Source organism: Schistocerca serialis, chromosome 9 (genome assembly GCF_023864345.2).
Source record: "Schistocerca serialis cubense isolate TAMUIC-IGC-003099 chromosome 9, iqSchSeri2.2, whole genome shotgun sequence".
NCBI classification, from domain to species: Eukaryota; Metazoa; Arthropoda; class Insecta; order Orthoptera; family Acrididae; genus Schistocerca; species Schistocerca serialis.
In genome coordinates, this window is record NC_064646.1 from 100,023,675 (window position 1) to 100,095,763 (window position 72,089).

Below are 72,089 nucleotides of genomic sequence, written 5' to 3' on the forward strand. Positions count from 1 at the left end.
AAGAAAGAAACGGAATTTGTTAAATGCCCAAACGATAACTAAAGCTTCTAATTCAGTAACGGAATAATTTTTTTCAGATTTTGTTAGCACTCGGCTAGCAAAAGCAATGGTTTTCTGAACAGTAGTGTCATTTTCTATGGCTTCTTGAAATCAATGGTCATCAAGACCGACTTTAGAAGAATCCGTGCTAAGGCAGAAATCTTGTGACAGATCTGGATGAGCTACTATAGGCGCGTTAAGTAACGCTTCTTTCAAAGAATTGAATTCCAACTGTGCTTGTTCGTCCCAGTTCCAAATAGTATTTTTTTCCAGTGAGAGAACGAAGTTTTGGTGTAACTAGAATTTGCATATTCAGAAAATGACGGTAAAAATTTACGAGACCTAGAAAATTGCGGACTTGTTTTTTTGTGGATGGAACTGGAATGGCTCTGATTGCTTCTAACTTTTCAGGATGCGGCTGAATGCCTTCAGAAGAAATAATGTCTCCAAAACTTCACCTTTGTCCTACCGAATTCAGACTTTTCCAAGTTAACTGTAATTACAGATTCTGCAAAAATATGTAACACGCTGTTGAGGATGCGACTGTGTTGTTCCCATGAGGCTTCTGCTATCAGAATATCGTCCACATATAAGGTGATGTGACGTTTTAAGAACTCAGGTAATATGGAATTTAGCCTGCGAATGAATGCTGCCGAAGAAATGTTCAAACCCAAAGAAAGTTTCCGAAATTGATAACAAACGCCGAAACAAAGCTGTGTATTTTCTACATTCTGAATGAAGTTGGAGCTGATAAAAGCTGGATCTGTGATCAATAGAAGACAACACTTTTACACCATTAAAATTTTGAAGAAGTTCTTCCATCGTTTGCGGCCTGTCTGTTTCAGGAATGATGACAGTATTGATTTGTCTCGAATCTAAGACAAGTCTGATCGATCCATTTTTCTTCTCAACAACATGTAATGGATTGTTGTATGAGCTGACTGCAGGCTCAATAATGCCCTCGTCAAGCATATATTGTATTTCTGTTCTAACACAGTCCCTATAATGTGCCGGAATTATGTATGGTCTAACACAAAATTTAGTACGCTCACGAACACGAAATTGGTATTGAAATCCCTTGATTGTTCCTGTTTTGTGAGTAAAAACTGTGGAATGTGCTTGTAAAATCTCAAAAAGGTCTTGCCTATCAGTGTCATTACAATTCTCAATTGAGTGAATTTTATTCTGAATTAACTCATTAGTACCAAATGCGCAGTCGATATCATCCCTGTCAGTACTTGCAGAGTGAGTGTTAGTGTCAAATTCCGTCGAAAATTCCATACTGTTGTCTAACAGGAGGTAAAGCTGATTAATTTCTTCGTCATAGTTTGAGAGCCAATCTTCAAATTTCAAAGCTATTGACTTACCTTCTTTCTCTAAACTTATTTCAGCATCGTGAAAGCTTAAGATTGCTTTGTATTCATTCAAAAAGTCTACTCCAATATAATTTCCGTCGACAATAATGGAACAATAAGAAAGTTCATAGAGAAGCTGTGGCTTTGACAAAAGAATTCTAAGTTGGTTTGTTGGCGCACATCTACACTTTTTCCAAAGATTGCACCTTGTAATTTAATCTTACGTAACGGAAGTGTGGGGGCAATCGTTCGATTTGTTGCATTTGCTAAAGGCTGTGTCACTAATTACTGAAATGGGACTGCCAGAGTTAAGTACTGCCGTAAATTTTACGTCATTTACTGTAATGTGAAACACACGATATGCAATGTTGCTATGTTTTACGTCGTGTTCCTGGAGTAAGATGTCCCTAATGTCTTCCATTTTTACGTAATTACTAGCTACGGCAGCTGCGTCGTCAGTTTCATAAGTACGTTTTGTGGCTGCCAGTGGTATGAGTCATTGCCTATTGTCTCTTTGATGGCGCGCGTCGTTATTGGGATTTGGAGACCTAACTTCTACAAATTCACCTTGTCGAGAGGGCCCTGCCCTGTTTGAATCCCGCCAGTTCTGATGCAATTCAGGTCTGTCGTTACGATCATATCGTCTGTCGTCATGTCGATAGGTTCCATAATTTCTTTCTTGTCGGTCACGTGGTAGAGAATTTCTCCCTGAATCCTAACTGCGCGCTGGACCGTTGCGTCTATTCTGTCTCCCTTGATAATAATTATTTTGGTTCCCAGATTGTCTGTTTCTCTGATTGTCTCTGTGATAGTCACTACCACGAAGAGGTGATCTTTTCCTGTAATTATTACTACTCTGTCAACGGTTGTTATACGGGTGGTGTCTGTTTTGGTCACGATTTGTGTTGTGAGAATAGCCTTGTCGTGTCCAGTTATTATTTCATTCATCGCGGAATTGCGACGGATGTGACCTGTAATTGTTGTGATCCTGTTTTCGCGTTCCGCGATTGTCAGTGTCAATTTCCAATTCTTGTAACAGTCCCTGAAAAGCTTCAGTGTCGTCTTTGCAACGTCATGCCAAAATTATATGTCGTAAATTTTCAGGCAATTTGATTAAGCAAATGCAGATGAGTTCTGAGGGGCTGTAATGGGTTTGACAGGTACTGATTCTTGTGCAACATGTCTTCAAAATATTTCACAAGACTGGAAAATTCAGATTGTTCGAAATGTTTCATCATTATGATGCTATGTTTTACTTGGTCTTGTGTGGCTTGAGACCAATATGCTAAGAGGAAGGCATGGTAAAATTCTCCTTCACTGTGGCAATCGTGAATGACTGATCGCATTCTTACAGCTGGTTCATTCTCTAAGTAGCCACACATAAATTCTAATCTGTGCTCTAATGACCAGTTGGGAGGAAAACAATGAGAGAATTGATGGACCCATGCTTGTGGATGAATGTCATTGTCAGAATTCTTAAATGTTTTGAATTTACGTGTAGTGATGAACAGCTTATAGTCAAAATCATCATGTCGGCGAGTCGCATGTCGGTCATTGTTACGTCGTGTCGGCGGTCCCATCTCAAAATTCGGTACACCTTGCCAATTTCTTTCATAATTTCCGAAATGCCCTATGTTATTATTTTGTGGCTTTTCCGTATTGCTAAGTCCCTCTTCCCGTGTTGGAGCGCGAGTGTCCTCTGAAATATGTAATTTTTGTATTATTTGTGCCAACTGATCTTGTACTTCCCGGATTTCTCTTTTGTGTTGCGTATTAATTTGATTCTGATTTTGTTTGAATTTCTTAATTTGTTGATACTCTTCTGTGTCAGTAATGGCTACAGGTCTTGTGTCATTCAGATCATCATCTACCTTTGCAGATAAGTTAGTGAACTGATCCGAAAGTTTGGCTACTTTCTCCGATAGTTTACTTATTTCCTCAGTGTGTTTTTCTGAACCAAGTTGCAGAGTGTCCATTTGTGTTGAAACCGTATCTACTGTGTCTTTTCAGTCTTCCTGAGTTTTTGCAAGTTGCGTAACCGAATCGGTAGATTCAACTAAGTCAATTTTAGCTTGTAAGGTCTCATGATTTTCATGAACAATAGTTTGCAGTTCTTTTATGGCTGCCTCGTGATTCTATAATGTATTTTCATGCAGCGAAAAAATAGGTTGGAAATGCTAACAAATTTGTGTTTTTACGTCATTACAGATTTTTTGACATTTCGATTCGATTTTATGTAACTCAGTAGTTAAATCTTCACGTGTTTGTTCAAGCGTATGTTCCACTGAGTCTAACTTTTGAAGCTTTTGTTCCATTGCGTCTAACTGTTGCTGTGTTCGTCTCTGGTGTTGTTCCATTGTGTCTAACTTTTGAAGATTTTGTTCCATTGTGTCTAACGTTTGAAGATTTTGTTCCATTGTGTCTAACTTTTGAAGATTTTGTTCCATTGTGTCTAACTTTTGTAGCCTTTGTCCCATTTGTTGCATTAACTGTAATAACAATGCACTGGTGTCTGAAACACGTTCCTCAGTGCTTTTCGGCAGTGACGTTGCACCGGCAACATTCACATTTGACAAGCAGAAAATGTGTCTTGACTTATTTGAGAAAACGGTGAGGACGCAAAACCTGAATCTGCAGTATTTGCAAGATTGTGTCCTGTCCTTCCCGATTCCTGAGGAGAGCTGTTGCCGACCGATCGATCGATAATGCTTCCTTGTTCACTAATTGTTTCACTGTCTACACCATTATTTGCAGCTGGCTCCATTTCCCTATGTACAATTACCAAATTACTACTTTGAACATTAGATAATTCATTACACGGTGGCGCTAACACACTGCTTTCGTCTTCACTGTCATTTCTCAGTTTACTTTGGAGCCTAGTATTAAGTTTTTCACACGCCATTATTGTCACAATATTTCACACGACAACACAGAAAAGCACAATTTAAAAAGCAAAATAAGAAAACACATTAACATAGCATTGAAAATAATATCTCGTTAATAGCAAGCGCAGCTGCGAGATACTTGGTGCAAATCTACAAGCATGCCACAACTGTTTTACTGTACAAGAATGAAAAACTAAAACTACAAATGAAATTCTCTCTACAATTACGCGCTAGCAATAAACAAAAGCCACACTAATTACACAAACTACAAGAAAAAATCAGAAGATTCCAGTGAGGTATCCTCGGCTAAGGGTCGACATACGTAACGTCCCCTTAGAAAAATTCATGAATTACTATGCTGGTTAACCCCTTACGATATTTGAACATACTTAGACATTTCGCTCTTTACCTATTCTGATCAACACTAAACTGACACACAATATTTTTAGCGCCACGCAATCTGACTTTCAAAAATCCCTACAAAAGAATGGCCCTGACTAACATTAACCTATACGTTTCACAAATCACTTACCTCACAAAAATCTTTGTTACTCGAACTACTGCAATACAGCGAGCGCCACTACTGCTAGCTAAATAAAAGATTCAAACTACTGAAGGCACTAACTACTGATAGCCATAGTTAGCAAAAGAAAGATTTTGATAAAGAACAAACACTGTATTTACCTTAATAGTGTTCAAAAGTCGTAATATACAGGGTGAGTCACCTAACGTTACCGCTGGATATATTTCATAAACCACATCAAATACTGACGAACCGATTCCACAGACCGAACGTGAGGAGAGGGGCTAGTGTAATTGTTTAATACAAACCATACAAAAATGCACGGAAGTATGTTTGTTAACACAAACCTACGTTTTTTTAAATGGAACCACGTTAGTTTTGTTAGCACATCTGAACATATAAACAAATACGTAATCAGTGCCGTTTGTTGCATTGTAAAATGTTAATTACTTCCGGAGATATTGTAACCTAAAGTTGACGCTTGAAACCTCCGACGTTCAGTTGTGTGTTGTAACAAACACCGGCCACGGTCGGCGAACAGTATCTGCTGAGACATGTCTACGATGACGACCGTGTTTACGAGTGTGGCTGTAGTGGACTGTTGTGGTGTGGTATAGCTGTCGCAGTGTCCGCATGTAGCGCTTGCTGCTATTGTTATTCTGCATTCGTCTCCGCACGCAGACCAACTGTAGTACACCGTGTTACCAGATGTCAGTGATAGTGTAGTGTTGTAGGAACTGTGACCATGGTGTATTCGAACTCTCAAAAGGCGGAGATGATACTCATCTATGGCGAGTGTCGACGAAATGCAGCTGAAGCCTGCAGGGTGTATGCAGAACGGTACCCGGACAGAGAGAATCCAACGTGCCGCACCATTGCAAAACATCTACCGCCAATTGTATGCAACAGGTATGGTCGTAGCACGCAAACGGGTCCGTAACAGGCCCGTCACAGGAGAAGCGGGTGCAGTTGGTGTGTTAGCTGCTGTTGCCATGAACCCACACATGAGTACACGGGACATTGCGAGAGCCGGTGGACTGAGTCAAAGTAGTGTCAAGCGCATACTGCATCGTCACCGCTTTCACCCGTTTCATGTGTCGCTACATCAGCAATTATATGGTGATGACTTTAATCATCGAGTGCAATTCTGTCAATGGGCATTAACAGAGAATGCGTTGCAGTTCTACCTGTTTACCGATGAAGTGGGTTTCACAAACCACGGGGCAGTGAATCTACGGAACATGCATTACTGGTCCGTGGACAATCCTCGCTGGCTCAGGTAGGTAGAGCGACAGCGACCTGGACTGTAAATGTATGGTGCGGAATCATTGGCGACCACCTCATTGGTCCTCACTTCACTGCAGGGACCCAAACAGCTGCAACATACATCGCGTTTCTACGGAATGATCTGCCAACGTTGCTCGAAAATGTCCCACTGCAAACGCGTCGACGTATGTGGTATCAGCATGATGTTGCACCTGCACATTCCGCAATTAACACTAGGCTGACCCTTGACAGGATGTTCGACGGGCGTTTCATAGGACGTGGAGAACGCATAAATTGGCCAGCCCGTTCGCCTGATCTTACACATCTGGACTTCTTTCTGTGGGGTACGTTAAAGGAGAATGTGTACCGTGATGTGCCTACAACCCCAGAGGATATGAAACAACGTATTGTGGCAGCCTGCGCCGACATTACACTAGATGTACTGCGGCGTGTACGACATTCATTACGCCAGAGATTGCAATTGTGTGTAGCAAATGATGGCCACCACATTGAACATCTATTGGACTGACATGTCGGGACACACTCTATTCCACTCCGTAATTGAAAACGGAAACCACGAGCGTACGTGTACCTCACCCCTCATGGTAATGTACATGTGCGTCAGTGAAAAAGACCAATAAAAAGGTGTTACCATGTGGACGGAATGTGCTGATCCAGTCTCTTCTGTACCTAAGGTCCATCACCGTTCCCTTTGGATCCCTACGTAATTCGGTGCTCTCCGAAACACACGATCGAACAGCGGAGGAGTGGTACTCAAGCGTCAACTTTAGGTTACAATATCTCCGGATGTAATTAACATTTTACAAAGCAACAAACGGCACTGATTACGTATTTGTTTATATGTTCAGATGTTCTAACAAAACAAACGGGGTTCCATTTAAAAAAACGTATGTTTGTGTTAAAAAACATACTTCCGTGCATTTTTTATGGTTTGTATTAACCAATTACACTAGCCCCTCTCCTCACGTTCGGTCTGTGGAATCGATTCTTCAGTATTTGATGTGGTTTACGAAATATATCCAGCGGTAATGTTAGGTGACTCACCCTGTATATATCAGTTCATGACATTCAGTTTTACAAATTTACTGTCTCTGTCCAGATCATCCGCTCTCAAAACTCCGCCATCTCACTCCCCACATCCGCCACAGCTGGCGGCTCACCTCCAACTGCGCAACGCTACGTGCTGCTAACAGCAAACTGCCCAACACTACAATAGCAAATATTACAACAACGCTAACCAGCCACAGACTGCACACAGCACACCCAGTGATTTTCATACAGAGTGCTACGTGGCGTTACCAATATAAAAACCTAAACAGCCTAAGTCGCACCTCATACCATAACTCCAACTGTAGTTCCAACGTGTCTAGCACCAGACAGGTTGCTTGCAGGCCCTCAATTGGCCTCCTCCTAACCAACACACGGCCATCACTGGCACCGAGGCAGAACAAGCTTTCATCAGAAAACGCAAAAGACCTCCGACCTACCCTCTAATCAACCCTCGGTTGACACACTTAAGTCACAAATGGCGGTAGTTTGTCAGTGGAATGCACGCTACAGAGCGTCTGGCTCGGAGATGTTCTTGAAATAACCGATCTGTAACAGTTCCTTGTGTCACGGTGGTGCCAACTGCTGTTCAAATTGCTGCTGCACATGTATTAAATTGCGCCACAGCCATACATCGAGCACAGTGGCCTTCCCTCTCGCTAGTGTAACTGGGTTTTCCCTTTTGATGCTAGTGAATTGTAAGAATGAGCATTACTGCAAAGGGCATTTGATTCTTAAGCACTATGTCAGGGTGAAAAACACTAAATAAATTACTTTTTCTCTCTTAACAACATGTGAGCAGGGTGGGTTCTTCCTTGGTTTGGGTATGAGGTACAATGAAACAGCATTTTTACATAAGATGACTTTTATTGAAAGTTTTGTACAACGGTTTCCTTACTGGACTGTTTGGGCTGGGAGAGCGGCAGCTGTGTCGTCTGTGAAGCCTTCTGCTGCGGCAGCGGCGGCGTCTGATTACGCCTGGCGATGTGTATCTAGTGTCGCCGTTTCGCCCAGTTGACTGGAGGCGCGCCCCGTGCGGTGGCCCGTTTAATCATTGAGAACGAAGTCGTGAATCGGATGGTGATACCTTGGATGTGGCGTCCCAGTGTTTCTCTCGCTATGCGGCCCCGTGTGACAGCGTTGTGCGTCGGCCAGCGGAGCGGCGCAGCGGGGGAAGGCCAGTGTCCCAGACTCGAACAACGGACTCCAGCTTGCCAGTCTTCGGCTGTCAGATCTTCATCCCAGCTCACAGGTGACTGCTGATGTCAGGCCGCCACCTTCCCGTCCTCGCGAGTCACCCGGGTACGTAAAAATCAGTCTTCAAATACCTTCTGGCAGCTCGGCTGCTGCTTGCTATTCCATTACAGCGGCGGACTTGGTGCTTCTGTGTACGATGTAGTCTCTTCCTGCATGGCGGTCTTCAGCACCGAAACTGAACTGAAAACTACTTCTCTCGGGCCCACTGCGTCTCGCGTATTTATTTACTTCAGTTCACTGGAGATGAACAACTTCACGGTCATTGCCGCTTCTCTCACGTTGAAAAGCTTCTCGAAGAATCTTCTTAACGTCGGTCATTAGCTCTTGGAATGTAGGCGAGGGCCTTTGAGCACATGTGACAATTGAGAAGCACATGAGCTGGTCGGGCGATGCCCTGACGGCTGAATCGACAGCTTCCGCTTATGTGGGGAGGGCGATGGCTTCTCCTCAACATGCTGACTTGCAAGCGCCGGACATTGCCACTGCTGCTATGTCCACTGTTTGCCAGTGTGTAATTCTCCTAAACTAAACTAAGTTTTCCATTTATTTTCTAATTTCTACTTCACTTCACATTGATTCCACTAATTTATTTCCATATCTTAAGTACCACTCAACACTAGTGCAACGTGTCTGTACATTCTCATGGCCACCGTTGTCAGCAATCACGTACAGTGGCCACATTCCTGCCAAGTCTTTCTGCAGTATCGCAGAAGGAACTCCCAGCCTCTCGTAGCCCTATTACAGGTCCTCTTTCAAAATCATGCCTTAGAGGCATTCTTGACTAATATCAGCTTATAAACCTCCTAACTCTCCGGCTAATTAGGCTTTCCTACATGACCGTGTACCTAGGGTCCCTAGTCTGTGGGGAAAAGGCATCTACTCCGAAGAATAATGCAAAACCGAGAGAATTAGATGATGATGTTATAGCCGAATCACCGCTGCTCAGTACTTTAGCAATGACGATTAGAAATAAATTTCCGTTAACTTTACATATTTTTATTACATAAACTAATTTTCAGTTATCAGTAGTTAGTGGGAAATTTGGAAAAAAGGTTTCCAAAGTATGTCATTAATGAAAATAACCAACGGTCGCCACTTCCACACCGGAACAAGAACAATTAAACTGAAACTGAACTTTATACTCGTAAGCATTCTTACGTAAGAGTGTTACTGGCGTCATGACGTAGGAACAGCACCTAACGCGCACTTTCAAATTCTTCACACCACACATGTCACAGTAGTCACAGTAGTCAAATAATAATCAAATAGCAAACACATATAACATATTATAATAACTTTCAAAAATCAAACTACGATTACTTACTGGCTGTAGATAGAAACTTTTTGTTGTATTACTCATCGTAATACTGTCGTAATTGCAGCAATCAGAAAGATTGTTTCAATTAACTCGTTGGTAAAGACTTTCATTTACCTAGCAGTTACTTTGATAGTTCTTTGTAACAAAAGTTATAAATTATGCCACAAGGTGTAATATTAGAAAATGTACTCTGACAGTGAAATTCAGTGTCCAAGTTACGTAAAGTTTTACTACCAATTTTTTATTACGAAAGTTACTCTGTTTTTAGCAAATGAATTAATACTGGCTTTTGCATCATTCTATTTGTGTCATTATTCATACAACAGCCAAAGATTTCATTATTACGTGCCGGCCGCTGTGGCCGAGCGGTTCTAGGCGCTTCAGTCAGGAACCATGAGGCTGCTACGGTCGCAGGTTCGAATCCTGCCTCGGGAATGGATGTGTGTGATGTACTTAGGTTAGTTAGGTTTAAGTAATTTTAAGTTCTAGGGGACTGATGACCTCAGATGTTAAGTCCCATAGTGCATAGAGCCATTTGAACCATTATTACGTAATTGTCCAAAAGTTGGACGGTTTATGTTTTGATAATATACAAATTAATGTTCACTTCATTTTCAGTCCATTTTCTGATTAGCTCGGTTCGTACAAAGGGATAGGATGGATACTACTTGGATAACGACTGAGGAAAATTATTTACGTGACAATGTGCACGAAAACAATGTTATCGAAGCAATAAAATTCCAACTACGCTGGTCAGCCTGTTACATTTCTAGTTCTAAAATGTCTAGATCTTACTTCACTTCATGATGCCGTTGGTTTGTCGAGCGGCTTCATCTAGCGATAAAATAGGGCACAAGTTGTTGATCTTGCCATACCATAGCCAAAAACAAGGGCCCACAGTACTCTTGATGGTATGTGAATTACTCTTTCTGCATTTGTACTGCGTCCATAAATGCCATACACATCACTTGCCCATATTAAACACCCGCCAAAACAACCATTTCAGTTTTCACTGCTCGGCAATTCGGAAAGACTTTTTATCTCCGCACTTTTGCATAGCCACACCGGCGAACACATACAGCCAACGACAGAACAGTCTCCTCGCGACTCCGCTGCTACTTTTTTCGCGCTCGCATACCCCAGTTTCCAGATAGTGCATTTACAATTTATAATACTGTTTGACAACGGCTTTTCCCTGACTAAGCCAGCATATCTACTTACAAAATGTTAACATTCCATGCTTATTCTCTTCGTTAAATAACAAACTGCTCGTGGTGTTATAAGCTCACCACGTCCAATCTCAAAGCTAGTTAAAGCCCATGACCGTTACAGCGTGTTTTTAAAGCAAACCTCATTTGCATCCTCGTTGTGGGGCTACTAATATCACTCTTATGCGACTGGCGTGAAATTTGAATAGACATCATCCAGATGTAGAAACACGCCCACAACGTTCATGTCGCACAACTTCTTCTTGATGTTGCGATTTTTCTCCACCTTAATTCTAACTTTAGAGATGTCAGTTTCGAACAACAGCCTGACTTTGTTTAGGATAAACCTGGCGACCCGGCAATCGGCAGGCGCTTGTTATTACTGTACAGAATAGCAGTGCGGTACAGGCCGGCGGCTGTACAGCGTCATCGGTCGAACAGTTGTTGCCAATCACAAGGCGACTGCAGCACGATCCGAGCCAGTGTGGTACTCAGTGTCGGGCGAGACCGTCTGGAATGCTACTGCTGCAGGTAGGGCCATGAAATAGGGCACCGCCTGCCAAACCTCCTCCCATACGTCACCACCTCCTAGCACGACAGCGATGGTGTAGCGGAAGACGCGACAGGTGGTGGAGACATGGCGCCAGTTACGAGAGCGGGTTCTGCTCTGGCGCCACTAGTGCTCGTTTGGGATTATAGCCAGCCATTACTCATTGTCAGTGCACTTAGTAGCCACATACACAGCACATGAACGAAACGTGGACAGCCCATGAGCAAACGACTGTTAATGTGTCGTTCCTGCGTCACAGTTTTCCAGTTACTCATTTTCCATTTCTGCTCAGGCAGTGTACTATTGGGTTGGTGCATACATTCCTAGCGTTTTCTATAAGTTTAATAAACACAACACATACACGAAACAGAGACTTTCGTCTTCAATAATTATTCTCCTTCACTGTTTACAACAGCCTGCCAACGCTGGAATAGTTTTTCGACTCAGCGAGTGTAGAAATCACGTTGTTTTAGAGATATAGAACTCGTCAAGTCATCTTCGGAGAGTATTTTAATCCGCAAAGGAAGGTCCTTGAAGGTTGTTCGATAGAGAGCGGAAAAAGTGAAAATCTGAGGGCGGAAGATCAGGTGAATAAGGTGGTGCGGATTTGACTTCCCAAGCCAACTACTGTATAGTGCTTTTTATTTGTCAGTCTAGCAGAAAGCGGGCGGGCGCTATCGTGTAACAAAAAAAATGGCTCTGAGCACTGTGGGACTTAACATCGATGGTCATCAGTCCCCTAGAACTTAGAACTACTTAAACCTAACTAACCTAAGGACAGCACACAACACCCAGTCATCACGAGGCAGAGAAAATCCCTGACCCCACCGGGAATCGAATCCGGGAACCCGGACGTGGGAAGCGAGAACGCTACCGCACGACCACGAGCTGCGGACTATCGTGTAACGGCATCACTTTACGCAGTCCTCCTCCTCGTTGTCCTTGGATTACGTCTGGAAGTTGTCTCAGCTGTTGACAACAAATGAAGCAGTGATGGATGCGTCTCTGGGAAGCAATTCGTAGTAGACCACATCGCTGCTGTTCCACCAGATGCGCACAGGACTCTGCTGTTTTGTTTGCGCTCAACCATTCCTTTCTTTTCCTTATGTTGGCATAAAAACACCATTTATTCTCACCGTTAACGATGCAGCATATGAATGGTACGTGTTGTTCACAAGACAGTTGATGACGAGCGTGCAGAGATGCACATAATAGCCGCCTGCTGATTTTTGTGATTTTGCCCAAGAGCTTGATGTACCCATATACCCGATTTGTCAACCTTTCCCACAGCATGCAAATGGCGCACGATGGTGAAATTATCACAGTTCATCAGATTTGCCACTTCTCGAGTAAACTGACGTGGATCACTGTGGAGTAACGCGTTTAAACGATCTTCATCAAACTGTGAAGGTCGTCTTGAACGTGGAGAGACACTAACGTCAAAATGATGCTCCTTAAAACGAGAAAACCTTTTTCTTGTCGTGCTCTGTCCAATGGAATTCTGCCCGCACAAGACCGAAATCATTCTGGCTGCCTTCGCTGTTGTTTCCCCTCTATTGAACTCAAAGAGAAGAATACACGGGAAATGATCGGATTTCTCCATTTGGCACTCCATTTTCTGGCGCCGACACCTCCACTCTCTCTACAAATGCCAAAATGACAATATGTAAACTCATACAGTAAAATACGAATAAAAAATGATCCATAGCGACTGGAATACCAATGTGCATAACAAAAACGCTACGAATTTACGCACCAACCTAATAAACTGCTGAGCGTTCCACAGATGGCAACGCTGAGCTACCGGACGTTTCCTGGCAACGAGCGTCACGGGTATATAGCCTTGGACCTTTTCCTAACGTTCCAGGAACTGCAGTTGAAAGTTATTATTTGTACTTTGTGTTTCCCGATTTACACGATGCTAAGTGACATTTCTGTATTATGTAACGAGCTAATGTCAAGAGAGATCGATGGAGGATAGCAAGTTTATGTGAATGGGAGAGGTGTTGTAATAAAACCCACGCAGAAATAACAGACTCTTTCTCCGTCCATTCAAGACTCGTGCATAGGAGTGTGTGGACTGTAGGGTGACTAGCTGGCCTTTTGCTGACACTGGAAGGAAAGTTTCCAATAAAGTCCTTTTTACCCGATGAACAAAAGCGTACAAGAAAGATTATAGTCTGCTGAAGCAGTCCAAGCGTTCTAGACCCGAACTGTAAACTCGTACAAGATCTTGTCGCAGGGCGTTTAAATGACAAACGTAAACACAGCGTACCGCTTCTAGCATAAAAGTGCCAAAATCGTGATTTCACATTAAATTTGCAAAGGTTTCAAAAGTTCCGTGAAAATATTTACGAAAAGTGCACTATACTCACTTGCTCAGAAAGTTCCTTGTGATGACGAAACGACCGTAAACAGAAACAAAACTCAACACACGTTAAGTGCATCAAATGCAATATGGCAGACTCTGAGACATGACGACAGCAGACAGCTACTAGCTCGCACATGCGCAGTGAGGCCGCTAGTGCCGAATTTAGAACTAGCCGTATTCCTTTGTTCCTAGAATTATCGCGCTTCGCTGCTAACTCGATCATTATAATGAGCGCGTTCACACGATAGACGGCCACCATTCACGCAACTAGTAGTCAGTCGATTACAAGTTCGTTTATCGTCTAAAACTGGCACACAACAGACAGGAATTCCACTGGTGCATGTCGCCCTCCTATCTATGGCGTAAATCGTTTGAAAACTTCACATTTATCCTTGATTTTGCTGTAAACAGTTAGCATCAGTCGTTGGAAGTGCATTTTAGAATACAACAAGCGTTTTTACTGCGCTGGGCGCACTCGACAGGGATAGAGATGTTATAAGAGAAATATACTGCGTTGCAAAACATAAGGACGACATAAATAAAGTAATATAACATATTAACAACTCGGTGGAAATTAGTGAAAGTGTGAGGGCTCGTTGGCAGAGGTCCCACGGTCGTGCACAGATAACTGACATCAGATGGTGTGAAGTAAGGGTGAGTACAGCGCCAAATGGGCGAGGCAGTTGAAGAAATGTGAAAAGACTATGTGCGTGTCAGTCAGTGAGCAGTTACATTGTTCTGAGGTGGTGTTCTTCATTGCAACACGGTCCGAAGACAACATATGTATGGCTTCACGCGGGGAAGAAACGTCGGGAAACTGGAAGCAGGAAGAAGTGTAACGAGTATACCACGTGAAGAAGTATGAAACCGAAATTTCCCTATAGATGGCACTAGACGTCAGTATACTTCAGAGTAATCATTGTCTTTGAATAAACGTGTCATTTATATACTTCTCATTTCGTATTTCTTTCAATTACCTTCAGTGGTGTAATTTAGCAGTTCTTTCTATGCGTGGTCAGAGTTCGATCGATCTATGTTACTTGGCAATGACACATTACGTGTCAGTTACTTCTCTCACCAGCGTATTACCTGTTAAAATATTTCAGTTCGATAAGAATTTTTGATTACATTTCGTTGTCTTAGTATCGTCGTCTAGGTAGGGTTGAGGTGTAAATCAATTGATGCGGTCAATGAACATTTTAATAACATTTATTCAGTGTTGAACGTTACACAGTGAAGGCGCAACAACACCACAAACACTGTAACGCAAAATTTAGCGACTATCGTAGTGACTGTATTCTCGACTGTGCTCGACACACACTCTCTTGGGCACTACACCCTTTTAAAAGACGCACATACTACAGCTTTCAAAAATTATAAATTTCACAGCTATTACATTTTAAACATATATATGACGGTAGTATCTGTTCCCGAATGAACAGTTACCGTGGATGACCATGCAGCTTTGCTAGAAGTGAAATGATAATTAAATGCCACAAGTAATGAGTATGATGGGCAAACATCTATTAGGCGCACTACGAATGTAGTGGTGTGGACATGTCGGGAATGTGGATCTCACGGGGAGCGTGCAAGGGATAAGTCCCTGCAGAGGCACTATCCACTGTGCCCGCGGTGGCTCAGATGGATAGAGCGTCTGCCATGTAAGCAGGAGATCCCGGGTTCGAGTCCCGGTCGGGGCACACATTTTCAACATGTCCCCAATGTATCTCAGTGTAAACTGCACAATGCGTAACACGTCATTCAAATTGCGAACGCCGCCTTTTTTCTGTAGATCATTATGGAAATAATGGGAGTGACACGAATCAAGAACCTCCAAAAAATGTCACTTAATGCTTCTACAAGTAATTAACATAGATCAATTACTAAAAAATATGCGAAATATGATAAAAGTTACAAATATTTACAATGCTTAGTGTTTTCAACAAAATATTCTCCCAAATGGCTATATGGGCCGAGATAAACAGTATCGTCATTTGAAACATGTTCGAGACGAGCTTAAACAAACAGAAAGACAACTTTTTCACTCGAAAGGACGATGAACTCGTAAGATACCAGCAGCTTGAGGTTCAAACCGGAGAAATGGTGAATGTAAAAGCAATTAATGTTTCTGACTTAGTCAGCTATCAGATGGATCAACACGCTGAAGCCTACCCAGTTCCGAAAAATCTTACTAAACCTCCCACTATCGAGATGATAAAATGTATATTATGCGGATGAAATAGCACTTTTGAGTGACACAGTAGCCCAGCTTAACAGAAGTTTAGCAGCCAATACAATGAATGAACTCGCTTTTCGTTTCAAATTGTGCAAATTTTCGTTACAAATGAATGAATCTAACGATGTAGCTAGACTCGCAGTATTGACTGCATTAGTTAGGTATCAGCATGAAAATGCCTTAGTGGAGGACCTTCTCTTGTAGAAATCTTTAGCATCACCTACTACTGGAGTTTCCTTGAATAGAATACAATTCCATACTGCACTGATATGTGTACCGATAGAGGAAAGACCATTAATGGCATAATCATGAGCGGTACAATTTATTAAAAATGTACTCTAAAACTGTTCTCATACATCAAGCACACACTTACAAGTAAAAAACTATCCCCCTGTTATAAGAGTGGCTCTTCATGAGGTCATAGAAATCATTAACTTCATAAAACCTCGGCCATTAAATAATCGCTTATTCAAAAACTTGGGAAACATACACATGTCTCTCCTTCTACATTCTGGTGTCAGATAGAAAGAAACTAACTCGTCTTCATTAGCTGACGGACGGGTTGCGTGTTTGCTAATTAGAACACATTTTCGAATTGAAAGTTCCCTTATTTGACATTAATTGGTTGTTAAAAACTGTCTGTTTAAGAGACATTTTGAGAAATATTAATGAACCTCATTTAGCCATTCAACGTAAACAAGTAAATGTATGTATTGCACACAAAAGAATTCTTGTTTCAAGAGAAAGATTTAAGTACTGCACAATTTACATGCGCTCCTGTTATTGCTTTTCGACAATAAATGGCTTTTTACAAGGAGACGCTGAAAAGGGAGAGACATTTATTGAAGAAGTCTTTCAGCAGCCGAAAGATCTGAATCAAGATTTTAACCAGTGTTTTCCAAATAAACAGCAGATTAAATTTTATAATTAACTGTGGATTAGAAATCCATTTCTAGTCAAATGCCGATATTCGACCATATCAGTAGACGAATGCGGAACTTTTATTGAACTAGCCTATGATTCATGTTTGGAAGAAATATTGAAATTAATACCATAAGCGGAATTCTGTTGCAGTTTAAAACAATGTTCTCGTCCGTTACAAAAAGCCATTCATAGTTACATATAAGTGCGAAAGACGTAACTCATCTCATGTGTCGAGGAAAGATAAATACCACAACAGTTGATGCCTCTCTTTCACCCAAGAAGCCTAATATTATGTATAAATTAGAAATCAAAACCAGTATAACTCTTTTAATTAACATTTAAATTTAAAAGTCCTGTTTGATTACGCTGTTTTAAATTTAAGTCATTTTAAGAAATTTTGGATTAATTTTCAAATTACTTCTTGCAAGAAATAAATGTTATTAGGAATAATTGCCATCTTTGCTGCAAATAAACAATTTATTGTATGTTGCCTCAAAATTACTGTCTAAAGAAACGAGAGGTCCTATATTGAAACTGGACACTAAAAAGGATTCCACGCATCGAAAGGATTAATCAACATTATTTTAGTAAAACTATATAGTTTCGGACCAAAAAAAACAGGTTTACAATACTGTGTTACTGGATGTGTGAAAGGATTATTCTGGAAGTTAACAATTTTGAATTAAATATAACTTTTGAAACACCCTGTCTTCAAACAAGGTAAGATATCCTTTACGAAGATGAGAGTAAAGGCCTTCGGATAAGTTATGTTGATACTAAGACAAACAGAAATGAGCAGGATCGAGCCCTGAAGCGCACATGTGTTTCGTGAATCGTAATTCTTCAATATTTTTTAAATAAAATATTTCTACATGAACTAATGGCAATCTTGTTATCGGCAGGCTGTAAACGATATAGTGAATAATAAAGTTTATAAAAATACAGCTGGAATATGAACATGGATAGTTCACATACTTATGCAGTACCTAAGTAACAATGAATAGAAAAGAAAAAAAAGTACTTAGGTGAGCCGTAGCATTATGGCAAGTTGAGGTATTCCATCGCCCCATCAGTACTTATCCGGTTTTTAAATCGGTAATGTGGTAACGAACCTCTTCTGTGATTTATAAATTATTCGTGATGGCATTATTGTCATTCAATCGAAATACTTACATTAATTACGAAACTGACCCAATGACATATTTTTCAGAAAAGACACGAATAAATACATCGTCCACTTATTAGATGCGTGTGTCGCATGTTAACATAAATATTAATTGCGTATATATACAAGCTAGCCATTACCTCATCGCATGCAGAATAGTGTCGGATACTTCAATCGCGGAAATCTGCCTACTCCACCCCCCCCCCTCCCCACTCCCTCTAGTTACGTCTAAAAACATATCAGTTCAGTGGCATCCATGTTCTGAGGGGGACCTTCAGTGGGACGCCAGTGGGGGGTGCCATTAGGGGAGAGGATCAACAATTGAATGGTACTGGTAGGCCATAATAAGGGCCTGAAAGTGAACATACTGGACTTCTACATCTACATCTACATTTATACTCCGCAAGGCAGCCAACGGTGTGTGGCGGAGAGCACTTTACGTGCCACTGCATTACCTCCCTTTCCTGTTCCAGTCGCGTACGGTTCGCAGGAAGAACGACTGCCAAAGCCTCCGTGCGCGCTCGAATCTCTCTAATTTTACATTCGTGATCTCCTCGGGAGCTATAAGTAGGGGGAAGCAATATATTCGATACCTCATCCAGAAACGCACCCTCTCGATACCTGAACAGCAAGCTACACCGCGATGCAGAGCGCCTCTCTTGCAGAGTCTGCCACTTGAGTTTGCTGAACATCTCCGTAACGCTATCACGCTTACCAGATAACCCTTGACGAAACGCACCGCTCTTCTTTGGATCTTCTCTATCTCCTCTGTCAACCCGATCTGGCACGGATCCCACACTGATGAGCAATACTCAAGTATAGGTCGAACGAGTGTTTTGTAAGCCACCTCCTTTGTTGATGGACTACATTTTGTAAGGACTCTCCCAATGAATCGCAACCTGGCACCCGCCTTACCAACAATTAATTTTATATTATCATTTCACTTCAAATCGTTCTGTACGCATACTCCCAGATATTTTACAGAAGTAACTGCTACCAGTTTTTGTTCCGCTATCATATAATCATACAATAAAGGATCCTTCTTTACATGTATTCGCAGTACATTACATTTGTCTATGGTAAGGGTCAGTTGCCACTCCCTGCAGCAAGTGCCTATCCCCTGCCGATCTTCCTGCATTTCGCTGCAATTTTCTAATGCTGCAACTTCTCTGTATACTACAGCATCATCCGCGAAAAGCCGCATGGAACTTCTGACAGTATCTACTAGGTCATTTATATATATTGTGAAAAGCAATGGTCCCATAACACTCCCCTGTGGCACGCCAGAGGTTACTTTAACGTCTGTAGACGTCTCTCCATTGAGAACAACATGCTGTGTTCTGTTTGCTAAAAACTCTTCAATCCAGCCACACAGCTGGTCTGATATTCCGTAGGATCTGACTTAGTTTATCAGCCGACAGTGCGGAACTGTATCGAACGCCTTCCGGAGGTCAAGGAAAATGGCATCTACCTGTGAGCCTGTGTCGAATATTTTCTGGGTCTCGTGAACAAATAAAGCGACTTAGGTCTCACACGATCGCTGCTTCCGGAATCCATGTTGATTCCTACAGAGTAGATTCTGGGTTTCCAGAAATGACATGATACGCGAGCAAAAAGATGTTCTAAAATTCTACAGCATATCGATGTCAGAGATATAGGCCTATAATTTTGTGCATCTGCTCGACGACCCTTCTTCAAAACTGGAACTACCTGCGCTCTTTTCCAATCATTTGGAACCTTCTGTTTCTTTAGAGACTCGAAGTACATGGCTATTAGAAGGGGGCTCTCTGAGCACTATGGGACTCAACTGCTGAGGTCATTAGTCCCCTAGAACTTAGAACTAGTTAAACCTAACTAACCTAAGGACATCACAAACATCCATGCCCGAGGCAGGATTCGAACCTGCGACCGTAGCGGTCTTGCGGTTCCAGACTGCAGCGCCTTTAACCGCACGGCCACTTTGGCCGGCTATTAGAAGGGGGGCAAGTTCTTTCGCGTACTCTGTGTAGAATGGAATTGGTATCCCATCAGGTCCAGTGGACTTTCCTCTGTTGAGTGATTTCACTTGCTTTTCTATTCCTTGGACACTTATTTCGATGTCAGCCATTTTTTCGTTCGTGCGAGGATTTAGAGAAGGAACTGCAGTGCGGTCTTCCTCTGTGAAACAGCTTTGGAAAAAGGTGTTAGTATTTCAGCTTTACGCGTGTCATCCTCTGTTTTAATGCAATTATCAGCACAGAGTGTCTAGATATGCTATTTCGATCCACTTACTGATTTAACGTAAGACCAGAACTTCCTAGGATTTCCTGTCAAGTCGGTACATAGAATTTTACTTTCGAATTCACTGAACGCTTCACACATAGCCCTCCTTACGTTAACTTTGACATTGTTTAGCTTCTGTTTGTCTGAAAGGTTTTGGCTGCGTTTAAATTTGCAGTGAAGCTCTCTTTGCTTTCGCAGTAGTTTCCTAACTCTGTTAGTGAACCACGGTGGGTTTTTCCCGTCCCTCACAGTTTTACTCGGCACGTACCTGTCTAAAACGCATTTTACGATGACCTTGAACTTTTTCCATAAACAATCAACATTGTCAGTGTCGGAACAGAAATTTTCGTTTTGATCTGTTAGGTAGTCTGAAATCTGCCTCCTATTACTCTTGCTAAACAGATAAACCTTCCTCCCTTTTTTTATATTTCTATTTACTTCCATATTCAGGGATGCTGCAACGGCCTTATGATCACCGATTCGCTGTTCTGCGCTTACAGAGTCGAAAGGTTCGGGTCTGTTTGTTATCAGGAGTTCCAAGATGTTATCTCCACGAGACTTACAGCAAAAGACAGCTGAAGAACCGTTCGTAGTCTAAGGTAGTCGATATTTCCTTAATATACGCCCCCGGCTGCAGAATCGATTGTTCTTAAAAGGACTGTCGTACTACATTTACATCCTTTTAAGTAAGAAGCGCGCCAGACGATGTATTCCTGTTTATTTCTTTACCCGTTCATCCAGAAGAAAGCGACTGCACAGTTAGTAAAACAAAAAACAGGTTACTGAAACTGGCCTGGATTGGTACTGGTAAACCAAATGGTGCTTTCCAAGTCATGCGACCGATGTATCCGAAACGAGAGTTGGCAGCAGTGTGATTTACGACACAGAGTCACGGTCGTTCAGTGTGAAATCCTTCAAAACAATGGCGGTCGCTCGGTGATCAAAGTGAAAGGGTGTTTGAACACCAGTGGAATTAAAGAACTACGCGGTGCAGAACTGAAGACCTAAATACTAACTACACTGACGGAAAAAATCGCAACACCAATGACGACGTGTGCGACTGAAAGGATAGTTGGTAGGCGTCTTTCTACATCTGAATGATGATGCCTATTAAAATGAGGGTACAAATCAGGTTTGCTTCAAATACGAGGTCCGTTCAAAAAATTCCGGAACATTAGTAATTTCGTGCCAATGGTGTCTTGGAGCGAAATGCGGTTGGCATCCCTGCACACGTCTGTGTTTAATGTGTAATGCTGATACTTTCATTGTTGCATATCTGTTAATTATTGTTCAGGTGTTGTAATCAGTAGAACGTTGTTTCGAGGTGGCAGAGTTAGAGGAGTAACGCGTCAGCATTAAATTTTGCGTGAAATTCAAGAAAACCTTACAGAGATACACCAAGTGATGCAGGAAGCCTACGGTGATGCGTGTTTAAGCTGTACACGGTGGTACGAATGGTTCACACAGTTTAAAAATGGTCGGACGGAAGTAAAAGATGATCCTCGTTCAGGACGCCCTTCGACGTCTACCCAAGACGCTCACGTCGGGAACGTTGACGAAATTGTGCATGCCAGTCGAAGACTGACTGTCCGAGAGATTTCAGAAGAATCTCAAGTTTCAGTTGAATCATGTCATGAAACCCTAACAGAGGATCTCGGAATGTATCGTGTTGCCGCCAATTTCGTCCCACGGCTCATGAGTCAAGACAAGAAAGACCTTCGCATCGCAATCTGTGAAGAGCCTTTGGATCGTGCAAATGAGAACGAGATATTCCCCAAGAGAATCATAACTGGTGATGAAACGTGGGTCTACGGTTATGATGTTGAGACAAAGGGCCGGCCGAGGTGGCCTAGCGGTTCTAGGCGTTACAGTCTGAAACCGCGCGACCACTACGGTCGCAGGTTCGAATCCTGCCTCGGGCATGGATGTGTGTGATGTCCTTAGGTTAGTTAGGTTTAAGTAGTTCTAAGTTCTAGGGGACTGATGACCTCAGATGTTAAGTTCCATAGTGCTGAGAGCCATTTGAACCATTTGAGACCAAGGTCTAATCTTCACAATGGGCCAGGAAAAGTTCTCCAAGATCAAAAAAAGCTCGCCATGTCGGGTCAAATGTCAAAGCCATGCTGATAGTTTTCTCTGACTTTCGAGGATTTGTTCATGGTGAATTCGCGCCACAGAGTCAAACTGCTAATCGATGCAGTATCCCGACGTGTTGCGACGCCTGCGAGAAAATGAGAGAAGAAAACGGCCTGAAATGTGGCGAGACAACTGATGGCTCTTGCATTACGATAACGCACCCCCCACATTCATCCACGTTGGTGCGTGACTGTTGCACAAAAAACGAAATCACTGTGCTGCCTCGTCCTCTGTACTCTGCAGGTCTGGTCCCTGCGGAGTACTTTTTATTTCCAAAGTTGAAAACACCGCTGAAAGGACGAAGATTTGCAACGAGAGACGAGATAAAAGAAAATTCGCAGACGGTTTTTTTGCGCTATCCAGCAACAGGCGCACCAAGACTGCTTCCGGAAGTGGAAATGGCGTTGGGAGCGGTGTATCAATTATGGAAGAGCGTGTTTAGCGGGAGACCATCCGCAATAAGGAAAAGGTAAGGGCAGAAAAAATTTGTGGTCAAAGTTCCGGAATTTTTTGAACAGACCTCGTACGCGCTGTAACGGTCGTGAGCGTTAGTCACTCGTACCTCTGAGATTGGACGTGGTGGGTTGATGTCACTCAAGAATGCCTTTAAGGCGACAAAGACGCCATTGTCAACACCGCACTGATTTTGAACGATGGCCTCAAGAAGATGGTGGTCATGATAATACACGGTTCGCCAGAAGACGGGGCTATGGACCGCCGCTTGGCTCTACCGAGAAGAGAGCCATCGTGTTGGACGTACGGCTCTGGCGCATCGTACAGCATCTGCAGCAACAATTTGAATAGTAGTTGGCACAACAGCGACACAACGAACTGTTAAAAATCGGTTACTTCAAGGACAGTTCTGATCCAGACGCCCAGTAGCGTGCATTCCACTGACCCCAAACCACCACCATTTGCGATTTGAGCTGGGTCAAACGAGAGCTCATTGGAGGGCAGGGTCAAGGGCTCTTGAGCCAGAGATGGCCGTTACTTGGTTACAAGGAGGCAAGTTGAGGGCCTGCAACCAACCTTCGTGCTAGACACACCGGACCTACACCTGGAGTTATGGTCTGGGATGCGATTTCATATAAGAGCAGGACCACTCTCGTAGCTATCCCACGCACCCTGACTGCAAATTTGTACGTCAGTATGGTGATTCGACATGTCATGCTGCCATTCATGAAGAGCATCGCATGGGTTGTTTTCCAAAGGATTACTCTCCCCTACATACTACTATTGTAGCCCAACGTGTTCTACAGGGTGTCAGTATATTGCGTTAGCCTGCTCGATCTCCAGATCTGTCTCCAATCGAGCACATGTGGGACATCATCGGACGACAACTCCAGCGTCATCCACAAACAGCATTAACCGTCCCTGTATAGAGCAATCAAGTATAACAGGCATGGAACTTCATCAGACAAACTGACATCTGGCAGCTGGCAGCACAATGCATACACGTTTGAGTGTTTTCATTCAACATTCTGGCGGCTACACCTGTTATTAATGTATCAGCATTCCACATTAGCAATGGGTTATCTCGCGTTTACATTGACCTGTGATCGTGCTATGTTAATCGGTTACATATGCTACCTAGACAAATGTATTCACGAAATTTCGTAACTCTACATTGGATTGCTAATATAATTCTGGGTGTTGGCTCTATGGCAAAAAGATGGAACACACTTTAATGTATCGCCATGACTAATGCTTATTTATCGATATGGATGTAAATTTAGTTTTTTACTTACTGCGACAGTATAGGCGGCTTTTTTCGGTTAGTGTCCATCTGTCTGCTTCCATTTTTATGTCCAGTTGTTATATCACTACACACACTTCCACACAAACTATATTAATTTACACTCTGACAGCGAGACTTTTCCAGCACCCAGCATGTGCTTTACAACTGTTGCTTGTAACAAAGATCTTGACAGAAAGATATGGCATAGGCCTACTTTGCACAGAGATGTAGTTTGTTCTTCTTTACATGTATTAAAGTCGATATAAGAGCAAATATTTTAATCAGACTGGCGGTAACATGGGAGCACAAAATAAAATAAATTAATAAATTACTACAAGAACAACCTTCAGATGACCTGACATCTTACTTATGTTTGTATATTACGTATAATACAGGCAGTTTATAGCAATTTTTTTTTTGTCATAGAGCCAGCCCCCAGCATTATGTTAGCAATACTGATATAACTTACTGAAACCATCTGAAGATGAACCTGAAAAGGTTCGAAAACCGGCTCATGGAATAAAACATAATTATTCAAAAAAGTGGCTGGTTGCAGTTTTGTATAACTTATTTACATTCAATATACAGTCACGGTTCTAAAATATCTGTAATGGGTAAGCATAAAGAGTGTAGTGGCTTAGAGAGGAACTCATAAGCAAGTTTTTGAGACTCCTGAAAATACGAGTAATAGACGGCACGTCAGAATGAGGCAGATTTCTGAACTTTGTCACCAAAACATTGAAACTAGTATGATATGGCTTTTAAAGAGACACGCAAGAAGTATAGTCAGTTAACTAAAACCTGACCAGGAACAGAAGTACAGTGATCGTCTTGAAGGCTACGTAGAGGATGTGAAAAACGTGTCGGTGCGAACAAAGTAAGTTTCCAGTTAAAGACTCCTACAGCACTGAGAAAACAACACGCTCTCTCCCTAAGATGTATTGTGCTGCATTGGAGCAGTCGTAACCGCGCATGAACGCGAGTAACAACAAGATGTTGTTGCAAAAGCATAAGAAGACGCCGTAGCTCCTGAGATTAGCGGTACAAAGCAGAATGTGGTTGCGTCAGGAGAAGATGACGACACCACAAGCTTACTGACTTACGGAAATTCCTATTGAAGCTGTAATGTAAAAATGAGCAATAATCTAATGAGGAACATAACATGCACTTCAAACACATAGAGACAAGGAAAAACATTGTTTTCAGCGAGGCATGAAGAAGAATGTGTTGAAGTAATTTTACGCATTCCCCTTTCCTATTTATTCTATTTCATTGTTCATGATACGTATATTCATGATCGAGTGGAATGACTCCGAGAATTTCGCGGACACTGCTGTTTTAAGCACACCGGATACGAAACTTAATCTCCTCCAGTAGATGACACGCTACGGCCGTGTAACCCCACGTCTACTCATTGAAGATTAGATGCCGCAAAGCAACCAGATTGCGGGGAAGTTAACTGCTACGTTTAACCATCTGGTCCAAACAGTCCCAGACTCTTCTTATGGCGTTACGACCGCGCGAACAAAATTCCGACGCTTGCCAAACCTGCAAGTTGCGCTGACGTATCTGACCACAAGCGGAACCTGTCCAGTGTCTTTAGTACATTACAAGTGACATCTGTGTAGCTGTGTCTTTAGTACATTACAAGTGACTGATCTGTGTAGCTGTGAATGCGTTATGTTGGAGCTAAGTCAATTCGAATGCAAGCAAGTTGGTGCTCGTAAGGTATGCATCGTGTTTCAAGAGGCACCGTATCGAAGATTTACACGGTGATTATAATTAAAGTTTCAAACCACTGTAGAGATAACACCACTGGTCAGAATGACGTCAAATTGCAGCGGAGTACTATCGGAGAAGGGGGAAAACATTGGTAGAAGAAAAATAAATAGTTACAAAATCTAGCAATACTGTACTGGTCTGATATTGTTAGTTACGTAAGCCCATCCATCATGGCAAGGTCATACCACATCGGATGGGAAAAATCGGTTTTTAATTATCCTAAGGCCAAAAACTGCACAAAAGCACCAATCAAAATCGATCCGGATTATTAATTTCCGTGTGACTGGCGCCAAACGTGTTCAGTATGCTGTCCACCGTTTTCTGCAACAAGTTGAAATCGAGAAACAGCATGTTCTGCGACTGATCCAAGTGTTTCTGGGGTCACGTTCAGAATGTGTTGCGCAATGCGTGCCTTCAATGCAGCTGAATTTGCGATCGGAATACTGAACACATCTTTCAGATAGCACCACAGCCAGAAGTCACACGGATTAAGATCAGATGACGGCCAGGCTGTAGAGAAATGGCGGCTGATAATTCTAGCATTTCTGAAATGGCGCTTCAGCAGCTGCTTAACTTGATTTGCAATGTGCGGAGGTGCGCCATCTTGCGTAAAAATGATCCCGTCCACACATCAAGGTTGTTGGAGAGCTGGAATGACGAGGTTGCGCAAAAGATACTCAAAGCGTTTACCAGTGACGGTACAAGTGACAGGACCGGAAGCAGCTGTCTCTTCGAAAAGATATGACCCTGTGGTAAATGATGCCGTAAACCCGACCACACAGTGACCTCTTCAGGATGAAGTGGTACTGGTTGATTTGCCTGTGGATTTTCCATTGCCCATATTCGACAATTCTGTGTATTAACGTATTCTGTCAGATGGAGTGGGTTTTGTCTGTCAAAAAAATGGTTCAAATGGCTCTGAGCACTATGGGACTTAACTTCTGAGGTCATCAGTCCCCTAGAACTTAGAACTACTTAAACCTAACTAAACTAAGGACATCACACACATCCATACCAAAGGTAGGATTCGAACCTGCGACCGTAGCGGTCGCGCGGTTCCAGACTGTAGCGCCTAGAACCGCTCGGCCATCTCGGCCGGCTTTTGTCTGTCCACAAAATCTTCCACGGCCAATCATTGTCCATTTCCATGCGCGCAAGAAATTCTAAAGCAAAGCTCTCTCTTGCTGGCAGGTCAACAGGAAGCAACTCGTGGACATGGGTAATTTTGAATGGATGGCAAAGAAGGATGTTTCGTAGGATTTTACGCACCGTGCTCACGGGTCCGCCCAATGTTTGGGCAATTCTCCGTGCATTAGATGTTTGCACACCACCACTCGTCTCCTCGTGCATTGCTGTGGCCACTGCTTCCACTGACGTCGAATCAATTCATTTCCTCCCTCTACCAGGTTGCACATCAAAAGAAACCTTGTTTTCGAATTTCCGATTCATTTTTTCCAGACGCACGGCAGTCATCGGACCAACGTCTTTTTTCCAAACCCTTCAATATCCGGAAGTTCTGCAGAGCGGCATGTGCAGTAATTATTCTTGTAATACCGCTTTACAAGCAGAGTGCGATCCTCCATTGAGATATACAGGGTGTTACAGAAAGGTAGGGCCAAACTTTCAGGAAACATTCCTCACACACAAATAAAGAAAAGATGTTATGTGGACATGTGTCCGGAAACGCTTAATTTCCATGTTAGAGCTCATTTTAGTTTCTTCCACCTACGCTCAATGGAGCATGTTATCATGATTTCATACGGGATACTCTACCTGTGCTGCTAGAACATGGGCTTACAAGTACGGCACAACATGTGGTTCATGCACGATGGAGCTCCTGCACATTTCACTCGAAGTGTTCGTACGCTTCTCAACAACAGATTCGGTGACCGATGGATTGGTAGAGGCGGACCAATTCCATGGCCTCCACGCTCTCCTGACCTCAACCTTCTTGACTTTCATTTATGGGGGCATTTGGAAGTTCTTGTCTACGCAACCCCGGTACCAAATGTAGAGACTCTTCGTGCCCGTATTGTGGACGGCTGTGATACAATACGCCATTCTCCAGGGCTGCATCAGCGCACCAGGGATTCCATACGACGGAGGGTGGATGCATGTATCCTCGCTAACGGAGGACATTTTGAACATTTCCTGTAACAAAGTGTTTGAAGTCACGCTGGTACGTTCTATTGCTGTGTGTTTCCATTCCATGATTAATGTGATTTGAAGAGAAGTAATAAAATGAGCTCTAATATGGAAAGTAAGCGTTTCCAGACACATGTCCACATAACATTTTCTTTCTTTGTGTGTGAGGAATGTTTCCTGAAAATTTGGCCGTACCTTTTTGTAACACTTTGTACACGGCGAAAGTCGCAGCCGCGAAAGGAGGAAAAGCCGTGTACCGGAAGTGTTTATACCAGCTTCAAAGAGTTGTGCGCATGACACGTGTTTTCATTTACGTATTCTCACACATACAGCACCAGCTATTGATCGATTTTCACACTATTTTTTTCTTCTGCCATACGTTTTCCCCCTTCTTCGATAATATTCCGTGGCAATTTGACGTCATTCTGACCAGTGGTGTTATTTCTACAGCGGTTTGAAAGTTTAATTATAATCACCCTCTGTATCGCATACAGGAAAAGCCAAATTACAAGTGTTGAACGATCGTGACCGACAGTCACTGAAAAGGATTGTGCTGCAAAATAAGAGGACAACAGCTGCAAAAGTCTTTGCAGAACTGAATGTCGCATTCGCGAACGCTGTCAGCACCGAGAGAACATGAAGGAGGCATGTAAGCAGTGAACTGCAGGTCGAGCTGGGTTCCCAAAGGTGCTGAAGCCATGAAACCTGGACTACGGAACAATGGAACGAAGTCATTTGGTCGGATGAGTCTTTGTTTCCACACTGTTTCCAACTTATTTCCGATCTTAACGTCGCAGTTGTGAAACATGGTTAGGGTTGGGTGATGATTTGGGCAGCCATACCGTAGTTATCCATGGGCCCCATGGTTAGTCTGTAAAGGTCGCATTACTGCCAACGATTATGTAACGAGTTTGGCTGATAAAGTCCATCCCATGGTACAATGTTTGTTCCCCAGCGGTGGTGTCGTGTTCCAAGACCGCAGCTCGCATCGTCTAGGGATGGTTTTGTGAGCACGAAGATCAACTGTCGCCTCTCCCCTGACAACAGTCGCCAGATGTCTTTGTTACTGAGCTTTTGTGGTCCGCTTTCGAGAGAAGGATGCGCAGTCGCTGTCTACCTCAATGATCATTATCTGAGCTTCTCACTGTTTTGCAGGAAGACTGATGTACCGTATAGTAAGTGAGAAAAGTCGTGCGACAGCGATATGCACGTGTATAGGCGGCGGTAGTATCGTGTACAGATTGTATAAGAGGGCAGTTCATTGGCGGAACTGTCAGTTGTACTCGAGATTCTAGGGAGGAGGTTTCCGACATGTCTATGGCCGCACGGGAGGTATGGTAGTTGGAGCTAGAGGTATAGGACATTCATTTCAGATATCGTTACGGAATTCAATATTCCAAGATCCATAGGGTCAAGAGTGTGCCCTGAAAAGCACATTTCAGGCATCACCTCTCACCGCGGACAATGCAGGGGCGAATGGCCTGCACTTAACCACCGAGAGCAGCAATGTTTGCGTAGAGTTGTCAGTGTTAGCAAGCAACACCGCGTGCAACTGCACACGTCAATGCGGGATGTACGACGAACGTATCCGTCAGGAGAGTGCTGCGAAACGTGGCGTTAATGGGCTACGGCAGCAGACGACCGACGCGAGTGCCTTGCTGACAACACGACATCGACTGCAGCGACTCTCCTCCGGTCGTGACTATATTGGTTGGATCCTAGATCACTGGAAAACCGTGGCCTGGTCAGATGGATCCCAATTTCAGTTGGTAAGAGCTGACGGTACGGTTGGAGTGTGGCACACACCCCGAAAGCCATGGACCCAAGTTGTCAACAAGGCACTGTGCAAGCTTGGAGACCACCAGGAGCCATTCATGGAATTCGTTTTTATGAATGACAATGCGCCACGTCACCAGTCCACTGTCGTTCGCGATTTGTTTGAAGAACATTCTGGACTGCACGAGTGAATGATTTGGCCACCCAGATCGCCCGACACGAATCCCATCAAACATTTATGGAACATAAACGAGAGGCCAGCTCGTGCATAAAATCCTGCACCGGCAACACTCGCAATTATGGATGGCTATAGAGGCAGCATGGCTCAGTTTTTCTGTAGTGGACTTCCAACACCTTGTGGAGTCCATGCAACATCAACAAGCTCTTCCGTAATTGTCCACGTTAGCCTCACTGCTGGTGAAGTACGAGTCCGCTACGTACACTATTCTGGTCGCTAGGTACTGACTCACTCTGAGCTAGAGGCTGAGCTAACAGCGACTGCGAGTGACTCGGCTGCGACCGATGTCTCGGTGACTCACTGAATGCCAGACTAGAACTAACGGGCGCTCCGGTCTGCAGCTTTGATCTAAATACTGGCGGTGGAGAGGGCGTTGGAGGTTCGTTTCTGGTGAGTCTGTCTTTGCCCTCTATCGATCTTCTCACAACCTCTTTGCCGCGTGGTGTGCTGGTGACAGCTTACGCCAGTACAGGAGCTATGCAATGACTTTTGTCGCCTCAGTGTGAGAGTCGATTAAAAACCATACAGAGCCTGTATTTCTCCATTCTGAGATAAATAGAAGCTGTTTTGAATGACAATGGTTTTTCAAAATCATATTAGGCATGTTTTGTTTTCGGTGTTTCCATATACACCCCCTGAACCTCACTTGGCCGACTACAGTGCAAATAACGGCTTGCATGTCATTTGCATACAGGCTAAATCGGGATTCGACAGATCACTCTACACGCATCCAGTAAGCTGTTGTGCAGTTGCTGTACTGCTTAGTCCACCAAAGACGTACACCTTGTGCCTCTGTGAGCAACAACATCTTGTGAGGTTCCCTAGTGTCAAATCCCATTGTATGCAGTTCCCTTCACAATGTACGCACTGAAACTGGTTGAGACGGGCCTGTACTCACTGATAGTGGCAGTGACAAGGAGTGACAAGGAGTGACTCTGCCACCAGTCTGTCAGTTACGATCTTTTTATGACCACTGCTATAACGGCACAGTTATATGGCTACAAGTGCTGTGATGGGTGACTGCCCACTACCACCATCTGCAGCGTTCCAAAGAGAGCCATGTACTCTTTGAAAGCAAAGTTCATATGGCTTATAATATCACATTGGTATGTAAGTTTGCAGCGTCTTTGTTTTTATCCTTTGTATTCCGGTTGCTATGGGTTCATTCATCGGCTGTCATTTTTCATTTGAAGTTCACATTTGCCATCTGAATCTGAATGTTGTCATTTTGTCATTTGGAGATAACAAGTGGAGCTGTGGACTACAAAACTGGGTGCCGAGTGGGGAAATCGGAACATTTCAGACGTTCTTCTGTTTGAAGTCAGTGGAGGCTTGACACACTAGTGTCGTGTACGGGGATAATGTCATTGGACAGAGCACGGGAAGAAAACAGTTTTCTCGATTTAATGAGGACCGTTTTAACATTAGCGACTCTCCACGTTTGGGAAAGAGCTTCGGGGTTTGATGAAGATCGTTTGAACGCATTAATCCACAATGATCCACGTCAGTGTACTCGATAGCTGGCAAATGTAATGAAATGTTATCATTCCACCATCGTGCGACATTTGCGTCCAGTGGGGAAGGTTCAAAAATCGGGTGGCTGCCACATGTTCTAAGCCAAAATTGCAAAAATCAGCGAGTGGCCATAGGTGCATATCTGCTCGTCATCCTCTACCTTCTGAACGTTACCAACAATTCCTATCCTGAATCGTTACTGGTGACCAGAAATAGTGCCTTAAAGCGAACATGATGGAAAAAAAGGAATGGCTGAGCCCAAACAAAGCAGGAACTCCCAGTACAAAAACCTGTGAACATCGGCAACGGATAATATTATGCATCTGGTGGAACAGCAACGGTGTGATTTACGACGAATTGCTTCCCACTGGTGTAACCATCACGGCTGACATTTATTGTCAACAACTGAGATGTCTTGCAGACGTATCCACGAAGATCGACCAGGAAGACTCCGTGAAGTGATGCTGAAGCACGATAAGGTCCGTCTGCATTCTGCTAGAGTGACAAAACTTACTGTACAGGACTTGGGTTGAGAAGTCATTCCACACTCACCTTAGTCACATGATTTTCCGCCCTCACATTTTCACCTTTCCTGCTCTGTATCGATAAACCTGCAAGAAGCGTCCTTTCCGGATAAAAATGCGCTCCGAACATGTCTCGACGAGTTCTTCGCTTCAGTATCTCGTGATTTCTACAGTAGCGGAATCGAAAAGTTACCCCAGCGTTGGCAGTCTGTTATAAATAGTGAAGGAGAATATATTATTGATGACTAAACTGTCCGTTATGTGTAACCGTTGTGTTTATGAAGCTTACGGGAAAACGCTACGAAACTATGCACCAGCCTAATAGTTGTGCCAGGATGAGATTGGTTGGATGAATCTGAAGAAAAAGTAGTCTAGCACCGAAAGGAGTGGCTTAGAAGGCACTCATTTGTACTGTTGCTCAGATTGAAACCTTGCCGAATAAGGGTAACGAAAGAGAGAGTGAAGATCCAAAGAACGGACGCTTATTTTCATGATGGGATCGTTTAGCAAGCGCAAGAGCATTGCGGAGATCCGCAATAAACTACAGCCTCAGACGTTATGTATCGCAGGGAAGTTTTCTGTCGACATTCCGAGAGCGTACGTTGCAAATGGAGTTAGACGACATATTAGTTTCTACACACGCATCTCACGAAATTCCCACGACCGCTCATACCGGAGTTTCCCATCGCTTCAGCCGTAAGGTGCTTTGAGGAATATACAACGAAGAGCCAAAGAAACTGGTACACCTGCCTAATATCGTGTAGGGCCCCCGTGAGAACACACAAGTGCCGTAACACGACATGGCATGGACACGATTAATGTCTGAAGTAATGCTGGAGGGAATTAACACCATGAATCCTGCAGGGCTGTTAATAAATTTGTAAGAGTACGAGGGAGTGGAGATCTCTTCTGAACAGCACTTTGCAAGGCATCCCTGATATACTCATTAATGTTCATTTCTTGGGAGTTTGGTGGCCAATGGTAGTGTCCAAACTCAGAAGAGTGTTCCTGGAGCCACTCTGTAGAAATTCTGGACGTGTGGGTTGTCGCATTCTCCTGATAGAATTGCCCAAGTCCGTAGAATGCACAGTGGACATGAATGGATGCTGGTTATCAGACATCACGCTTACGTACGCATCACCTGTCAGAGTCTATATCTAGATTTATCAAGTGTTCCATATCAATCCAACTGCACACGCCCCAAACCATTACAGAGCTTCCACCAGCTTTAACAGTCCTTTGCTGAGGTGCAGGGTCCGTGGATTCATGAGGTTGGCTCTATATCCGTACTCGTCCTTCCGCTCGATACAATTTGAAACGAGACTCGTCCGACGAGGCAACATGTTTCCAGTCATCAACAGTCCAATGTCGGTGTTGACGGACCCAGGCGAGGCGTGAAGCTTTGTGTTGTGCAGTCATCAAGGGTACACGAGTGGGCCTTAAACTCTGGAAGCCCATATCGATGATGTTTCGTTGAATGGTTTGCACGCTGAAACTTATTGATTGCCCACTACTGAAATCTTCAGCAATTTGCGGATTGATTGCACTTCTGTCACGTTGAAAGATTCTCTTCAGACGTCGTTGATCCCGCTCTTGCAGGATCTTTGATTTTTCACCGGATTCCTGATATTCACGGTACACTCGTGAATCCCCAATTCATCTCTACCTCGGAGATGCTGTGTCCCATCGACTATAACACGACGATGAGACTCACTTAAATCTTGATAACTTGCCATTGCAGCAGCAGTAACCGACCAAACAATTCCGCTAGACACTTGTTATCTTATATAGGTGTTGCCGACCGCAGCGTCATTGTCTGTTTACATATCTCTGTAACTGAATATGCATGCCTATACAAGTTTATTTGGCGTTTCAGTGTGTATGTAGGTGTAAATTGAAGAACTACTGAACGTTAGGCAAAATACGTTCACTTTGTTTCGTTTCGTAGGCTGGATGGTAGCAGATGAGAAGTATTTTATACCTTTTACACATATCAAAAAAAGTTTTGCATCACCCCAGTTCCCTGAACTCCTGAATATAGACGTTGACTGTGGATATTGTATCACAGACACAGTCTCTGACTGTTCAGAGATGTCACTAAACCCGCCCAAAGATGTAAACAACTATGCATGAGCAGCAGATGGGGTCCGACAGCCGATCACTTCCAGTCATTCCACAAGGAAGGAGGCTTGTGTTGTCTGTAGTTCAACCTAGACGATAAATACCGCGGTTCGATCGCATCCGCATTGTTACTTTGTGCTTGGAAGGGCTCTCAACAAGGGAAGTGTCCAGGCGTCTCGGCGTGAACCAAAGCGATGTTGTTCGGACATGGAGGAGATACAGAGGGACAGGAACTGCCGATGACATGCCTCGCTAAGGCCATCCAACGACTACTACTGCAGTGGGTGACCCCTACCTACGGATTATGGCTCTGAAGATCGCTGACAACAAAGGCACCATATTGAATAACGCTTTTCGTGCAGCCAAAGGACGTCATGTTTGGACTCAAACTGTGCGCAGTAGGCTGCATGATGCGTAACTTCACTCCCTACGTCTATGGCGAGCTCCATCTTTGCAACCACGACACCATGCAGCGCGGCACAGATGGGCCCAACAACAGGCCGAATGGACCGCTCAGGATTGGCATTACGTTATCTTCACCGACGAGTGTCGCATATGCCTTCAACCAGACAATAGTCGGAGACGTGTTTGGAGGCAACACGGTCAAGCTGAAAGCCTTAGGCATACTGTCCAGCGAGTGCAGCAAGGTGGAGGTTCCCTGCAGTTTTGGGGTGGCGTTATGTCGGGCCGACATACGCCGCTGGTAGTCATGGAAGGCGCTGTAACGGCTGTACGATACGTGAATGCCATCCTCCGACCGATAGTGCAACCATATCGGCAGCATATTGGTAGGCATTCGTCTTCATGGACGACAATTCTCGCCCCCGTCGTGCACATCTTGTGAATGACTTCCTTCAGGTTAACGACATCGCTCGACTAGAGTGGCCAGCATGTTCTAAAGACGTGAACCCAATCGAACATGCCTGGCATAGATTGAAAAGTGCTGTTTATGGACTACGTGACCTACCAACCACGCCGAATCGCCGTTGAGGAGTGGGACAATTTGGACCAACAGTGCCTTGATGAAATTGTGGATAGTATGCCACGACGAATACAGGTATCCATCAATGCAAGAGGACGTGCTACTGGGTATTAGAGGTACCGTTGTGTACAGCAGTCTGGACCACCACCTCTGAAGGTCTCGCTGTATGGTGGCACAACATGCAATGTGTGGTTTCCATGAGAAATACAAAGAGCAGAAATGATGTTTATGTTGATATCTCTTCCAATTTTTTGTACAGGTTTCGGAACTCTCAGAAACGAGATGATGCAAAAGTTTTTTTGATGTGTGTACTTCCTGCAATGTTGTCTCCTGAAATATGATAAAGGGAGGAGTTATCTTTTGTATAGCAGAATCACATTTGGCTTTGAAAGTAGCCTACTTGCAAAGCAGCTAACGAAAACTGTCTCTTGCTACCAGAGGCGAAGAACAAGCGGCGCGGCGGGTGCTCCCTCGAAAGTGAAGAAAGAAACAAAACCGTACGTAGGGGAACACCTGGCAGAACTTGCGCAAAAGACGCACGCTACATTGTCTTACGATCTTACCGCTTCCGATGAAGACTTCCAGGAAATTAATACTGGTAAACCCATAAGCCGCGTTTGCGGTAACTCAGAACGCAGGCGTACTTTCATGCAAAGTATCTAGCCCGACGTGTTTCTCGTTGTAGTTTTTTTCAGATAGCCTTTCCGATTAAGTACACTCTTCGGCGAAAAGACCACTATAGGGCAGAGGTTGCCCTAGGACAGGTAACTGCGGCGCCGGAGTGTTTCGTAAGAGCGCGAGGTAGATCCCCCTGGCAGGTGCCCATCGGTGTCCACGCCCATCTGGTTTAGCGGGGTGCTTCCCCTGACCGCAGAGGCTGGTGTAACCTGAGCATCCAGTTGTAACTCGCAAAACGAGAGTCGCCATCATTTACATTTGTCACGTATAGTCATAAAATTTTAATTATTACCTCCAATAAATTACGTTAAATAATTAACTTTGTTGTTAATTTGTACAGTGGTAACTCGCAAAACGAGAGTCGCCAACAATTACATGTGTCACGTGTGGTCATATAGTTTTAATTATTACCTCGAATAAATTACGTTAAATAATTAACTTTCATGTCAATTTGTAGGTACGTTTCTTTAGTCCTGATAAAGACTGAAATCCCATCGCCACAGTGCTTTATCATGCTGCTCGAGGAGACAAAACAAGATCGCGCAGTCCATTCATATAGTCCAGTATCTCACGGTAATACGATTTCAGAATTTGAAGAGGACAATACTGGAATACGTACCAAACCAAAGAGCCATGTACTCCAAGCTCTATGTAAAATAAATAAAACTTACGCACTCTTAATTTGTGCATTTCGTTAGATTTGGATTTTTTCCAGCGATTGATTCTCAAACTGGAAAAATGAAATTATTCATTAATAAACTAGCTGTAACTATTCAGTTTGTTTCTTATGACACTCAGTTAGCATATAAGGAAGAAAAGGATCAAGGATCCTGCTGGGTGACAATATTTGGGGGCAATGAGGGCACAACCACCCTGAGTTTAACTGATTATTATTTAAATAAATTTTATCAATCAAATCATTCAGTTGTACTACTGGGTTAGCCGTTAATACTTTCTACCAATGAACAGTCTTACTTCAGTGCTGTGCATACGACGAAACTCGGAGCCGACGACGAAACTGTGTTGCTGGAACTGCTGCTGTTGTTGAAGACGGTAGAATCTTGTGGAGCCACGGCTAATTACAGGAACGGGCAATCGTAATTAATACAGCCTCTTCCGCCCGTCCACTGTCCTTCCTCCTGCTACTAGACATCTGGCTGGCGCGCGTACATGATGCTGCCGAATTTGGTACACTCTACTGCGAGAGCGTTAACACCACACTTCCGCACACTACAAGCGCTGAAACCCGTCTCTCTCTCTCTCTCTCTCTCTCTCTCTCTCTCTCTCCACGCGCTCCGTGCAACAACTCCCTATTCAAAGAGTTTACAACGCACAATCGCTGCTATTATCGTTGCTAGTCGATGCAAATAACAATTCCTTTGGCTTTTTCCCAGAGATTATAAGTTTCACATAAGCTACTCCGTATGTTTCAGATCTGTTGTTGTTGTTGTTGTTGTTGTTGTGGTCTTCAGTCCTGAGACTGGTTTGATGCAGCTCACCATGCTACTCTATCCTGTGCAAGCTTCTTCATCTCCCAGTACTTACTGCAACCTACATCCTTCTGAATCTGTTTAGTGTATTCATCTCTTGGTCTCCCTCTACGATTTTTACCCTCCACGCTGCCCTCCAATACTAAATTGGTGATCCCTTGATGCCTCAGAACATGTCCTACCAACCGGTCCCTTCTTCTTGTCAAGTTGTGCCACAAACTCCTCTTCTCCCCAATCCTATTCAATACCTCCTCATTAGTTATGTGATCTACCCATCTAATCTTCAGCATTCTTCTGTAGCACCACATTTCGAAAGCTTCTATTCTCTTCTTGTCCAAACTACACTCCTGGAAATTGAAATAAGAACACCGTGAATTCATTGTCCCAGGAAGGGGAAATTTTATTGACACATTCGTGGGGTCAGATACATCACTTGATCACACTGACAGAACCACAGACACATAGACACAGGCAACAGAGCATGCACAATGTCGGCACTAGTACAGTGTATATCCACCTTTCGCAGCAATGCAGGCTGCTATTCTCCCATGGAGACGATCGTAGAGATGCTGGATGTAGTCCTGTGGAACGGCTTGCCATGCCATTTCCACCTGGCCCCTCAGTTGGACCAGCGTTCGTGCTGGACGTGCAGACCGCGTGAGACGACGCTTCATCCAGTCCCAAACATGCTCAATGGGGGACAGATCCGGAGATATTGCTGGCCAGGGTAGTTGACTTACACCTTCTAGAGCACGTTGGGTGGCACGGGATACATGCGGACGTGCATTGTCCTGTTGGAACAGCAAGTTCCCTTGCCGGTCTAGGAATGGTGGAACGATGAGTTCGATGACGGTTTGGATGTACCGTGCACTATTCAGTGTCCCCTCGACGATCACCAGTGGTGTACGGCCAGTGTAGGAGATCGCTCCCCACACCATGATGCCGGGTGTTGGCCCTGTGTGCCTCGGTCGTATGCAGTCCTGATTGTGGCGCTCACCTGCACGGCGCCAAACACGCATACGACCATCATTGGCACCAAGGCAGAAGCGACTCTCATCGCTGAAGACGACACGTCTCCATTCGTCCCTCCATTCACGCCTGTCGCGACACCACTGGAGGCGGGCTGCACGATGTTGGGGCGTGAGCGGAAGACGGCCTAACGGTGTGCGGGACCGTAGCCCAGCTTCATGGAGACGGTTGCGAATGGTCCTCGCCGATACCCCAGGAGCAACAGTGTCCCTAATTTGCTGGGAAGTGGCGGTGCGGTCCCCTACGGCACTGCGTAGGATCCTACGGTCTTGGCGTGCATCCGTGCGTCGCTGCGGTCCGGTCCCAGGTCGACGGGCACGTGCACCTTCCGCCGACCACTGGCGACAACATCGGTGTACTGTGGAGACCTCACGCCCCACGTATTGAGCAATTCGGTGGTACGTCCACCCGGCCTCCCGCATGCCCACTATACGCCCTCGCTCAAAGTCCGTCAACTGCACATACGGTTCACGTCCACTCTGTCGCGGCATGCTACCAGTGTTGAAGACTGCGATGGAGCTCCGTATGCCACGGCAAACTGGCTGACACTGACGGCGGCGGTGCACAAATGCTGCGCAGCTAGCGCCATTCGACGGCCAACACCGCGGTTCCTGGTGTGTCCGCTGTGCCGTGCGTGTGATCATTGCTTGTACAGCCCTCTCGCAGTGTCCGGAGCAAGTATGGTGGGTCTGACACACCGGTGTCAATGTGTTCTTTTTTCCATTTCCAGGAGTGTATATAGCGACCATGTTTCACTTCCATACATGGCTACACTCCATACAAATACTTTCAGAAACGACTTCCTGACACTTATATCTATACTCGATGTTAACAAATTTCTCTTCTTCAGAAACGCTTTCCTTGCCATTGCCAGTCTACATTTTACATTCTCTCTACTTCGACCATCATCAGTTATTTTGCTCCCCAAATAGCAAAACTCCTTTACTACTTTAAGTGTCTCATTTCCTAATCTCATTCCCTTACCATCATCCGACTAAATTTGACCACATTCCATTATCCTCGTTTTGCTTTTGTTGATGTTCATCTTATATCCTCCTTTCAAGACACTGTCCATTCCGTTCAACTGCTCTTCCAAGTCCTTTGCTGTCTCTGACAGAATTACAATGTCATTGGCGAACCTCAAAGTTTTTATTTCTTCTCCATGCATTTTAATACCTACTCCGAATTTTTCTTTTGTTTCCTTTGCTGCTTGCTCAATATACAGATTGAATAACATCGGGGACAGGCTACAACCCTGTCTCACTCCCTTCCCAACCGCTTCTTCCTTTTCATGTCCCTCGACTCTTATAACTGCGATCTGGTTTCTGTACAAATTGTAAATAGCCTTTCTCTTCCTGTATTTTACCCCTGTCACCTTCAGAATTTGAAACAGAGTGTTCCAGTCAACATTGTCAAAACCTATCTCTAAGTCTACAAATGCTAGAAACGTAGGTTTGCCTTTCCTTAATCTTTCTTCTAAGATAAGTCGTAAGGTCAGTATTGCCTCACGTGTTCCAACATTTCTACAGAATCCAAACCGATCTTCCCCGAGGTCGGCTTCTGCTAGTTTTTCCATTCGTCTGTAAAGAATTCGCGTTAGTATTTTGCAGCCGTGACTTATTAAACTGATAGTTCGGTAATTTTCACATCTGTGAACACCTGCTTTCTTTGGGATTGGAATTATAATATTCTTCTTGAAGTCTGAGGGTATTTCACCTGTATCATACATCTTGCTCACCAGTTAGAGTTTTGTCAGGACTGGCTCTCCCAAGGCCGCCAGTAGTTCCAATGGAATGTTGTCTACTCCTGGGGCCTTGTTTCGACTCAGGTCTTTCAGTGCTCTGTAAAACTCTTCACTCAATACCGTATCTCCCATTTCATCTTCATCTACATCCTTCTCCATTTCCATAATATTGTCCTCAAGTACATCGCCCTTGTATAGACCCTCTATATAATCCTTCCCCCTTTCTGCTTTCCCTTCTTTGCTAAGAACTGGGTTTCCATCTGAGCTCTTGATATTCATACAAGTGGCTGTCTTTTCTCCAAAGGTCTCTTTAATTTTCCTGTAAGCAGTATCTATCTTACCCCTAGTGAGATAAGCTCCTACATGCTTACATTTGTCCTCTAGCCATTCCTACTCAGTCATTTTGCACTTCCTGTCGATCTCATTTTTGAGACGTTTGTATTCTTTCTTACCTGCTTCATTTACTGCGTTTTTATATTTTCTCCTTTCATCAATTAAATTCGATATTTCTTCTGTTACCCAAGGATTTCTACTAGCCCTCGTCTTTTTACGTACTTGATCCTCTGCTGCCTTCACTACTTCATCCCTCAGAGCTACCCATTCTTCTTCTACCGTATTTCTTTCCCCCATTCCTGTCAATTGTTCCCCTATGCTCTCCCTGTAACTCTGTACAACCTCTGGGTTAGTCAGTTTATCCAGGTCCATCTCCTTAAATCCCCCCTCTTTTGCAGTTTCTTCACTTTTAATCTACAGTTCATAACCAATAGATTGTGGTCAGAGTCCACATCTGCCCCTGGAAATGTCTTACTATTTAAAACCTGGTTCCTAAATCTCTGTCTTACCATTACATAATCTATCTGATACCTTCTAGTATCTCCATGATTCTTCCATGTGTACAACCTTCTTTTATGATTCTTGAGCCAAGTGTTAGTTATGATTAAGTTATGCTCTGTGCAAAATTCTACCAGACGGCTTCCTCTTTCATTTCTCTCCCCCAATCCATATTCACCCACTATGTTTCCCTCTCTCCCTTTTCCTACTCTCGAATTCCAGTCACCCATGACTATCAAATTTTCGTCTCCCTTCACTACCTGAATAATTTCTTTTATCTCATCATACATTTCATCAATTTCTTCATCACATGCAGAGCTAGTTGGCATATAAACTTGTACTACTGTGGTAGGCATGGGCTTCGTATCTATCTTGGCCACAATAATGCGTTCACTATGCTGTCTGTAGTAGCTTACCCGCACTCCTATTTTTTATTCATTATTAAACCTACTCCTGCATTACCCTTATTTGACTTTGTATTTATAATCCTGTATTCGCCTGACCAAAATTCTTGTTCCTCCTGCTACCGAACTTCACTAATTCCCACTATATCTAACTTTAACCTATCCATTTCCCTTTTTAAATTTTCTAACCTACCTGCCCGATTAAGGGATCTGACATTCCATGCTCCGACCCGTAGAACGCCAGTTTTCTTTCTCCTGATAACGACGTACTCTTCAAATCTAGACTGCCGTAATAAAATGGGAAGTAACTGTTAATCAGAGCTCAGGGAGAAATTCTAGTCTAATTGACAATCGATTTATTGATCTTAAACATGACAAGACTACAAAATTATTAAAGAAACATCACACACACATTTCTATTTAACAAACACCTTACTATCATGGGATCTATGGTGGACAAAGTGATCTGCTGGGGATCGACACACAACACTAACCAGAACACTACTCGCTCTGTCTGACGTCATACACGTGAATCCAGGTTATGGCAACAGACTACACCACCACCAAGCATCTATACTCTACCATACAAAAAGAGAACAATATGGTTCGAAAGAACAGGGTGCTGAGAAATATACAGGGTGTTACAAAATGGTACGGCCAAACTTTCAGGAAACATTCCTCACACACAAAGAAAGAAAATATGTTATGTGGACATGTGTCCGGAAACGCTTACTTTCCATGTTAGAGCTCATTTTATTACTTCTCTTCAAATCACATTAATCTCGGAATGGAAACACACGGCAACAGAATGTACCAGCGTGACTTCAAACACTTTGTTACAGGAAATGTTCAAAATGTCCTCCGTTAGCGAGGATACATGCATCCACCCTCTGTCGCATGGAGTCCCTGATGCGCTGATGCAGCCCTGGAGAATGACGTATTGTATCACAGCCGTCCACAATACGAGCACGAAGAGTCTCTACATTTGGTACCGGGGTTGCGTAGACAAGAGCTTTCAAATGCCCCCATAAATGAAAGTCAAGAGGGTTGAGGTCAGGAGAGCGTGGAGGCCATGGAATTGGTCCGCCTCTACCAATCCATCGGTCACCGAATCTGTTGTTGAGAAGCGTACGAACACTTCGAGTGAAATGTGCAGGAGCTCCATCGTGCGTGGGTCACATGTTGTGTCGTACATGTAAAGGCACATGTTCTAGCAGCAAAGGTAGAGTATCCCGTATGAAATCATGACAATGTGCTCCATTGAGCGTAGGTGGAAGAACATGGGGCCCAATCAAGACATCACCAACAATGCCTGTCCAAACGTTCACAGAAAATCTGTGTTGATGACGTGATTGCACAATTGCGTGCGGATTCTTGTAGCCCACACATGTTGATTGTGAAAATTTACAATTTGATCACGTTGGAATGAAGCCTCATCCGTAAAGAGAACATTTGCACTGAAATGAGGATTGACACATTGTTGGATGAACCATTCGCAGAAGTGTACCCGTGGATGCCAATCTGTTGCTGATAGTGCCTGCACATGCTGTACATGGTACGGAAACAACTGGTTCTCCGTAGCACCCTCCATACAGTGACGTGGTCAACGTTACCTTGTACAGCAGCAACTTCTCTGACGCTGACAATAGGGTTTCGCGAGTCATAGGCTGGAATGTTCCGTGCTCCCTAAGACGCCGATCAATTGCTTCGAACATCTTCCTGTCGGGACACCTTCGTTCTGGAAATCTGTCTCGATACAAACGTACCGCGCCACGGCTATTGCCCTGTGCTGATCCATACATCAAATGGGCATCTGCGTACTGCGCATTCGTAAACATTGCACTGATTGCAAAACCACGTTCGTGATGAACACTAACCTGTTGATGCTACGTACTCATGTGCTTGATGCTAGTACTGTAGAGCAATGAGCCGCATGTCAACACAAGCACCGAAGTCAACATTACCTTCCTTCAATTGGACCAACTGGCGGTGAATCGAGGAAGTACAGTACATATTGACGAAACTAAAATGAGCTCTAACATGGAAATTAAGCGTTTCGGGACACATGTCCACATAACATATTTTCTTTATTTGCGTGTGAGGAATGTTTCCTGAAAGTTTGGCCGTACCTTTTTGTAACACCCTGTATATTGTAGCCCTACGTCACAGCAGCAAATACTTTACCCTGCTGCTGGCCATGACGGCACACCACGATGTGTTTGGCGACTGAAGTCATGGATGGCGGCAATCTGTTATTAAAGGTGAGTTCCCGAAAAATGCAAGTACGCAGCCTCGCGTTTGGTTGATTCAGAATGAGCCTCTGAGACCATGATGGATTCCAGTGTGCAGGTGGACCCGTTTGCTGGTCTGCCAAACCACTTTGACTCCGTGCTACGACTGTGCATGTCAGAATATGCCAAATATATAGACGGCCGACTCAAGACAAGTAAGTACACGCATGCGTCACTCATGACCGTGATGATATAAGCAGTACCTTGGTCGGTCCAGAAGGTGACTGGCACAGGCTCTAAGTCACACACTAGCAAAGGACACATTTAGGTAGAGACCTGCAGTTCTTTACTTGTGAAGCGCCAGTAAAAGAGACTTGTACAAGAGTGATTCTTGTTCCTTTCTCCCCAATTCCCCCTCAGCTCGGATCCAAAAGCATATTTCTCTTTTTTGACTTCACCCACTTTCGTAGAAGCCAATGATGAGTTGGAGCTCGGAATTCCAAGCTCGGAGAATGCTCTTTGCACTGCAAACCAATTTGACCAATCAGAGATTTAAAAATTAATTGGCAGAAAACGGAAAAAATATTCAGCTCTGCGGCGTCTTTCCCACGTGTTTTCCGTGTCTTTTGCTAACAAAATACAGGGTGGAAGCACAGCCCTCCATAAACAGCTTGTTATCTCCCCTGTTGCGTCCATCTCAAAGTTTCCAAAGAACGGCCATAAACTTGTAAAAAGCTTCGTGCTCTCACAAATATCTTTTGAAACAGAGTCTGGACGTCAGTTTCCCTGTCTCACGGACATTTGCAGAATGTTTACATTTCTTTTGGTGGCTTGTTCCCTAACAAGGGCCCATCCTCTGCTTTGTTCCCAGCCTACAATGCGGTGTCGGCAACTTTTCGGCGCTAGGCTGTATACCTGGACGTCTGCCTCCCATCTGGCGTCAAGTTAATATGTTTTGCACAATGCGGCGGCGGCACGCGGCCGTCTGGAGATGTCATCGTTACCCATAAAAACGCGCTTTCTCGGGCCACCAACGATGTGCTTTTACTGCAGTCGTTTAAGTCAGCATCCTGTTCCTTTGAACACAGGTAAAGCTTACCACAAACTACTGCCTGCATTTCATCATAATGTATGTAGTCAAATCGCAGTAAAGATCGAACATGAAGTGGCATAACACCGAATCGGAAGTGAGAGTGCCCTGCAGTCTATCAAGTTCATTGAGTTGTAAAAGGAAAGCTGATATATGTAATAAAAAAATTTAAAAGATGTTTAAAAATAATTAAATTTTGTAAATTATTTATGTTCATAAATGAGAAATTGTACTTTGAATACTGGTTCATACTTAGGGAAATTGTATAATGTATCTTAAAAGATGCCAGGACCCGCCTCCGCTACTGAAGGGGCTTGGCGCATGGGAAAAGGTGGATCTGGCAGTCAATCTGGGAGGCAAGAGAGAGAGCACATTACACAGTCAGTGGTTACACGTTGTACTGTCAACAATGCAGGTGCCAAGTGAGGCATTTGGAAGGCAATTTATGTTTAAATTGCCTCAGATGTGGTTTTGGCTGTCATACGGTGCTCTTGTTGTCATGGAATGGTTCTGAAATGAAGGAAATAAGTTGCCAAGAAGAATGTATAAAGAGAATTCAATTCCGAGAGCATGGGACCACTTAGCTGCCACGTGCTTGCCACCACTATTGCGCCACTGCTCCACCAACTACAGGAGCTCAGATATGTATCAAAGTATGGGCCAGTATATTGATGTGAGTGCTTTTCAGTAATAATTCCAGTGACATAAAACTGTGTTTGCACCTTAAAAACTGTCCTAATCACAAACCAATGCAGGGTCCTGTCCTTAACGAAGAGATAACTGAGCATCTTGTTTCTGAAAATATAATGATTTCTTGTTGCACTAAAGGTGCTAAAGTTCAGTGCTAAAATGTTTAAATGTTGTTATCAAAGTTACCTGCTTCACAGATAGTGAGAAAAGCATGTATATTGGACTAGTATGAAAAATAAATTGCATTGATTAGTATCATGAACTATTTTCTGAACCTGATTGAGCTTAATATTTGAATAATTTGTTTTAAAGCATTAAAACATAAACAAATTCAAATGGGGTTACAAACCCACAATAATGTTATGTAATTTGTTTTGCTAAAGAAATATGAAGTATTTCCGTAAATGAAGGAGGGTAAAAAAGTGTTTGTATAGTGTTATTTAACTGCATTTGTGGTGTGTGTGTGTTAGTTAATCCAAGACTATTGTCATAATTCATTTAGTCTCGTGAGGTCTTTGATAACTTTTTGGTGCTGAATTGGTTAATGGTTGAGGTGGTGATTTTTATCAATAGGAGTAAAGTGCTAATTATCTTTCTGTGACTGCCAATTTATGTAAATGATGACTACTGCTTACCACTGGTCAGTTCATCTGGTATATGTGTGTGTTAATTGACTTTACCAAGCGAGAAAGAATTAAACCCCCTTTTACTAAATTACATTTAAATTCTTTGAGATTAATGTTTCAAATTATTATGCCTAACTAGGCTGGCAGCCGTTTATTATTTCATTCACAAAAAACTTTCACCACTTTCATTATTTTCTAAGGTAAAGTCTTTTAGCTTTCTATTAATTGTCATAGTCACGAAATTCATGTTCAATGCCCTATGTCCACAGGTTAACTCACGGTCAAACAATTCAGAATTCCTCCCAAAGGATCACACTTATTGTATGTTATGGTCACATTTGGCACAACGTACGTACATAGGTGTTATGAGGTCCCTGTATATTACCGATCTCAAAACAATTGATGTTGTGTAGAGCACTCATTTTAGATCGCGCGGGCCTGCGATAAAGGTAGAAAGAAATACTCCTAACATCCCTCATATCTCAGAAACAGTATGAGATACCGATGCGAGATTTTTGGCAAATGATAGCAGGTAAAGAGGAGAATATTTTGCCATATGGTAAGCCGGCCAAAGTTTCTTATCTACTGCAATATATGAGTAACTGCAGGCTGTTGCAATGGAATGATGTGACTTTTAAGCGTCATAGGTAGCTTTCAAATTCTGAAGGTGGCAGGGGTAAAATGCAGGGAGCGAAAGGCTATTTACAATTTGTACAGAAACCAAATGGCAGTTATAAGAGTCGAGGGACATGAAAGGGAAGCAGTGGTTGGGAAGGGAGTGAGACAGGGTTGTAGCCTCTGCCCGACGTTATTCAATCTGTATTTTGAGCAACCAGTAAAGGAAACGAAAGAAAAGTTCGGAGTAGGTATTAAAATCCATGGAGAAGAAATAAAAACTTTGAGGTTCGCCAATGACATTGTAATTCTGTCAGAGACAGCAAAGGACTTGGAAGAGTAGTTGAACGCAATGGACAGTGTCTTGAAAGGAGGATATAAGATGAACATCAACAAAAGCAAAACGAGGATAATGGAATGTAGTTGAATTAAGTCTGGTGATGCTGAAGGAATTAGATTAGGAATTGAGACAGTTAAAGTAGTAAATGAGGTTTGCTATTTGGGGAGCAAAAAACTGATGATGGTCGAAGTAGAGAGGATATAAAATGTAGACTGGTAATGGCAAGGAAAGCGTTTCTGAAGAAGAGAAATTTGTTAACATAGAGTATAGATATAAGTGTCAGGAAGTCGTTTCTGAAAGTATTTGTATGGAGTGTAGCTATGTATGGAAATGAAACATGGGCGATAAATAGTTTAGACAAGAAGAGAATAGAAGCTTTTGAAATGTGATGCTACAGAAGAATGCTGAAGATTGGATGGGTAGATCATATAACTAATGAGGAGGTATTGAATAGAATTGGGGAAAGAGGAGTTCGTGGCACAACTTGAAGAAGGGATCGGTTGGTAGGACATGTTCTGAGGCATCAAGGGATCACCAATTTAGTATTGGAGGGCAGCGTGGAGGGTAAAAATCGTAGAGGGAGACCAAGAGATGAATACACTAAACAGATTCAGAAGGATGTAGGCTGCAGTAGGTACTGGGAGACGAAGAGGCTTGCACTGGATAGAGTAGCATGGAGAGCTGCATCAAACCAGTCTCAGGACTGAAGACCACAACAACAACAACAGGTGGCTGTTGAAATGTGAATTACTATGGGCTTCCAACAGGATAACTGAAGATATTAGAGTTTTATATCTACAACGATAATGTATTTTTTAAAGCTTTTGACCTGATTTGCCCTTAGTTCCCCGTTTAATAAACCACTGCTTAGATATTCTATCGTAATTGCAGCTGCATTAGGATGTCAGCGAGATGACATTGTGTACACTCCGCCGGAAAACAGAAGCTGAACGGCGCGTCCAGGTACTGCCACTTTACATACTTTCCTATACTACTGGAACGTACGCACAGAGTTCTGAAATTCCGACACAGCGATGTGCAGTAGTTACACACCCCATCAAGTACCTCAGTGGCTGATGGAATGTATGTACGCAGACATTTTAGTTGCCGTAACAGCTGGGAATAACCCACGCGAATGGACGATCACGGGGCAGACAGTTGAGGGAAATCACACAGCGGCCTGTGGAACGTACGCAGCCGCCGGGTCACTCACAGAGCGGGACGTGCGCGCTCGCTCGCTACTTGGAATGCAGCAGGTGTGTTCACTTGCCGCTTCCCACAATGCACTGCGCCAATGTCACGGTCCTCCGGGGAACCGCCTTGGCTAAGTTCCAGGAGGCGACGCACTGAAAAACACCGCAAAACGCGCTGTCCAGCCTACGTCAGACTCAGTGTCCTGTAAGGCGCCGGCTGTACGATGAGAACCGAGGCCGTTTCAAGGTCACTTCCACGTCCAGTATCTGCCGATAATGGCCCTCCGTATCTCCGGCAGACGCCGCTAGGGCAGTCTGTTCTTGTAACATTTTCACTTTATCCTTTCTTACGTCACCCACTTCCGAACGCAGTTTGGGATTGTGCATTTCAGTATTATTTACGACAGAACTACACTGAAGTGCCAAAGAAATTGGATTAGACATAGATATTCAAATACAGAGATATGTAAACAGGCTGAAAACGGCGCTGCGGTCGGCAACGCCTATACAGGGTGGTCCATTGATAGTGACCGGGCCAAATATCTCACGAAATAAGCATCAAACGAAAAAACTACAAAGAACGAAACTCGTCTAGCTTGAAGGGGGAAATCAGATGGCGCTATGATTGGCCCGCTAAATGGCGCTGCCATAGGTCAAACAGATATCAACTGCGTTTTTTAAATAGGAACCCCCCACTTTTTGTTACATATTCGTGTAGTACATAAAAAAATATGAATGTTTTAGTTCAACCACTTTTTTCGTTATATGATAGATGGCGCCGTAATCGTCACAAACGTATAAGTACGTGGTATCGCGTAACATTCCGCCTGTGCGGACGGTATTTGCTTCGTGATACATTACCTGTGTTAAAATGGACCGTTTACCAATTGCGGAAAAGGTCGATATCGTGTTGATGTATGGCTATTGTGATCAGAATGCCCAACGGGCGTGTGCTATGTATGTTCCTCGGTATTCTAGACGACATCATCCAAGTGTCCGGTCCGTTCGTCGAATAGTTACGTTATTTAAGGAAACAGGAATTGTTCAGCCACATGTTAAACGTCAATCACGACCTGCAACAAATGATTATGCCCAAGTAGGTGTTTTAGCTGCTGTCGCGGCTAATCCGCACATCAGTAGCAGACAAATTGCGCGAGAATCGGGAATCTCAAAAACGTCGGTGTTGAGAATGCTACATCAACATCGATTGCACCCGTACCATATTTCTATGCACCAGGAATTGCGTGGCGACGACTTTGAACGTCGTGTGTCACTGGGCACAAGAGAAGTTACGGGACGATGACAGATTTTTTGCACGCGTTCTATTTAGCGACGAAGCGTCATTCACCAACAGCGGTAACGTAAACCGGCATAATATGCATTATTGGGCAACGGAAAATCCACGATGGCTGCGACAAGTGGAACATCAGCGACCTTGGCGGGTTAACGTGTGGTGCGGCATTATGGGGGGGAAGGATAATTGGCCCCCATTTTATCGATGGCAATCTAAATGGTGAAATGTATGTTGATTTCCTACGTAATGTTCTAACGATGTTCCTACAAGATGTTACACTGCATGTCAGAATGGCGACGTACTTCCAACATGATGGATGTCCGGCACATACCTCGCGTGCGGTTGAAGCGGTATTAATAGCATATTTCATGACAGGTGGATTGGTCGTCGAAGCACCATACCACGGCCCGCAGGTTCACCAGATCTGACGTCTCCGGATTTCTTTCTGTGGGGAAAGATGAAGGATATTTGCTATCGTGATCCACCGACAACGCCTGACAACATGCGCCAGAGCATTGTCAATGCATGTGCGAACATTACGGAAGGCAGACTACTCGCTGTTGAGAGGAATGTCGTTACAGGTATTGCCAAATGCATTGTGGTTGACGGACATCATTTTCAGCAATTACTGCATTAATGTGGTATTTACAGGTAATCACGCTGTAACAGCATGCATTCTCAGAAGTGACAAGTTCACAAAGGTACATGTATCACATTGGAACAACCGAAGTAAAATGTTCAAACATATCTAAGTTCTGTATTTCAATTTAAAAAACCTACCTTTTACCAGCTGTTCGTCTAAAAGTGTGAGCCATATGTTTGTGACTATTACATCGCCATCTGTCACAAAGCGAAAAAAGTGGCCCAACTAAAACATTCATATCTCTTTACGTACTACACGAAAATGTAATAAAAAATGGGGGTTCCTATTTAAAAAAATGCAGTTGATATCCGTTTGACCAATGGCAGCGCCATCTAGCGGGCCAACCATAGCGCCATCTGGTTTCCCCCTTCAAGCTAGACAAGTTTCGTTCTTTGTAGTTTTTTCGTTTGACACTTATTTCGTGAGATATTTCGCCCGGTCACGATCTATACACCATCCTGTATGAGGCAACAAGTGTCTGACGCAGTTGTTAGATCAGTTACTGCTGCTACAATGTCAGGTTATCGAGATTTAAGTGAGTTTGAACGTGGTGTTCTTGTAGGTGCACGAGCGATGGGACACGACATCTCAGAGGTAGCGACGAAGTGGGGACTTCCCAGTACTCCCATTTCAGTGTATTTCCTAATCTAATTCCCTCAGCGTCACCCGATTTAATTCGACCACATTCCATTATCCTCGTTTTGCTTTTGTTGATGTTCAACTTATATCCTCCTTTCAAGACATTGTCCATTGTGTTCAACTGCTTTTCCAAGTCCTTTGCTGTCTCTGACAGAATTACAATCTCATCGGCGAACCTCAAAGTTTTTATTCTTCTCCACGGATTTTAATGCCTACTACGAATTTTTCTTTTGTTTCCTTTACTGCTTGCTCAATATACAGATTGAATAACATGGGGGGAGAGGCTACAACCCTGTTTCACTCCCTTCCCAACCACTTTTTCCCTTTCATGGCCCTCGACTCTTATAACTGATATCTGGTTTCTGTACAAATGCCGGCCGCGGTGGTCTCGCGGTTCTAGGCGCGCAGTCCGGAACCGCGCGACTGCTACGGTCGCAGGTTCGAATCCTGCCTCGGGCATGGATGTGTGTGATGTCCTTAGGTTAGTTAGGTTTAAATAGTTCTAAGTTCTAGGGGACAGATGACCACAGCTGTTAAGTCCCATAGTGCTCAGAGCCATTTGAACCATTTTTTTTTTTCTGTACAAATTGTAAATAGCCTTTCGCTCCCTGTATTTTACCCCTGCCGCCTTCAGAATTTGAAAGAGAGTATTCCAGTCAACATTGTCAAAAGCTTTCTCTAAGACTAAAAATGCTAGAAACGGAGGTTTGCCTTTCCTTAAACTTTCTCCTAAGATTGAAGAAGAAAAAAAAAGAAGAAAATAAAGGAGAAGCAAAACTGCAGACTATATCGTAAGAAGCTAGCCATAAAAAGGATTTTCAGAGAGAGACAGGATGGCCTATAAGGGGAGATGGGAGGTCCACTAAACAAAATAAAAAATTTTTTTTTAAATCTAGGCGAGGTCGCTACCGCACGCCCGCGTATTGGCGCTCGACACCAACGTATCCGGTTCGCTTGCTGGCGCACTTGAACGAAATAAAATAGCTCTCGCGGACGAAACACACATCCCATCAGTCTCATTTTTCACCATCCATAATTCACCCATCACCTTTCCGGATCACATCTGGAATTGTAAACCCTGACCTTGTTCAGACACTTTATCATTGATCAGATAATCAAAGAAATATGAGGAGTCTTTCATTGAAAGAATGCACCGGTTTGGACAGTCAGGACTAGATTAGCCAGGCGAAGGCACTATTCGGATACGGTGGGGTGTCACATAGAGGAGAAAGGCGAGTCAGAGCGCCTAGTGATGCACTGAATGAGCAAACATGCAACATATTTCACGTAAGAAGGTGCTAAAATTTAACAAATCAGGAAGATTTTCGTATTTTGCAAACAGTAAATATTAATTCTTTAAGTAAAGTTGGTAAACTGAAACACTTAACACATGTCTTAGATCAACAGAACATAGTTAGTACAGCTCTTCAAGAGTTACACCATACTGACCAGGACACGATCGTATCAGGGGGATATCGACTTTATAAGGTACCACTAGGAGAAAGGGTAATAGAATATCTTCCTCAATTCGGTGTGGGTTTCTTGGTACACAATAGAACAATGGATTTCCGTTGAGGATTTTTCATCCAATTCTTCAAGAATAGTGAAACCTTCCCGTCTCCTCTATATCTCTTTTGTTACGCAACCTTCCCTTCTACAATAACCTATGAAACCTTCCCTTAGGATTTCTAGCTCTTGTTTAGTAATAACAAATGTAATCTTCCCTTTGAAATTTATTCTCTTTCTCAATCTTCGCATACAAATTTAATTGCTGCTTATTAAAAGTGATTTTCTGATTATTTCGACGAAACATAGAATGTGTCGTCGTCGTGGCCCTCAGTCGTTACCTGCAATAACCCAAAACTGTTCCTTACCTTTTTTACTGTTACTGTATCGCCATCTGACTGCTACATCCAACTATGACATGAATATGCTTACTCTGTTTTACTATACTCTATTAGCTGCTGGTGGGTTTTCATAATAAGTGGCTGTATTTATTACCAAAGCTGACGTTATTCTTTAATTAATTTGACTGAAGTTACGTAATTCATAGTTAAACATTTTCTTGACAACAATAAAATTTTGAAAAGTTTTACGTTGATGGTTTTTGGGATGGATTATAATCAGTAATGCAATATTGCTGGCAAAATTTAATTATATTCTGAATGAAATGATTTCACAAACGTTCAAATGGGACTTACTTTTTATAATAATCTTACAACTAGCATTGCGCAAACATACCTTCAGTGGTCTTGAGTTTCTCAAAAAAATAAATCAATAATATTAATTCCTCTTATGATAATAGTTAGCTGATGTCTCTGTACATCCGTTTATAATCTCTTGTAAATCATAGCTTGTGGCTGGCAGGCACACCGCTCCTCTCAACCTCTAGCTTCAGACCTGCTGCCGACTCGCTTCACTTCTCGCTTACTACTGACTTCCTACGAATGCTAAAGTGCGGTCTCTCCCGCCAACAATGCTTTCTGGTGCAGACAATCCCTGCTACCATTACAAAATGTATCAATGCGCGGTCTTTCCCGCTCTTTTCTTAAAATGTATCCATACGCGGTCTCTCCCGCCCTTTTTAAAATTATATCAATGTACGGTCTCTCCTGGCAATAATACTTCGGTGCAGACATTCCCTCCTACCACAATTATTTCCAACATGACAAATATTAATTATTCCTATTTAATCCTATTAATAAAATATAAACATCTTTCATAAATTGTGGTTTGACAATATACAATAGAAATATACATGTCTTACAATGGCACTGTTAACAATTAAGGTGAAAAACAAAAGAAAAAAATGATATATGTTCATGCTCCAACTAATGTTAAAAATAGAACTGACAAGGATGGAATGGAAAAATTCTGGAATGAACTTGATCAACTAGTAATCTGCTTGGAGACTGTAATGCGAAGATAGGACGAGAGAAGAAATTTCGAGGTGGCCAGCGCATAAACTTACAAACAAGAACGGGAAACGGTTAATGAAATTTTGTTCTACAAATGGATTGGTTTTGAAGACAACCAGGTTTAAGAGAAGACCGCATAAGTTAATGACATGGAAATGTCCTAACGTCAAGCTAGGAGAGTTCCAGATAGATCATGTGGCCATGGATCAGAAATTCCATAAGGAAATCTATAATTCTGAAGTGTTGCATGGCGTCGATATCGATTCAGACCACTACATTTCAAAAATTAAAATCAAACTGAGACCTAAAAGAATATACAAACCTCAAAAGTTAGATACGAAGAGAACATATGACACTAGTTATATTATTAATAATCAGATATATTACGAGAGACCAAGAATACCTTTAAGTGACAATCTAGAAGCCACTGTCAATCGATTAAAAGCTTTGGCTGAAGAACTAGCTCCTGTACGGAAATTCAGGAAACATGCTTGGTGGAATGAGGAATGCGATGTAGCGATTCAGCGTAGACATAAGGCCTGATTAAGTGACCAACAAAAGAAAACTGAAAACTCCAGGGAGGAATTAATAAATGTTAGTTGATCAATCACCAAAGAAATTAGAAGGGTCAAAAGGCAATTTCATAAGGACTCGCTAAGATCTATCGAGGATGCTTTCAATCCCCACAAGACAAGAGATTACTATCAGACATTCAAACACTAGCAGTCGAAATACACACCACCTACTCTTATGATGAAGGATACAAACGGAAAGGTAGCACATAACAATTATGACAGTTCAGTGATATTGGCTAAATATTTCAAGAAACAAAACGCTTTTAAAAAAAGTTATACCACCACAGCCAGATGAAGTACAAGCAGCGATTAACTCACTTCGGAATTATTAAGCAGCAGGTGAGAACCAACTAATGGCAGAACTTGGGAAATACGCAAATGTACAAATTATTCTGAACTTATACAAGCATCTTACTGACATTTGGAACACTGAAAAGTTACCAGAGGGATGGAATCTTGCAATAATCCATCCACTACACAAAAAAGGAGATAGATTGGATCCAAATAATTATAGGGGTATATCCCTGCTGGATATTACTTATAAAAAATTTTCCAAGGTTCTGTATTTCAGAATTCATGAACAGCTTGATGGTGAACTCGGCGAATATCAAGGAAGCATTCGTCCATGACGACGTTGTCCTGATCAAATTATTTGTCTCAAATGGATAATGAAACATCAAAGGGTCAGGGACAAGAAACTAGTCATCACGTTTGACGATTGTAAAAAAGCCTATGATAGTATCCATCGTGCATCTCTACTGTCAATTCTTAAAGAATTTGGTTTACATCAGAAACTTGTCAACCTCGTTGCAGTCGCCCTTCGAAATACTAAAGCTAGAGTAAAATTCAGAAATGAATTCTCTGAACCTTTTGGGATTCATACTGGCCTTCGACAAGGCGATGGATTGTCTCCATTATTGTTCAATTGTGTGCTGGGAATAATCATGCGTGAATGGAACAAGATATGCCCTCCATCTGTTAGGATTGGAAGAAAGATTGAACTTAACTGTCTTGCATTTGCAGATGATTTGGCGCTGTTAGCAAACAATATTGATGAAGCAAAGGTTCAGATAGAACAACTAGAACGATTAGCAGCAAATGTCGGACACCAAATTACGTTTGAGAGAACAGAAATGATGCCCAGCTTCCCAGTTGACACATCCCACATCATAGTCCATAATGATCAAAAAATTAAAGTAGTAAAGTGGTACTGCGAACGGCTGAAAGCAAGGGGCAACTACAGCCACAATTTTTCCCGAGGACATGCAGCTTTACTGTATGGTTACATGATGATAGCGTCCTCTTGGGTATAATATTCCGGAGGTAAAATAATCCCCCATTAGGATCTCCGGGCGGGGACTACTCAGGAGGACGTAGTTATCAAGAGAAAGAAAACTGGCGTTCTACGGATCGGAGCATGGAATGTCAAATCCCTTAATCAGGCAGGTAGGTTAGAAAATTTAAAAAGGGAAATGGATAGGTTAAAGTTAGATATAGTGGGAATTAGTTAAGTTCGGTGGCAGGAGGAACAAGACTTTTGGTCAGGTGAATACAGGGCTATAAATACAAAATCAAATAGGGGTAACGCAGGAGTAGGTTTAATAATGAATAAAAAAATAGGAGTGCAGGTAAGTTACTACAAACAGCATAGTGAATGCATTATTGTCGCCAAGATAGACACAAAGCCCATGCCTACTACAGTAGTACAAATTTATATGCCAACTAGCTCTGCAGATGATGAAGAAATTGATGAAATGTATGATGAGATAAAAGAAATTATTCAGGTAGTGTAGGGAGACGAAAATTTAATAGTCATGGGTGACTGGAATTCAAGAGTAGGAAAAGGGAGAGAAGGAAACATAGTGGGTGAATATGGATTGGGGGTAAGAAATGAAAGAGGAAGCCATCTGGTAGAATTTTGCACAGAGCATAAATTAATCATAGCTAACACTTGGTTCAAGAATCATGAAAGAAGGTTGTACACATGGAAGAATCATGGAGATATTAGAAGGTATCAGATGGATTATATAATGGTAAGACAGAGATTTAGGAACCAGGTTTTAAATTGTAAGACATTTCCAGGGGCAGATGTGGACTCTGACCACAATCTATTGGTTATGGACTGTAGATTAAAACTGAAGAAACTGCAAAAAGGTGGGAATTTAAGGAGATGGGACCTGGATAAACTGACTAAACCAAAGGTTGTACAGAGTTTCAGGGAGAGCATAAGGGAACAATTGAGAGGAATAGGGGAAAGAAATACAGTAGAAGAAGAATGGGCAGCTCTGAGGGATGAAGTGGTGAAGGAAGCAGAGGACCAAGTAGGTAAAAAGACGAGGGCTAGTAGAAATCCTTGGGTAACAGAACAAATATTGAATTTAATTAATGAAAGGGTAAAATTTAAAAATCCAGTAAATGAAGCCGGCGAAAAGGAATACAAACGTCGCAACAATGAGAACGACAGGAAGTGCAAAATGGCTAAGCAGGGATGGCTAGAGGACAAATGTAAGGATGCAGAGGCTTATCTTACTAGAGGCAAGATAGATACTGCCTACAGGAAAATTAAAGAGACCTTTGGAGAAAAGAGAGCCACTTGTATGAATATCAAGAGCTCAGACGGAAACCCAGTTCTAAGCAAAGAAGGGAAAGCAGAAAGGTGGAAGGAGTATATAGAAGGTCTATACAAGGGCGATGTACTTGAGGACAATATTATGGAAATGGAGAAGGATGTAGATGAAGATGAAATGGGAGATACGGTATTGAGTGAAGAGTTTGACAGAGCACTGAAAGACCTGAGTCGAATCAAGGCCCCGAGAGTAGACAACATTCCATTGGAACTACTGACGGCATTGGGAGAGCCAGTCCTGACAAAACTCTACCATCTCGTGAGAAAGATGTATGAGACGGGCGAAATACCCTCAGACTTCAAGAAGAATATAATAATTCCAATCCCAAAGAAAGCAGGTGTTGACAGATGTGAAAATTACCAAACTATCCAGTTAATAATTCACAGCAGCAAAATTACAGACGAATGGAAAAACTGGTGGAAGCCGACATCGGGGAAGATCAGTTGGGATTCCATAGAAATGTTGGAACACGTGAGGCAATACTGACCTTACGACTTATCTTAGAAGAAAGATTAAGGAAAGGCATACCTACGTTTCTAGCATTTGTTGACTTAGAAAAAGCTTTCGACAATGTTGATTGGAATACCCTCTTTCAAATTCGAAAGGTGGCAGGGGTAAAATACAGGGAGCGAAAGGCTATTTACAATTTGTACAGAAACCAGATGGCAGTTATAAGAGTCGAGGGGCATGAAAGGGAAGCAGTGGTTGGGAAGGGAGTGAGACAGGGTTGTAGCCTCTCCCCGATGTTATTCAATCTGTATATTGAGCAAGCAGAAAAGGAAACAAAAGTAAAATTCGGAGTAGGTATTATAATCCATGGAGAAGAAATAAAAACTTTAAGGTTCGCCGATGACATTGTAATTCCGTCAGAGACAGCAAAGGACTTGGAAGAGCAGTCGAACGGAATGGACAGTGTCTTGAAAGGAGGATATAAGATGAACATCAACAAAAGCAAAACGAGGATAATCGAATGTAGTCGAATTAAGTCTGGTGATGCTGAGGGAATTAGATTAGGAAATGAGACACTTAAAGTAGTTAAGGAGTTTTCTTATTTGGGGAGCAAAATAACTGATGATGGTCGAAGTAGAGAGGATATAAAATGTAGACTGGCAATGGCAAGGAAAGTGTTTCTGAAGAAGAGAAATTTGTAAACATCGAGTATAGATTTCAGTGTCACGAAGTCGTTTCTGAAAGTATTTGTATGGAGTGTAGCCATGTATGGAAGTGAAACATGGACGATAAATAGTTTAGACAAGAAGAGAATAGATGCTTTTGAAATGTGGTGCTACAGAAGAATGCTGAAGATTAGATGAGTAGATCACATAACTATTGAGGAGGTATTGAATAGGATTGGGGAGAAGAGGAGTTTGTGGCACAACTTGACAAGAAGAAGGGACCGGTTGGTAGGACATGTTCTGAGGCATCAGGGGATCACAAATTTAGCATTGGAGGGCAGCGTGGAGGGTAAAAATCGTAGAGGGAGACCAAAAGATGAATACACTAAGCAGATTCAGAAGGATGTAGTTTGCAGTAAGTACTGGGAGATGAAGAAGCTTGCACAGGATAGAGTAGCATGGAGAGCTGCATCAAACCAGTCTCAAGACTGAAGACCACAACAACAACAACAACAGTATAAAAGTTTAAATATCTTGGTGAGATTATTACCTGAAATGTTAATGAAGGAGCATCAATAGATAGTAGAACATTAAAACATCAGCGAGCGCAGAGAACCACGTGGCATACCTACAAAAAAGATCTCTCTCAATAAATGCTAAATTTCGACATTACTCCTCCGTCGTTAAACCGGAAGCAACATATGCAAGTGAAACACTATTGAGATTAAATACTCAAGCAACAACTGACAAATTGCAGAACGTTGATAGAAGAATACTCCGAACAATTATCAGTAAGAAACACCAAGTTAATCGGCAGTGGAGACTTTTGCCCAATTCAGTAGTGTATAAAGAAAGTGAACCCATTATTGATACAATGCGGAAAAGAAGGACCGCATTTTTGGCCACATATCTCGCCTACCAAATACTAGAATCCTGAAGCAATTTTTTGACTACTTCTGGAACAGTAAAACCAAAAACATCTGGTTTAAAGAAGTACAAAGTGATCTGGATGAACATCACCACACACTAAATTCAACACAGAGAAGAGAAACTGCTTCTGAAGAACAAATACACACGGCTGACATTCAAACCATCAGTTCGGAAAAAGTATGTCATATTTGCAGAACGAGCAGCCAGATCACAGCAAATGTATAAGTTTTGGGAAACGAAGAAATTGCTGACTGCTAAGACCTAAACTTAATCATTGTAGACTATGTTGCATTATGTTTGATTTTAGTGGTCTAATGTGGGCGTAAAGTATGTAAATAAATAAATACAGCTCTAAAATCGGCAGTATATTTACAATATGCAGCAGATATTTTGATATGCGGATACGTTGATACTTTCTCCGTCGACATATCTATATATCGATACTTTATTTGTATACATCGAGTGGAGGTAATAAAATTTTTTAAAATATCGATATATCTGAACCCGATATTTTTAGAAAATAGCAAAGTCCTAGTCGAGACAGGCTGCCAGCCGTGGTCTTATAGTAGGAACCATCACGGCCTTTGCCTGAAGTAATTTTGAAAAACCAAGAAGAACGTACATAAAGACGACCACATAAAGACTGGAGCCTCCAGCCTCAAAATGCGAGGCCAGTCTGCTTAAAAGAGCGCCACCTCACACCGTTTATCCCAAGTTCGCAAATAAGTTACTTAGTAATGTAATAGGCTAGCGCTACATTGTTCATTCATTTCTCACTGCCAGTCATTGCACGTACCGGATGGTTATAATTAAACTGACGATGATCCAAGTACAGCAGTGCGGGCTGTTTTCCACCACCGGATGAAAATATGGCGTTGTAAGCAGTAAGAATGCGAAACGTTTCCCGTTTTGAGGTCAGTATGCTATTTGTCGCTTGGTGAAGCGGTTCATTTCTTTTGTGTTGTCACTGTTGTTGTAAAGCTTAATAAAGTTCAAGTTTTCCGTACGAAACGCAGTCACTATTGAGAGGAAAAACTGCGCACTGCTGGCAAAATTGTTTCGTCAGGACGGCAGCAACAGCAGAGAAACAGGTGCAAAGGGTTTCCTTGTCAATAAATGGGCTCAAGAATATGAAAAAGAAATGTGAAGAAACAGGTGAATTACAGGGTTACAACTATTGAAACATACGAAAAAAATCTAAACTAGTTACAAACTACGGCGTACACACACTTTATTCAACATGTAAGCGTCACTAAAGATATTCGGATTTAGGGTATGACTTGTTCGATACGCCTGCCAACATTGGCGATGATGTGGCGCAGACGAATATCGAACTTCTGCAAGACCCGCTAAAACGTTGGTACATCCATGCTGTCGACGACCTCCTGAACGGTTGTTTTCAGCTCAGCAATGGTTTTGCGGTTATTGCTGTAGGCCTGCACGTTGTCTTTAATATAGCCCAGAAAAAGGAGTCGCATGTGTTCAGATCTGAAGAATATGGTGCCAATCAAGGCCCATGCCAATGGCCTCTGGGTACCCCAGAGCCAGAATGCTATCCCCAAAATGCTTCTCCAGTACATCAAACATTCTCCTCCTTATAATGAGTCGAACTCCGTCTTGCAAGAACCACATCTTGTAGAAATCAGAGTCGCTTTGGATAAGGGAGGAAATTATTTCCAAAATCTTCACGTACTGTTCGGTAGTCACGGTGCCATCAAGGGATATCGCAATGATTATTCCGTGACTGGAAATTGCACACCACTCAGTCACCAGTTGAGGCTGAAGAGACTTCTCGATCGCGAAATGTGGATTCTCAGTCCCCCAAATGCGCCAATTTTGCTTATTGACCAACCCATGCAGATGAAATTGGGCTTCGTCGCTAAACCAAACCATAATCGCATTAAAGTCCTGTTCGTCAGTTCTATGGACAATAGTGTTGGAGAAACACAACAGCTGTTCCCCAGTGGTAGGGGTAATACCTGAGGGCTTTGGATTTTGTATGGGAAGAGATGCAGCTCTTCAACAACAATTTGTCACAATGTCTCCCGGTTGATTCCCAACTGTTGTGCAGTTCGTGTGATCTATTTCCTGGGGCTGGTTTGAAACACAGCGCATGTCTTTTCGATTTTTTTGCCCTTTTTGGATGAGTAACATTGCCAATACTGTCATCACGAACACTAGCCGTTCTCTCAAACTTGAGAATCAAATTCATGATTGTTACCACAGTTGGAGTGGTTGCCTTCAGGTTGAACTCGGTCGCAAAGTCCCTTTGGGCAGCAGCTGGGCTGTTGTTCCTCACATATAGACCTTGACAAGAGCTATACGCTCAGGCACACTTCACCGCGACATTTTCACGCGCAAATGGTAAACAACGACAAGGCGCTTGCGCATGCGCATACTAATTCCCATCATGCCCTGCCGCCAACCTTGCAGTTTGAACGTCCTAACGCAAACGGTTCAATAGTTATGACGATTTTATTTCATATCGGTTAATAATTGTCACCCTTTGGTGGTGCAGCAGCGAGAGGGAGGCGGCCCAGTCCCATCGTAGTTGTTTATTTATTTATGCATTTATTTTACCTGGCAAGATTAGGGCCTTCAGGCCCTCTCTTACACCTAACCAAGCATACTCAGATTGAACGAATTTCAGTTTGTACAGAGCATTATGGATATACCACGTGTTATACAGTATTAACGTTAAGGAAAAAACAGAGATTATAACATTCAAAAAATAATTATAACAATCAAGAATAATAATAATAACAGTAATGACTATGTATATGAAAGTAGACATATTTTTCTTTTATGAATGTCAGTCCTATTCCTAGTTGGGAATTTTCTCGTTATGTTCTTGGAGCTTGTGAGTTATTCACATCGAGCAGAGACATAAGATGATATAATGGGGTGAAAAAGATATAGAAGAGGCAGCTAGGTTAGAGGAAGAGAAATAGAATGGTAAAATTCGAAGCTATTATGGAGAGGAGAAAGAAAGAGATGAGAGGGGCACAACTATGGTGGTTATACAGTCCCTAATATGTAAGTTTTGAGTTCCCTCTTGAATGTTGAGTGGTTCTGGATAAGACGCAGATCACACGGGAGCGCGTTCCATAGTCGTATGCTTGAGATGGAGAATGACACGGAGAAAGATTTTGTGTTATGTAAAGGTACAGACAAGATGCTAGACTATCCGATCTGGTATTGCGTTTGTGGAATGATGATAGGTGTTTAATGTGAGAAGATAAGTACTGGGGGCACCAGTGACTAAGAAATCGATGAAGTAAGCACATCGTGTGGAGATCGCGTACCTCATGTGGGCGCATCGAACCTAGCTGTGAGTATGAAGGACTGATATGATCATACAACCATATATTGCACACGTATCTAACACAAGCATTCATCACTAGCTCCAGGCATCTCGAGTTTTCACTATTATGCCAAGTTGAACTACATCACAGTAGTAAAGATTAGGCAAGACTAGTTTTTGGGCTAATTTTTGTTTAGCGTAGGTTGGAAATATTTCTCTAAATTTTTGGACTGCGTGTAGGGAGGAGAGCGATTTCTGGCAAGCTGTGACTGTTTGTTCTTCCCAGTTTAGGTATTCATCCAAGATTGGCTCTGAGCACTATGGAACTTAACATTGGAGGTCATCAGTCCCCTAGAACTTAGAGCTACTTAAACCTAACTAACCTAAGGACATCACACACATCCATGCCCGAGGCAGGATTCGAACCTGCGACCGAAGCGGTCACGTGGTTCCAAACTGAAGCGCCTAGAACCGCACAGCCACTTGGGCCGGCGTTCATCCAAGATTATTCAAAGGTCTTTTACTGCTTTTTGGTATGGTAGTAGTGTACCATTGAGGAGTATTTGAGGGCCTGTATCGCGAAAGTACCGGCTGATTAATTTTGGATGAGATACAAGAATGACCTGGGATTTCTTGGGGTTTAGTTTCAGACCTAGGTTCTGTGCCCATCGAGAAACAGAGCAAAGATGTGCGTTCATACTCGCTACTGCATCAGCTTGGGGAGAGCATGGGGGCTATGTAAGTAGGCTGTTTAGGTTCTTATATTGGTAACGCCGCCGCCATGTAGCGCTCTGTATGAAAATCACTGGCTGTGCTGTGTGCAGTCTGTGGCTGGTTGGCATTGTTGTAATACCCGCCATTGTAGCGTTGGGCAGTTGGCTGTTAACAGCGCGTAGCGTTGTGCAGTTGGAGGCGGGCCGCCAGCAGTGGTGGATGTGGGGAAGTGAGATGGCGGATTTTTGAGAATGGTAATCTTGAGGTGTGTCCATCAGAAACAGTACATTTGTGCGAATGGATGTCATGAACTGCTATATATATTATGACTATCAAGGTAAATACATTGTTTGTTCTCTATCAAAATCTTTCATTCGCTAACTATGCCTATCAGTAGTTAGTGCCTTCAGTACTTTGAATCTTTTATTTAGCTGGCAGTAGTGGCGCTCGCTGTATTGCAATACTTCGAGTAAAGAAGATTTTTGGTGAGGTAAGTGATTTGTGAAAGGCATAGGTTAATGTTAGTCAGGGCCATTATTTTGTAGGGATTTTTGAAAGTCAGACTGCGTTGCGCTAAAAATACTGTGTGTCAGTTTAAGGACAGTAATGTACAATTGTTCTAAGGGGACTTTTCATATGTCAACCCTTAGCCGAGGATACCTCACTGGAATCTTCTGATTTTTTCTTGTAGTTTGTGTAATTAGCGTAGCTTTTGTTCATTGCTAGCGCGTAATTGTAGAGAGAATCTCCTTTGTAGTTGCAGTCTTTCATTGTTGTACAGTAAAACAGTTGTGGCATGCATGTAGATTTGCACCAAGTATTTCGCAACTGCGCTTGCAATTAACGAGATATTATTTTCAGTGCTATGTTAATGTGTTCTCTTATTTTTGCTCTTCATATTGTGCTTTTCTGTGTTACCGTGTGAAATATTGTGACAATTATGGCGTGTGATAAACGTAATACTAGGCTCCGAAGTAAACTGAGAAATGACAGTGAAGATGAAAGCAGTGTGTTAGCGCCGCCGAGTAATGAATTAACTAACGTTCAAAGTAGTAATTTGGTAATTTTGCATAGGGAAATGGAGCGGGCTGCAAATAAGGGCGTAGACAGTGAAACAAATACTGAATAGGGAAGCATTATCGATCGATCAGTCGGCAATAGCTCGCCTCAGGAATCCGAAATGACGGGACACAATCTCGCAAATACTGTCGATTCATGTTTTGGGTCCTCACCGTTTTCTCAAATAAGTCAAGACACATTTTCTGCTTTCAAAATGTGAATGTTGCCGGTGCAAATTCACTGCCGAAAAGCACTGAGGAACATGTTTCAGACACCAGTGCATTGTTATTACAGTTAATGCAACAAATGGGACAAAGGCTACAAAAGTTAGACACAACGCTTGAACAAAATCAGAAACAAATGGGACAAAATCTTCAAAAGTTAGGCACAATGGAACAAAATCTTCAGACACAATGGAACAAAATCTTCGGAAGTTAGACACCACGCGTGAACAAACACGTGAAGATTTAACTACTGAGTTATATAACGTTGAATCGAAATGTCAAAAAGAGTGTAATGACGTAAAAACACAAATTTGTGAGCATTTTCAGCCTATTTTTCCGCGGCGTGAAAATGCATTACAGAATCACGAAGCAGCCATAAAAGAACTGCAAACTATTGTTCATGAAAATCATGAGACCTTACAAGCTAAAATTGACTCATTTGCATCTACCGATTCGGTTACGCAACTTGCAAAAACTCAGGAAAACTTAAAGGACACAATAGATACTCTGAAAATTGGTTCAGAAAGACACATGGAGGAAATTAGTTCATTATCAGAGAAAGTAGTTGAACTTTTGGATCAGCTAAATAATTTATATACGAAGGTAGATGATAATCGGAATGACACAAAACCGGTAGTCTTTTATGACACAGAAGAGTGCAAACAAATTAGGAAATTCAAATAAAATCAGAATCAAATTAATACGCAACACCAAAGAAAAATCCGGGAAGTACAAGATCAGCTGACACAGGTAATACAAGAATTACGTATTTCAGAGGACACTCGCACTCCAATACGGGAAGAAGGACATAGAAATACGGAACAGCCACAAAATAATAAAACAGCGCATTTCAGAAATTATGAAATAAATTGGCAAGGTGCACCGAATTTTGAAATGGAACCGCCGAAACGACGTAACAATGACCGATATGCGACTCGCCGACATGATGATTTTGACTATAAGCTGTTCATTACTACACGTAAATTCAAAAGATTTAAGAATTCTGGCAACGACATTCATCCACAAGCATGGCTCCATCAATTCTCTCATTGTTTTCCTCCCAACTGGTCATTAGAGCACAGATTAGAATTTATGTGTGGCTATTTAGAGAATGAACCAGCTGTAAGAATGCGATCGGTCATTCACGATTGCCACAGTGAAGGAGAATTTTATCATGCCTTCCTCTCAGCATATTGGTCTCAAGCTACACAAGATCAAGTAAAACATAGCATCATAATGATGAAACATTTCGAACAATCTGAATTTTCCAGTCTTGTGAAATATTTTGAAGACATGTTGTACAAGAATCAATACCTGTCAAACCTATACAGCCCCTCAGAACTCATCCGCATTTGCTTAATCAAATTACCTGAACATTTACGACATATTATTTTGGCAGGACGTTGCAAAGATGACATAGAAGTTTTCAGGGACTCTTACAAGAATTAGAAATTCACACTGACAATCGCAGGACGCGAAAACAGGAACACAACAATTACAGGTTACATCCTTCACAATTCTGCGATGACAGAAGTAATAACTAGACACGACAAGGCTATTCTTACAACCCAAATCGTGACCAAAACAGACTCCACCCATATGACAACCGTTGGCTGAGTAGTAATAATTACAGAGAAAGATCACCTCTCTGTGGTAGTAACTATCACAGAGACAATCAGAGAAACAGACAATATGGGAACCAAAGTAATTATTATCAAGGGAGGCAGAATAACTTCAGACGCAACAGTTCGGCGCAGAGTTACGATTCAGGGAGAAATTCTCCACCACATGACCGACAAACAAGAAACTATGTAAAGTACCGACAAAACGACAGACGTGAATTTCATCAGAACTGGCGGGAGTTAGGTCTCCTAATCCCAATAACGACGCACGCCAACAAAGAGACAGACAATGACCCGCACCGCAGGCAGCCACGTACGCCGGCTGGCTCAGAGAAAAATAACGTAGAGGCTAACCTTGAGAAAAATTCCAGTATTCTTTACCGATGTATACCGCATGGTAATTGCATTGCAGTTGAAACTCTGCGTACTAGGAAGACTAAAGGATTGCACCACATTTCACATGTGAAACTGTTTACTGAAAGATAATCTGCTATATAACTTAGTCTTTGCCATAAAATTTTTCACTTCACGTTATTGGTATGCCTTGTCAGACTTAAGGAACTGTTACCATGGGACAATGTTTGAAGTTAAATGTCCAGTCAAGAACCAAGAGAACTTACTTAAACAGAAATTACGAATGCATTGTTATAGTGAACAGACGTCACAGTGTTATTGTGTGTGTACATTCTTGCTTGTTAGTTGCACGATTACGTAATGACTATAAGGCTCACATACTTAGAACATTAACCAGTACTGATAATGCGATTTTAATGCAACATTTTGGTTTACTTGAAAATACATTCTGGATTTAAAGTACTTTCTGTGAGATTAAAGATGACACAGTGGTTAGTTTATGTGACAGCTACACGATTTTATCACGACACTACTAATGAGTGACAATTTACAATGTTGCTTTTGCAGTGTTTCAGTTTTATATCTGCACAGTTTTTCTGAATTATTCTGGAAAGTAAAACATGTTTTAGTAGTAACTTTTGTGGTATAGCTACAATGAGACAGCCTTTTCCATAGCACAACAATACGTTATATTATAGTACTTTGTTGATCACAGTAAGGTACGTAATAACTACGATATCTATACACAAAGCATTTCACTTTCGTTTATGATGAGGTAAGTACATTGACTTCAGCAGAACTTTGCTTACAGAGGACGATAACTACGACAGCTCCACAGAACTATCTTACAGCAAGACGCATTTGAGTGATTAATTTGTACTTAAACCATTTATTTTTCAAGATTTTTGAATTACAAAGAAAGTTTTCCGTGATACATTTCATTCCATTGCTGTAATCTGTAACACCTGAGGGTATAATTACATTAATCATCAGGGGGGTACAAGCTTACTTTGTGTACCATGTGTCTGGCAAGCACATGGAGCCCTAGCTAATATGGTATTTGCTTATTCAACTTTACACGTCGGTACCATATTTCTCTAACACTGAATTACACAGCTATCTGATTATTTAACAGAGAAACAAAAATTTTTTTTTACTATGTCAGTGACACATGTTTACGCAATTACGCAGTTGAATAACTTCACACTTATGAAACTGTATTTTGTCTGTACTTTGTGAACTGTTCATATTTTTTTGGAACCATTGTGATACTATGAGAGCTTTGAATGATGTATTTGGTATGGGATCATGATTTTTAAAGTATGTTTGAGGTAGATGACACTATTTAAATGAGCAGAGTATTTTTTTAGGTTTTGAAATTATTGCATAAAGCTACGACGTTTTTGAGATTTGGCTGAGTTTTTATGATGATATTATTATGATGACAATGTGTATTATGCTGATGAGGTATGTTTATGATCAATAAGCTGATGCTATATGAGGAATTTTATTATGCTATGTATTTCTTATGATGAAATATTGAAGAAGTGTCGACGAATATGTATATGTGTAATAAGGTAAGGAATAATGAGTAGTGGTTAGGGACTCTGACTTGTGAAAAACGATGTTGGAAACCAAGAATCGTACTTTGTTATGAAATGTGTGTAAATGCGTGAATGTATCACAATGCCGGCGAAAATTTTTTGGACACTGTTATATTCACAGGATTTTGTTTCTACACATTTGCAACGCAAATTCTTGACCTGTGAAATTTTTAATATGAGACTGTCAATGTAGTGCAAACTGGTGTTATAAATATTTCGGTAAGAAAGTTAAATGACCTTCACGTAATGCGTCGTGGGCACCCAGTTGTGCGACAGTTGCCTGGAAAAAAGCCATTAGTGTGTGCCTTTCAGAGGCACAGGTGGAGAAAAAAGGAGGCTTTTATCCTAGCTATTGACATTTCTTTGTAGAAAGCATCCTTTCAAACTTGAAAATATATGATTACACTGTGGAGCTCTTAATTTATGATATTTACTAAAATGCCTAATGAAATGGTGAGAAACATTTTACATCTATTGTCTTTCTAGTTGAGAGATTTTTTTGCCTTTGGAGACGCCATTTGCCTAGTGAATGACGTTTCATATGTTGCTTTATATATATATTTGCTCATTTCATTTAATATCTAGTTTCTAGCTGCACTGCAGCATTGGTTAAAAATAAAATTTAATAGATGTACTAATATCACTATTTTCTGTCTACAGATCCAGTAAAGAATATGTTTATGATGTACTTTCTCAGAAAAGAGAGCACAAATAGACATTTCCCTTCACAGGAATTGCATAAATAATTTTTTAACAACTTGGTAACTTTCTTGCAGAGTAAGATTTTGTGATGCATCACTCTAGTGTTAAGATCTGACATAGGTATTAAACATGGCCAGTTTTACTGTCATATTTTTTCTGCTTGAGCTTTGTCATGTTTAGATATAAGTTATTGCATTTGCAGCTGCTTGCTTTGCCAATTTGCATTTTTTTGTCATTGATGTTTGTGTTAATTGTTTTGTGCTGCTGCATTGCCTCGTCCCTTAGTTTTGCATCTGAGCTCAGTAGATTTAAGTTAGCTTAAGAGGGGGTAGACTATATAAGAAACTAACTATGATGAATTGGAAGAAATGCATTGAGAATCTATAAGAAAATGGATTGACCAAAAAATTAGTGTACAGTGGAGAAAAACTATGTTTGAAAGAGGATATGAACAGAATACAGAAAGCAGGCTTAGATAGGACTTTTTGAGAATAATGATGAACGGAGGGAGATCTCCATGCAAAATACTGCAGTAAAACAAACCCTGTCCTTTCCTTTTGTCTTATCCCTCTATGTGTTTGTGTACCCTTGTGTATTTGTGTTTTTCCTGTCTTTATGTTTAGCTGATGTTGTTACATTGTAGAATTTTTCTAATACTATGTTATTTACTTTGTAAAAATGTTTAGACATTATTTGTTCTGTTTTTTTTAATGCTCATGTGTGAAGTTGATGTTTGAAAAGTTATTCTGATCTTTTATGTATTTACTTATGTCATAATTCCTGTAACACTGATGTACATGTTTATTTCTATTGTTTTGTAAAGCCTGTATTACTACAAATGTTATCTGTATTATTATGTTTTTAATTATGTATTTTGTACCTTTGTTATTGTATTCTTATGTTATGAAATTGTAATTGACACCAGTTCATCAAATTAAGTAACTTGTAAGTTACATTTCACTGCACACGTTTCTGTTGGTCATTGTATATGGACAATATGTGAGAAGTAGGGACAGATAGTGTTTGCACGTGTGTTAATAATTCAGCAAGGGACTGGATAACAGCATTGCTGGTTCAAAGAAAAATTTCAAAAAAAAATTTGTGAGTGCACAAGTGGTGGTTCATGGACTTGCTATATTATCCGCAAGACTCTTCAATGGTGATTGTGCACCTGCACAGTCAAACAGATGGCTGCTGGCCATCTCTGCAAGGAATACAGTGGGTCTGCATCTTTGATGACCCACCAATACCATTATTTCTGCAAGGACTACAGTGGGTCTACACCTTTGATGACTCACCAATACCATTATTTCTACAAGGACTGCAGTGGGTCTGCACTTCTGGTAGTCCACCAATAACATAATCTCTACCATGACTACAGTGGGTCTGCTCTGTGATGACCTACCTACCAATATTCTTCAAAACTTCGACTGGCTCTGCTGTGGGTTTGCTCCGTTGTGGCCCATTACCTGTCTGCATGTCAAGAGTCAGCACTGTCTTTCCGTTGGAAGGACAACACTACTTCAAGACTGCATGGAAATCCACTACTTCCGTGTGCATTCTCTTTTACTGCTCAGACTTTGAAAGAAAAAAAAAACCACTGCAATTTTACTGTGATGAATGATCAGGACTGTCTTTATGGACTGTGAGAAAATTTTAGCTTTTGACCAACATTGTATCAATAAGTGTGTGCATTTGATATCTCTGTCATTGTAATTATGAAAAATTTTATCAAAATATTATTGGCCACTGCCCAAAACAATTTGTAAAATTTTTTGTGGGGAGCATGGGGGCTATGTAAGTAGGCTGTTTAGGTTCTTATATTGGTAACGCCGCCGCCATGTAGCGCTCTGTATGAAAATCACTGGCTGTGCTGTGTGCAGTCTGTGGCTGGTTGGCATTGTTGTAATACTCGCCATTGTAGCGTCGGGCAGTTGGCTGTTAACAGTGCGTAGCGTTGTGCAGCTGGAGGCGGGCCACCAGCGGTGGTGGATGTGGGGAAGTGAGATGGCGGATTTTTGAGAATGGATAATCTTGAGGTGTGTCCATCAGAAACAGTACATTTGTACGAATGGATGTCATGAACTGCTATATATATTATGACTATTAAGGTAAATACATTGTTTGTTCTCTATCAAAATCTTTCATTTGCTAACTATGCCTATCAGTAGTTAGTGCCTTCAGTAGTGTGAATCTTTTATTTAGCTGGCAGTAGTGGCGCTCGCTGTATTGCATTAGTTCGAGTAAAGAAGATTTTTGGTGAGGTAAGTGATTTGTGAAAAGTATAGGTTAATGTTAGTCAGGGCCATTATTTTGTAGCGATTTTTGAAAGTCAGATTGCGTTGCGCTAAAAATACTGTGTGTCAGGTTAAGGACAGTAATGTATAATTGTTCTAAGAGGACGTTTCACCCCGTCTGGATCCCTGAGTCAACAGATAGGGACGTTTGCAAGACAACAACCATATGCAGGAACAGTTCGACGACGCTTGCAGCTCCACGGACTATCAGCTCGGAGAACATGGCTGCGGTTACCCTTGATGCTGCATCACAGACCGGAGCGCCAGCGATGGTGTACTCAACGACGAACCTGGGTGCATGAATGACAAAATGTCATTTTTTCGGATGAATCGAGTTTCTGCTTACAGCATCATGATGGTCGCATCCGTGTTTGGCGACATCATGGTGAACGCACATTGGAAGTGTGTATTCGTCATCGCCTTACTGGCGTATCACCCGGCGTGATGGTATGGGGTGCCATTCGTTACATGTCTCGGTCACCCCTTGTTCGCACTGACCGCACTTTGAACAGTGGACGTTACATTTCAGATGTGTTACGACCCGTGGCTCTACCCATCATTCGATCCCTGCGTAACCGTACATTTCAGCAGGATAATGCACGACCGCATGTTGCAGGTCCTGTACGGGCCTTTCTGGATACAGAAAATGTTCGACTGCTGCCCTGGCCAGCACATTCTCCAGGTCTCTCACCAATTGAAATCGGCTGGTCAATGGTGGCCGAGCAACTGGCTCGCAACAATACGCCAGTCACTACTCTTGATGAACTGTGGTATCGTGTTGAAGCTGCATGGGCAGCTGTACCTGTACACGCCATCCAAGCTCTGTTTGACTCAATGCCCAGGCGTATCAAGGCCGTTATTACGGCCAGAGGTGGTTGTTCTGGGTACTGATTTCTCAGGATCTGTGTACCCAAATTGCCTGAAAATATAATCACGTCAGTTCTAGTATAATATATTTGTCCAATGAATACCCGTTTATCATCTGCATTTCTTCTTGGTGTAGCAATTTTAATGGCCAGTAGTGTATGTTGTTGTTCATAATTAATTACGTGAAGTAGGAATCTATTGTTTCCCTGTTATTCAACTTATATTTTATTTAATTGCTGGACCATCGACACCAGTA

General features: G+C 42.4%; 1 non-coding gene across 1 annotated transcript; it reads left to right on the forward strand.

The window, feature by feature from the left end:
• Positions 1-15,465: 15,465 nt before the first annotated feature.
• Positions 15,466-15,540, forward strand: Trnat-ugu (transfer RNA threonine (anticodon UGU)). The gene has a single exon. It is a non-coding gene; the product is annotated as a tRNA-Thr (tRNA).
• Positions 15,541-72,089: the final 56,549 nt, after the last annotated feature.